Genomic DNA, 72089 nt, shown 5'->3' with positions numbered 1-72089 from the left:
CTTTCACTTCATTGTTCTGTCAAGTTGGCTTCTCACAGATCCCAGTTCAATAGTGATCTGTCTCTGGTCTGCTGGGAAATCTCCATATGTCCACTTGGTCCAATCTTCTGTTTGGTTCAGTACCCCCCCTCCATTCATACACCATATTCAGTAATAGTACTCTCTCCGTTCTTTACATACATAATGTCATAAATCAAACTCCACTGATGAGAAATGCTCATGTAATCTAAAAATGAGTAATGTTACAGTCAGAGATATCAAATCAAATCCAACTTTATTTGACACATGCGCAGAATACAACAAGTATAGACCTTGCTGTGAAATGCAGTTCAAGAAAGTGTTATGAAAATAATTATTTATTATATTTATATTTAGCATAAGAGCCGGTGTAGTCGGTTTTAATCTTAATCCAGTATTGATGCTTTGCTTGTTTGATGGTTCATCTGAGGGCATAGCGGGATTTCTTATAAGCGTCCGGATTAGTGTCCCGCTCCTTGAAAGCGGCAGCTCTAGCCTTTAGCTCAACGTGGATGTCGCCTGTACTCCATGGCTTCTGATTGGGATATGTACGTATGGTCACTGTGGGTCAGGTCGTCGATGCACTTATTGATGAAGCCGATGACTGAGGTGGTATACTCCAGAATGCCCGTTGGATGAATCCCGGAACATATTCCAGTCTGTGCTATCACAATAGTCCTGTACCGTAGCATCCGCGCCATCTGATCAGTTCCGCATTGAGTGAGTAACTGGTACTTTCTGCTTTATTACATCCAATTTTTAAACATGAAAGTGGCTAGAGATGAGTCAGTATGTTGGCAGCAGCCACTCAATGTTAAAACTCAATGTGGATTGGGGGCTGCTCCCTCTGCTGTTTCCTGAAGTCCACGATCATCTCTTTTGTTTTGTTGACATTGAGTGTGAGGTTATTTTCCTGACACCACACTCAGAGGGCCCTCACCTCCTCCCTGTAGGCTGTCTCGTTGTTGTTGGTAATCAAGCCTACAACTGTAGTGTCGTCTGCATAAGGAATGATTGAATATGTCCGTAAACACACCAGCCAGCTGGTCTGCGCAAGCTCTGAGGACGCGGTTAGGGATGCCGTCTGGGCCAGCAGCCTTGCGAGGGTTAACACGTTTAAATGTTTTACTCACATTGGCTGCAGTGAAGGAGAGCCCGCAGGGTTTGGTAGCGGGCCGTGTCGGTGGCACTGTATTGTCCTCAAAGTGAGGAAAAAAGTTGTTTAGTTTGTCTTGGAGCAAGACATCGTGGTCCGCGAAGGGGCTGGTTATCTTTTGTAATCCGTGATTGACTGTAGACCCTGCCACATACCTCTTGTGTCTGAGCCATTGAATTGCGACTCTACTTCGTCTCTATACTGACGCTTAGCTTGTTTGATTGCCTTGCGGAGGGAATAGCTACACTGTTTGTATTCGGTCATGTTTCCGGTCACCTTGCCCTAAATTAAAGCAGTGGTTCGCGCTTTCAGTTTTGCGGGAATGCTGCCAGCAATACCTTGAGACTTCTTTAATATTAGACATCGCGCACCTGCTGTTATTGACAAATTAACACACACCCCTACCCCTCGTCTTACCAGACGTAGCTTCTCTGTCCTGCCGGTGCGTGGAAAATTGTGCCAGCTCTATATTATCCATGTCGTCGTTCAGCCACGACTTGGTGAAACATAAGATATTACAGTTGTTAATGTCCCATTAGTAGGATAGTCTTGATCGTAATTTCTTACACTGGACAGTCAAAGTAAATATTAAATGAATCACTCTTTCTTGTCAGCAAGCTGGAGAGGTCACAGTCAAACTGAAACGCATAAAGTACCGGTCTGAAGTGAGCTCTGAAAGGTTCCTTTCCGGTCTGACCAATAAGAATCCATCCTTCAGGATTCTTTTGATCACACAGACTGGGATATGTTCCGGGTAGCCTCTGAGAATAACATTGACAAATACACAGATGCGGTGACTTAGTTCATCAGGAAGTGAATAGGAGATGTTGTACCCGCAGTGACTATTGAAATGGCCACCCGGACTATATGCATTTTTATTTATATTTATTAATGATCCCCATTAGCTGCTGCTTAGGCAGCAGCTACACTTCCTGGGGTCCAAACATATTAAAGCACTTACATTTCATATAAAACAAAAGATAAAACAGTACATCATATAACATTATTACACCACTACATATCTACAGTACACAATGTATAATACCACCATACAACAATATCACAATGTATGCATATGCATGTCTCTACCTTTGTGTGTGTTTCTTCACAGTCCCCGTTGTTCCATAACGTGTATTTTTACCTGTTTCTTTCATCTGATTCTACTGCTTGCATCAGTTACCTGATGTGGAATGGAGTTGCATGTCGCCATGGCTCTCTGTAGTACTGAGCACCTCCCATAGTCTGTTCTGGACTTGGGGATTGTGAAGAGACCTCTGGTGGCATGTCTTGTGGGGTATGCATGGATGTCCAAGCTGTGTGCTAGTATTTTAAACACACAGCTCGGTACATTCAGCTTGTCAACACCTTTTACAAAAACAAGTAGTGATGAAGACAATCTCTCTTCCACTTTGAGCCAAATACAATATTTAGGACTAACTTATTCATTTCCACCCATTCATAAACTAACTACAGCTCTTTGTTAAGTGTTGCAGTCATTTCAGTTACTGTAGTAGCTGATGTTTATAGTGTTGAGTCATCCACATACATAGACACATTGGCTTTTCTCATGTTATTAGTAAAGATTGAAAAAGTAAGGGGTCTAGACAGCTGCCCTGGGGAATTCCTGATTCTACCTGGATTATGTTGCAGAGGCTTCTATTAAGAGCACGCTCTGTGTTCTGTTAGACAAGTAACACTTTATCCACATTAGGGGGTGTGAAGCCATAACTCATACATTGTACCTGTGGATGTATTTCAAGGCCTACCTTCAAACCCATTGACTCTTTGCTTGACATCATAGGAAAATCAAAATAAATCAGCCAAGACCTCAGCCAAGACCTTAGGAAAAAAAGTCTGGGTGTTATACACATGCAACTCTCTTCCCTGCTCTGCCACGGGCCTAACGCCATTTGAATATTCTCTGAGGTATCAGCCCCCGCTCTTCCCCGTGCAGGAGGAAGAAGTCAGCGTACCTTCTGCTCAGCTGTCGTCGTCCCTGGAGGAAAGCCTGGATGCGCCCTCCTCAAGACCACCTCCAGGTATTGACGACAAGCGGATCGCCATCAGACCCCGGCTCCCTGGTATCGTCTCAGGCAGAAGGTATGGCTATCCATCCGGGATCTGCCCCTCCCCCGGTTTATTGGCCCGTTTCCCATGTCTAAAATTATTAGTCCCTCTGCTGTTCATCTTCTGTTTCCCCCGTAACCTTCATATACACCCCACCTTTCATGTGTCCCGAGTTAAACCCATGTCTCACAGCCCTGTTCTCTGTTTGTCTGTTGCCAGCTCATCTTGTTTGTCAAGTCAACCAGCGTTTTTGTATCAGCTCCTGCTTTTCCACAGCCTCCCTTTTCTCGTCCACCTGGTTTTGACCCTTGCCTGTCCCTACCCTGAGCCCGCCCGCCTGACCACTCTGCCTGCCCCTGATCCTGAGCCTGCTTATCGTATAGAAATGAACATTCAATTCTCTGGCAACAGCTCTGGTGGACATTCCTGCAGTCAGTATGCCAGCTGCATGCTCAAAACTTGAGATATCTGTAGCATTGTGTTGTGTGACCAAATTGCACACGTTAGAATGGCCTTTTATTGTCCCCCAGCACAAGGTGCACCTGTGGAATGATAATCCTGTTTAATTAGCTTCTTGATATGTCACACCTGTCAGGTGGGTGAATTATCTGATTATCTGATTGGTGAAGGAGAAATGCTCACTAACAGGGACGTAACCAATGAATTTTAGAGGAATAAGTGCATACAAGTAATAGACAACAACAACAAGATATTACATAAGAAAAATAACTCATAATTCATATACACTGAGTATACAAAACATTAAGAACACCTGCACTTTCCATGACATTGACTGACATAGGTGAGTCCAGGTGAAACCTATGCTCTCTTATTGACATCACTTGTTAAAATCCACTTCGATCAGCATAGATGAAGGGGAGGAAACAGGTTAAAGAAGGATTTTTATAAGCCTTGAGACAATTTACGGTATCTCCTATACCTCCTCACCCATCTCTTACACTGTTTTAGCTTCCTTTTCAAGTCATCCTTGAAATATGGCCCACCTCTTCAACTGTGATCAGACAGAAAGCATTGACCTAATACCCAAGGGGGGTGGCTTTCTGCTCAATCCATTACCTTGACAGGATGTCATACAGTATATGGTGTGAGGAAGCAGTAATCCAGGAGGTTGGATCACCTATTCCCTGCACGCCTCCTCTACTTCAGATGACCTTCACATCTCATTGCCGTGGTGTCATTTGTAATAGTGTCTTAAGATGTGATATGCCATATGACATTTCTGGGGCTGTAAGTCTTAGCTGGTGTTCTGTCACTCGTCGGGAGATTGTACTACAGTATATCGCACTAAACATTTACCTTGAATGTCACTTTCTGGTGATTATAGGTCGGTAAAACTCTTATTAAAATGGATCTTCGGGCTTCTATTCATGATCTTGGGAGTCAAATGATCACAATAGCAGTCATTGTAATGATGTATCACACAATGATTGTTTGGTTGGATATTTCTATCCAATACATACAGTGCATTATCCTCCCTGTATGTATGACCTCCACAGAGGAGGCTTATTATGGAAGCGGAGAGGTTTGTCTCTACAGCATTTTAAATGCAAAGCCTCTGAGCTGTGTGTGTGTGTGTGTGTGTGTGTGTGTGTGTGTGTGTGTGTGTGTGTGTGTGTGTGTGTGTGTGTGTGTGTATTTACCTGTGATATTAGAGCGTATAGCTAAGTTGATGAGAAGCTTCAATCTATCCCCCCAGGCCGTTTGGTATGTGTGTCATGCTTGTTTTGCACGTTGCCGTGGAAGCAGCTGCTGTTCACATTTCCGTGGTGGCAAGACCTAATTAATGAAGAAGAAAAAACATCACTGAGGATGCCAGACCGCAATTTAAGTTTCCTATTGTTCCATTAAAAAAAAAATGTACCCTTCATATAAGAAATTAAACATTGTATTAATTTGTTTAATTTGTGTATCATGTATAAGTTGATTATGTACATTTAATTACACTGATGTATATATTTTCAACATATTATTTTAACACAATATCATTTTCGCATAGTATTAGTTTACTCAAATGAGTTAAGGTAATTAGTTACTCCAGTGATGGGGAAATGCAGATTGCAGACATCTGCTGTATAGATCTAATTGGAACAATTTACCCCAATGCAGAATGTGGACATCTGCTGCATGGATCTAATTGGATCCAAATGAACCCTAGTGGATCTCTCTCGCTGCCAAATGGTAGTCTGGTTTAAATAAATTACAATTTTATGTGACCCGCTGTCACGTTCTGTCCATCGTTCGTATGTGTTTTCCTTGTTTTAGTGTTGGTCAGGATGTGAGCTGGGTGGGCATTCTATGTTGTGTGTCTGGTTTGTCTATTTCTATGTTTGGCCTGATATGGTTCTCAATCAGAGGCAGGTGTTAGTCATTGTCTCTGATTGGGAACCATATTTAGGTAGCCTGTTTTGTGTTGGGTTTTGTGGGTGATTGTTCCTGTCGCTGTGTTAGTTGACAAGTATAGGCTGTTTCGGGTTTCATTACGTTTATTGTTTATTCGTGTTTACGTTGTTTATTAAACATGGATCGCAATCTACACGCTGCGGTTTGGTCCGACTCTCCTTCACCACACCTAGAAAACCGTTACACCCGCAATATTGTATAGATCAGGGGTCTCCAAAAGGTTGATTGCGAGCTACTGCCCACCTATGAGTAGCTCACCGCATAATTCTGAAAGTACATAGAATGTTCACCACCGCAAACTCTCACAAACAAATCTCACAAGTATCAGAAACCGCAAGCAATTAATACAATATTGACATTATCCCAGAAATATATCATGAGTAAGTATCATTTGTATCTATTATTTGCAAACTTTGCCATGAAATGAGCAGCAGTAGTACTTAACCATGGCATGACAGACCCATTAGATGGCACATTACACTCAAAAAACGAAATTGGTTAGTTTTCTTCCAAACCTAAACAAAATGTATTCTGATGTGATTTAAGCACTGGTATGCACACATTTCTCTATGAGGTTTTCTTCATTTGAGAGTGAAAATCAAAAAAAGTATGAAACCAGGAGAAATAAAACTGAGAACACATTATTTAGGAAAATATAAAAAATATATTTTTTTTTTTAATTTTGGGGGGGGGGGGGGTGATCACAGATTATATAGGCCCCTTTAGAGTTGTTAATTAAACATTATTTTACTTGGTATATTAACAGAAAACATAGTGTACAAGTAGTGCACTAAGGACCTTGGGAGGAGTTGTGGGGTAGAGGAGAAGAGAAGAATGTGCCTATTTGAAAGCTAGAAAAAATAAAATAAAATTTAAAGTAGCTCTCATGCTACAGAGGCTGGAGACCCCTGGTGTAGATAGACAGTGTAGTGTGTAGTGATTCCACGCACAGCCAATGGATTTATATATCGATGGCCCCTGGTCTCTCTCTGGCTCTATGGATTCCACCGTGTGCTTACGAGCTGGAGCAGACGGACAAAAAAAGACTTGTTTCTCATTAGTCAAAGAGGCACCTAAGCATCATTACTATGATAAAACATGAACCGCATTGAAGAAATGTCATCTGGCCTGGTGTATTGCAGTCGAAGCATGACTGGAGTGGCATATTCTCTTTGTTCCCCAGTGCAGATAAGACTGTTTTGTTTCCGAGGGAATTATTACGGTTGTTCCCAGTGTGCTTTGGCATGCCAGGGCCTTGTCCTAAGCCGTGAGACAATCGCACAAAGCAGTTTCGAATATCATGTTATATTTCAGCCGTACCAAAGATAAACATTCCCTGCCGAAATGTAAGTTGTAGCCCAGTGCTCTTCACTCCTAAGATTAGAGAACGCCGAACAATTCCCATTGGTAGGTTGGAATGGGTTTCGAATGTGGTAAATGCATGCAGGGACTTTATATGAAAGCCTATTACAGTTTTTCTCAGTCGCTTTGGTGCATTTCTTAGATCAAAAGTGCAATTCTTGAAACTACTTGTACAAATTCCAAATCATCTAGTCACTTGTGCACATCATTAAAGCAATTTCTTATTCCTTTAGAGCAAATTGCAATTGATAATGTACAAGTGTCAGCTTTTTTCCACATTAACAATTGCTCATGTCATGTTGATCAAAATGTAGTAGATGGTTCTCTGTTGAATAGTCTTACCCCTCAAAACATCTAGGCATTAGTTCCTTGCATAAGCCATTACATGCAAAATTATTGAACTATTTGTCATAAACTGTCAAGCATAGTTTTACACATTTCTATTAGACCTTTTGTACAAAAACGTGAATTGATGAATCGTGCAGGTGAAATTGACCCTCACTCATGAAGGAATGTAAAGTGTTAGTTCAACCAACAATCAACCACAGAGTTGCAATTTTCCAATAATGGATGGACCAGGAAATGAACAGGGTCAACAGCCAAGAGGAGGAGGAAGAAGAGGAGCAAGGATGCATGGTGGAAGGCAAAACAGAGGAAGAGGCAAAAGAGGACATAGGCTCTACCTGGCACAGCCAGAAGAGGACTGGCCACCCCTCATAGCCTGGTTCCTCTCTAGGTTTATAATCTCCACCCGGCACAGTCAGAAGAGGACTGGCCACCCCTCATAGCCTGGTTCCTCTCTAGGTTTATAATCTCCACCCGGCACAGCCAGAAGAGGACTGGCCACCCCTCATAGCCTGGTGGAAGGTGGAAGGAACATGCAATATATGTACATGTTATGTCACTCTTCCTTACCAAAACAAATTCAACTGTGTGTTCTGGGATATAGTGTATAATGGAGTTGGAATCAAGTTAACCCTCCCACATGCAGAAGACGGGGTCGGAATATCATCGGTCACAGAGCTACTGTGGATTTGCCAGACCAGCGGGGAGGAAATATCACCATATGTGCTGCTATTTCGGAGCATGGTGTCCTAACCCATATCCCCCTTATAGGGCCATACAACACCCAGCATCTACTCAACTTTTTAGAGACTCTCTACAGGGCTCTCATCCCTGATGATGAGAGGGGTCTGTTTAGAGAGGATTTTCCAAAGTATGTGGTCGTTTGTGATAATGTGAGTTTCCATCGATCAAACATAAGGCAATGGTTTGTGACCCACCCGAGGATGCTCATAAAATTCCTCCCACCTTATTCACCATTCCTTAAGCAAATTGAGGAGTTATTTTCAGCATGGAGGTGGAAGGTGTACGATCGTTAGCCACACACCCTGCTGGCTGCAATGGATGCAGCATGTGAGGACATCACAGTAGACGCCTGCAGAGGATGGATAAGGCATTCCAAAAGATTCTTTCCACGTTGCATTGGAAGGGAAAATATCCGGTGTGATGTGGATGAGAATATGTGGGCCGACAGACAGGAACGTCTGGATGTGTAGAGACAGCACAACAGTGCTGCGGGCAAAGTTGTGCCTTAGGGGTGGTTTCCGGTGTTTCTTTCTAATTTAGTTTTTTTTCCTTTGTGCCTCTTGGATTGTCCAGTCTCTTTCAATCAATAACCCACATACAGTAATAAGTAAATAGCACTGTTAAAATTGATATATGCCATAGAAGTGCAGCCTTGTGCATTTTCAATACAGTAGCTGTCATCCAAACTGTAGCCTAAGTTTACATCAGGTAATACTGTCAAAGTACACAGTTACATTGACAACATGCCTAAACATTTTGACGACCTTGTTCGTGAACAATGACTCAATGACTTATCATTCTGATGACACTGACATGATCATTGGCATGAATATTTACTTTTGAGAGATGTACTAAGGATTTTTAGTGACTGACTAGCTTTAGAAACATATCTATTGTATATTGCAATTTGTACAAATTGTTCTGAGAAATGCACTTATTATTTTGCACATGTTAGGGATGATGTGAAAAATGCACCAAAGCGACTGAGAAAAACTGTAACTATTAATGCAACTACTGTACGTGAAATTGAGCATGGGGATGTCTGGGAAAAAAAATGTCCAACCACTGCCCTGGCCTGTTCTAGATGGGAGGATCAATCACTTTTGGTGGCGTTACATTGTGACTGGAACAGTTCAAATAACCAACTTGATTTGCAGCCTGACTGACATCTTGGATCTCACATTGGTTGTACACAGTGGGGAATTCCATGCTCTCTCTCTCTCTCTTTCTCTCTCTCTCTCTCTCTTTCTCTCTTTCTCTCGCTCTCGCTCTCGCTCTCTCGAACACACAAGAACACGTGGATGTCATACGCAAAGATGCAGATGATGCACACCCCTGACACCGTCACCAAAATGACATTATGCAGGTGTGATTAATGATGTCTGAATATGAAACGGGCCTATCAAACGATGTCAGAACTCCTGAATGAATGACCCTTCGTCCCCATTAATTGAACACATCGAACCACTTCCGAAAAAAGGAAAGGCATATGAAGAGATACATGAAAACATGACGTTTCTCAAAGTGTAAGATCAGATCCCGAGTGGGTCAGACAGGGTTCAGAACAGTTACTCCCTCACTGTTTACAGGGACAAACAGACTGCTTAGTGCTTACACAAATTCCCTGGGTAATTCCCCGATTTAAATTGTATTTACTGTTAGCTGAAGATGTGCATTTAGAGAAAGAGGGAAAGAGAGACAGAGGGAGAGAGACAGAGAGAGAGACAGACAGAGAGAGAGAGACAGACAGACAGACAGACAGACAGACAGACAGACAGACAGACAGACAGACAGACAGACAGACAGACAGACAGACAGACAGACAGACAGACAGACAGACAGACAGACAGACAGACAGACAGACAGACAGACAGACAGACAGACAGACAGAGACAGACAGACAGACAGAGACAGACAGACAGAGAAAGGGAGGAGAAGACAGAGATCCTATCATAGTAGTAACCATGGTGGTCTATTCAGAAGAGGATGTCCATGAAAATGTTTAAATGAAAGGTGTCTCTTCTACACAGGGTCTTTTCTTTTTTTGTATCTGTCACTTTGTTGATCCAACACTAAAGTGATTGAAAAGGGCCTTCACATTCAACACAAAGAGCCTATTTCCTCTGTGTCTAAACTGAAAAGGGCTTTTCATGATATTTCATTTAAGAAACATTTGGGAAATAGTCTCCCCTGTCCTTGTCCCAACAAATGTTTTATTGGAAATTATGTAACATGTCTGTCGCCAACTCAACACTTTTCATCCTATGAAAGCTTCTAATGTTTTGTTTCCATGGAGGCCAAACGAGACGTAAACAGTATCCTACGAGGGAGGGGAAGGGCGATCAGCAGGATAATTGCTCTAGACATTTTGATTTAGTTATTTTTTTGTGGCAAAGCCTCCAACTTCCTTAAATATAAATATAAATATAAATATAAATTACATCAGAGTTTTAGTCTTACAGTTATACACTGAGTGTACAAAACATGCTCTTTCCATGTCATAGACTGACCAGATGAGTTCAGGTGATAGCTATGATCCCTTATTGATTATTGATTAAATCCACTTCAGTGTAGATGAAGGGGAGGAGACAGGTTAAAGAAGGATTGTTTAAGCCTTGAGACAATTGAGACATGGATTGTGTGTGTGTGTGTGTGTCATTTAGAGAGGGAATGGGCAAGACAAAATATTTAAGTGCCTTTGAATGGGGTTTGGTAGTAGGTGCCAGGCTCATTGGTTTGAGTGTGTCAAGAACTACAATGTTGCTGGATTTTTCACGCTCAACCGTTTTCCTTGTGTATCAAGAGTGGTCTACCACCCAAAGGACATCCAGCCAACTTGACACAACTGTGGGAAGCATTGGAGTCAACATGTGCCAGCATTCCTGTGGAATGCTTTCAACATATTGTAGAGTCTATGCCTGACAAATTGAGGGCAAAAGGGGGTGCAACTCATTATTAGGAAGGTGTTCCTACTGTTTTGTACACTCATTGTATAAGCAAAAAGCATATAATGCAGCGTTTCATTAACCTTCTGTGGGCTGTGACCCACCAAATGTCTTTTGAATTTAGACAAAATAGACAAAAACATATTTCTACAACTAGAAAATCCAGAGGTTCTGACCCTACTATTGGAAAATGCTGCGCCATAGAAGCTTTTCAAATGCAGCCAACTCCAAAAGCCTTAAAAGCACGCTCAAAACAATCACTATGAGAATGCAACCTTTCATGAAAATGTAGATTTTTGCTTTGTTTCACCAATATAAATAATAACATTTTCGAATCAGTTATAGCTCTTGAAATGTTGCTGTGCAGAACTGGTGCAGGAGCAATCAGATTTTTTCACACTGAGTTTTTTTTCCTGAATTGCTGTGGTTTGAGTGAACTTGGTCATACCTTATTTCGTGGAGGATCTGTTTGTCTGGACAGATGAACGTGTTGCAGCTGACCATAAACCCCTCCCTCTGATGAGCCTTTGTCATCATTAATAAGTAGTCCATTGAGATTGAACATTGATGTTGCATTTTCCTCATCAATCCCCTGCTGCTACAGAGGTTGATAGCTCAGTTCAGACACTTGTTTGAGGCTGTTCGGAATACTGAATACTGACAGCACTGCACTTGTGATATAGTGATGAAAAGTGACTTTATGGCCTATTTTAAGGCGTGAGGTCTGCGTGCTGTGATCTGATAAAATGTGAACAGTGGTAATGGATCTACTGTTGCCACGGTCTCCAGATCTTAGCAATTGATTCATTACTACTGCATACCAGCAGTCTGGACAATAGGCTTCATAGTACACTACATGACCAAATGTATGTGGACACCTGCTCGTCAAACATGTCATTCCAAAATCTTGGGCATTAATATGGAGTTTGTCCTCCCTTTGCTGATATAACAGCCTCCAATCTTCTGGGAAGGCTTTCTACTAGATGTTGGAACATTGCTGGGGGACATTGCTTCCATTCAGCCACGACAGCATTAATGAGGTTGGGCACTGATATTGGGTGATTAGACCTGGCTTGCAGTCGGCAATCCAATTCCTCTCATAGGTATTTGATGGGGATGAGGTCAGGGCTCTGTGCAGGCCAGTCAAGTTCTTCCACACCGATCTTGACAAACCATTTCTGTATGGACTTCTCTTTGTGCACAGAGGCATTGCCATGCTGAAACAGGAAAGGGCCTTCCCCAAACTGTTGTCACAAAGTTGGAAGCACAGAGTCGTCTAGAATGTTATTGTATGCTGAAGCATTGAGATTTCCCTTCACTGGATCTAAGGGGCCTAGCCCAAACCATGAAAAACAGCCCCAGACCATCACTCCTCCTCCACCAAACTTTACAGTTGGAACTATGCATTTGGACAGGTAGCATCTGCCAAACCCAGATTTGTCCATCTGACTGCCAGATTATGAAGTGTGATTCATACTCCAGAGAACACGTTTCCACTGCTCCAGTATCCAATGGTGGAGAACTTTACACCTCTCCAGCCGATGCTTGGCTTTGCGCATGGTGACCTCGAAAATGAGTGTTGCAACTGAGGACAGACTATTTTTACGCACTAAGCGCTTCAGCACTCGGCAGTCCCATTCTGTGAACTTCTGTTGCCTACCACTTCACCGCTGAGCCGTTGTTGCTCCTAGATGTTTCTATTTCACAATAACAGCACTTACAGTTGACCAGGGCAGCTCTATCAGAGCAGAAATTTGAAGAACTGACTTGTTGAAAAAGTGGCATCCTATGACAGTGCCCCGTTGAAAGTCACTGAGCTCTTCTGTAAGGTAAGTCTAATGCCAATGTTTGTCTATGGAGATTGTATGGCGGTGTGCTCGATTTTATAGACCCGTCAGCAGCGGGTGTGGCTGAAATAGCCGAATCCACTAATATGAAGGGATGCGATATACTTTTGTATATATGGTGTTTTACTGACACATGTACATAAACAGCGAATAATGATTACTCATGATGAAATGTAGACATAAAATAGCAGCGATTGGGTTATAATTCCTATGTGTTATGAGTACGTCAACAAGTGCAAGAGATTGATATGATGATTGGTCATGAATCATTGAGCCATGTTTTGTGGCCATGGGTAACGTTAATAATAGCCTATTTGTTTTGCCAACTAATCAGTCATATGAATGGAGCGCTTATTTCAGCACCATGGAGAGCTATGGTTGTTGGCGCTGAACAGTAAGCAAACCTAAAAAAAATAAAAGTCAGTCTAACATAGAAATTACTTTTAACCCCTTGCGACAGACGGTTTTGTCATTTAATTGAAATTGTCATCATATTAGACAATAGAAATGTACATGTATGATAGGGAGATGATAGGGGTTTTGAAGAATGTTTTCAATCAGGGAAAATATAAAATGAGGTAACCATTGGAACCCGATACATTTTGGGAACTTGCTGTTATCGCTTCCACACAAGGTGTGGAAACAAAGTGAGATGGCGCGCGCCTGCTTGTCTATGATTATGTCAAGTTGGGGTCGGATTTGGTGAACCGTGGGAGTGTGTCAGACATATGTGCGACATGGGCGGGAATAGATATGTGTTTATAAACCCTCAGTGTGTGCTTCGTGGGGCGGAAACACTTCACTGTGGCAACGAGCGGAGTCGACGAGGAGAGGGGATGGGAGACGCGTCGCATGAGCGTCGGCTCTGGTTCTCCAAGGGTCTTTGGGGGTTTGGCTAGAGGAGGCGCGTTGCAGTCTGACCCCTCCATACCACCTGTGTGGATGACCACTTCAACTTCATCCGACAGCGTTAAGGATCACGGTTACTCAAAGACGGAGATGGGCGTAATTTCAGTTGAAAACATGTTGGAGGAGTCAATGGCGCTTTCGAGACACCTGTCCGTGGATCGATATGAGCAAGAGCTCGGCTGCGAGAGGGTGGTTATCAACATTTCAGGTTTGCGATTCGAAACTCAACTAAAAACTTTCAATCAGTTTCCCAAAACGTTGCTCGGGGACCGGAGAAAGAGGATGCGTTACTTTGACCCATTGAGAAACGAGTATTTTTTCGATAGAAACCGACCCAGCTTTGATGCCATTCTCTATTATTACCAGTCGGGAGGGCGCATCAGGAGACCTGTTAACGTGCCCATTGACATCTTCTCTGAGGAGATCAATTTCTATCAACTCGGGGAAGAGGCTATGGAAAAATTCCGGGAGGATGAAGGATTCATAAAAGAAGAGGAACGTGTTTTACCAGATAATGAATTCCAAAAGCAGGTTTGGCTTTTGTTTGAGTACCCGGAAAGCTCTGGGCCAGCTAGGGGAATAGCCATAGTCTCCGTGCTTGTCATTTTAATCTCAATTGTTATATTCTGTTTGGAGACCTTGCCTGAGTTTCGGGATGACAGAGACCCTGTCACTGTGGCACTTACCGTCAACGGGACGGCCTCCTACCACGTAAATCCATTCACCGACCCTTTCTTTGTGATAGAGACACTTTGCATAATATGGTTCTCTTTTGAGTTGCTGGTCAGGTTCTTCGCGTGCCCCAGCAAATCCACGTTCTCAAAAAACATAATGAACATCATCGACATTGTCGCCATATTTCCCTACTTTATCACTTTGGGGACAGAACTGGCTGAGAAGCAGGGTAACGGTCAGCAAGCCATGTCCCTGGCCATTCTCAGAGTGATAAGGCTCGTGAGAGTCTTTCGCATTTTCAAGCTCTCCAGGCACTCTAAGGGGCTACAGATTTTAGGGCAGACACTAAAGGCCAGCATGAGGGAACTTGGACTGTTGATATTTTTCCTTTTTATTGGAGTTATCCTTTTCTCAAGTGCTGTTTACTTTGCTGAGGCCGATGACCCGTCATCCAGTTTTACAAGCATCCCAGATGCGTTTTGGTGGGCTGTGGTCACCATGACTACTGTCGGATATGGAGACATGCACCCTGTGACCATTGGTGGCAAAATTGTTGGGTCATTGTGTGCTATTGCCGGAGTGTTAACTATTGCTCTCCCTGTGCCAGTTATTGTCTCGAACTTCAATTACTTTTACCATAGGGAGACTGATGGAGAAGAGCACGCACAGTACTTGCATGTCAGCAGCTGCGAGCACTTACCCTCAGACACAGATGAGCTAAAAAGGACTCGTAGCACCTCATCTCTGGGCAAATCGGAATATATAGAGGAGGGCATCAACAGTGGGTATAAACAGCCCAACTTCACAAATGAGAATAACCAAAACTGCGTGAACATCAAAAAGATATTTACGGATGTGTAAACGCTTTTACTTTATATGGAGTATGACGATAGATAGAATACAGTTGCGACGACTATTTTTTTCTATGATGGCTAATCGTGACGTGTCGGTGCATAATGTATCTGCCAGGTGGAGTGTGCACCGCTATAGTGTACCAGACAGGTTCAACCGTACTGTGATCGTTCGATTCGTCCTTCAGTCAAAAATAGGTGTTGATGTTCGGTAGTTCGATAGGTTGTAAGTGTTGCATATTTACCCCCCGAATCTAAACAGAGTTGTCGTTGTGTTTTTTTGAGGGGGAAAGTTCAGTTATCAGTGTTCAGTGTTCTTGTCATGAATAGCAATATAATCTACAATGTCTGTATGATGTAATTTTCATCGGATGATAACATAGGCTATGGCCGGACTGAATGGGCAACCTATGCGTATTGGAAATATCATGGACATAACATACTGCACTATGAGAGCAGACTGAGTATTGTTTAGGCTCTTATTGTTCTGATCTGATACAAAAGGGAATTTAGGCTACGTATTTGTTATATGTTTACAATGTTACTTTTAGCATTACAGTTTATAGCCTATGCCAATTTTTGTTAAAGATATGGAAGGGATCAAGACTGTGGAATGCCTTTGATAAAATACCTGCATAAAATCTAAATGTATCATTACGCAGTACATAGGCTAAACTATTTTGTATAGTCTACAATTGATAGTGGTACTAATCCTTGGTAATCGATGTATCTTATTCAAATTCGATCCAAAGGCTGTCATCAGGACTATTTGGAATTTATTTTCCTACAAAACATGACTTCAAGACTGTTTCCATCATGGAGGATAGTGTGAGCACATTGATGAAGACATGGACACAATGCATAGTGCGAGTGGATAGAAGAATGAACAACAGCAGTCACGCCCCCTGGATGCGACTGAGCCCGAGTTGTGATGCAGTCGCCATGACGACTACAGATTCCTGGGTAAGAGCGACTGCCTCTAAATTGAAAATGGCCCATGTGTCATCTATATGAGTCAGTAACATTTATTCTGTTTTCAAAATTGACTGCAAAGTGTAAATCGGATGATTTTGGTCATAAAGTCAGTCTCATCCAAAATTGAGTTTTTGAATTATAGGAAAAAATGGTAGGCCGAGGTCACAGAATGAAGGGTACCCTAACAGCTTTCCATGGGCTGGGTTCATTTTAATCCTACCCACATGCCCACAACTCGCAACAATCATCTCGCTAGTAATCATCAATTGGAGTGCACATAATCATAATGCCCATGGTCAATTTGGTTGGACATTTGATATCCCTATGGGGCCTATGGGGGTATTTAGGCACAATTGGTAAATTACACAATGTACATGGGACAATAGTTTTAAATGTCAATACCTCCAAATTTCAATGACTTAAAAACCTCAAACCAATGAAATTGTAGAAATTCATATACATCTATTGAAAGCATTGAATGAGACAACTAAAAGATGGGCAACATGAAAATATTGTCCCTTTTACATTGTGTTATATATTGACGGTCCCTAACTATCCCCAGAGATAGGTTATCCAAAGTCAAACCAATTTTGCCACAGTTGCACACCAGCCTGCTGAAGCTAATTGCCTAAATAATTTGTTTAACTCTTCCCACCTGCGAACACATACAAGACACTCACATCAAACCACACCCCGAACCTGTTTAAATTCAGTCACGGTCGCTAGCATTTCTAAATGAACCAAATCTAAAACGAAGCCAAATCAGGAAGTGCAGTCCTCCTTTAATGTTATCACTTTGCGACATGACCGCCGGAAAACGTGTGGCAAGGTGACTTGCGCCACAGTTCTTTTGATTTAGTTTGATAAGATATATCGACGATATATCGAAGGGTCCAAGTGTTGTTGTTTTTAACTGATTTGCCTCATAATTTGTCAACTCGTGTACATTTTCTCTGTCCTTCACATCGGAGTGATGCTGCAGTTTTGCAATGAAACAAGACTATTTTTGAGTCTGATCAACTGTAGGCTACTAACAACAGCCGATGCCTACTATGGGAGTTTTTCCTAGCCACCGTGCCTCTACATTAACATTGCTTGCTGTTTGGGTTTTTTAGGCTGGGTTTCTGAATAAACACTTTGTGACATCTGCTGATGTTCAACAAGTTTTATAAATACATTTTCGTTTATTTGGCCAATCCTCAAAAAGGGCTTTCGTTTTTGAGATACCCCTACCTATCCGAGGTAGAACAAAACACAACCACACTTTTTTCACATATCTTACAGTATGTCTCCCATTTATGAAATGGATGGTTGTGTAAAAATATTTTACTTGCAAAAGAGGTTAAAAACACAAAATGTATTTTTGTCAGGCAGGACCATACAGAACTGAATGAGTGCAAATTCTACTTAGAAAGTTGTCTATTATTCAGCTACCAAAAGTTGATGCTTCCATTCATCAGAAATACATCTATGGTTGCTAGCCAAGCCAGCTGGCCATTCATTCTATCGGTTAGGTTGCCAGAGACATGACCCAGTCTTTTTGTTCTATATCTATGGACTCGACCCAGTCATTCTAAATGTTCCGTGCAACACTATTATCATGTAGATTTTAGGCATTTAGCAGACGCTCTTATCCAGAGCGACTTACAGTAGTGAGTTGCAGACATTTGTATACTTCTCCGTGGGAATCAAACCCACAACCCTGGTGTTGCAAGCACCATGCTCTACCATCTGAGCCACACAGCCCAACACGGGACACACATACTTGCTAACTAGCCAAGCTAGAATAGCTGCATTTTATTTTGTTTGACCTGTTTTTCTATTTTAAAAAAATGCTTGTATACATTGACAGAACAATTATGCTGATTCATGACTTCAACTGGTTGAGAAAAGTTGTCTGTCTTGTCCTGAAACGTTAACTCTCTTTTGGACAGTGGAGATCGGATTTCAATATTGGAAGCAATGTTGCACATTTCGAGAGACAGCGAGCAATGTTTGTATAAACCGCTGTTGTTGCCAACCAAGTGTTAGGCTAGAAGCAAGGTGAAATAATATCTAGATGCTTTTTAACAGTGGAGATCAAGTTAATCAACTGTCTGGGTGAGCTGATGGGACACTGGATGCACAGGGATTAGTCTGATGGAACAGAAAACAAAATGTTTGCATCATAGGCTTACCCGTGCTAAACTGATTTTTTTTTAGTATGGCTTAGTGGTAACTAACAATGCTTGTTTTGATCAACCCGTCGTAGAAAACCTGCATGAAGTAAGCGCGGCCCTGTCAGTTTTATTGTCCAATCATGTTGCTGTCTCTGTGTCTGTGTATAGGACCCCCCCCCCCCCCCTAGTCCTTCTTTAAAATATAATGAATATGAACAAGTACAGGGTTTCTGTAGTTTGACAGAGTTTTCCTCCTCCCCAAGGCCAGGTGTATTTCCAGGAGTTTTTTGTGACCTGATTAGAAAAGCTCTGGTCCCATCATATCCTATATATAGCCTATATACGTCATACCATATAAGGTGCGGAGTTTTACCTTGTTAAGTTACCAGATCAGGAAAAACGATGGCCCCCAGAAACTTTTTTTTTTCTTCACCACACCACTCTGGGACCTCTGGTGCCACCTCTGCGTTGCGATTCCACAGATGGATTACCAGCCCGCCTTGAAGGAGAGAGCAAAGAGTCCTCCTTGAGCCTTAATGTGATAAATAGGTTGACCCATAGACCGGTGTCCTGGCTAAATTCCCAATCTGGCCCTCAAACCATCACGGTCACCTAATAATCCCCAGTTTACAATTGGCTCATTCATCCCCCTCCTCTCCCCTGTAACTATTCCCCAGGTCGTTGCTGCAAATGAGAACGTGTTCTCAGTCAACTTACCTGGTAAAATAACGGATAAATAAAATAAATAAAAAAATGAAACAAGCATTTACATAACAATCGACTTTATAGAATGGTTTCAAAGTTTTTGTGTGGCCTAAATCCGAGACAACAAATTGATGAGACACAATCAATTATGCATTCAATTAATAAACATGTTTTTGGTTGTGTTATTGCATGCAAAAAGAGGATCAACATAAACCTAACACCAAAGAGCAGCAATAATATCATTATAGGTCTACTTCGACTGCCTGTTCAAAATATTACTATGTTATAGCCACATTTTATTATCTGAAATCTTGCAGTCCTGAGTCGTTCATTACCATTCCTTCTCATTACTAGTAATCCATGGGCCAGAGAAACACATTTAATTTTCATTCCACTTAGGGGTGGCAAAGTCTAATGATGCATTTCATTAAGGTCCATGTCTGTAGGTTCTATTTTGATCTGATACCCACGTATCGGCGATAGCTAAATCTGGTTAGCACTGCATTATACGTTATGCGGTTAGTTGGGCCAACAGGCTGGGGGGAATGAAATGTCATTTTGTATTATCATGGAACAATCTTTTCATACTAATGTAATTGATAGACAGTATTATTAACTTCATAATACAACACCAATTAAGGTATGAAACAATTGAAATGGTAATGACATCTCTATGGGCCCACCTTGGGGGATCAAAGGTCATACATGTAAGCATTTTTGGGTACATCGAGACAGGAAGGTCAGTATTTAGATGTGCTCTATTATCACATGGCACCCTAGATGATAACTACATCACATTTCACACAGAACAAGGAGACCCATTGGGATTTTTGTTGTTGTTGTCATTATAGATTTCAGTCCCAGCAGCCTATTTTCAAGATGGCCACCATTCATTTTGTCACGAACCTCGCTGAAGAGGGTGCCTCTTCCTGTTCGGGCGGGGCTCGGCGGTCGTCGTCACCGGCCTATTAGCTGCCATCGATTCTTTTTCCGTTTGTGTTTGTTATTGGTTAATTGGGTACACCTGTTTTGTATTAGGGTTTGTTTGTAGGGTATTTAAGGGCACTAGGCCTGCTGGGTTTTTGTGCGGGCTTGTTTATTGTTACTCTGTGTTTGATGGGTTATTGCTTTTCGTGTTCTTTATTTATCCGGTCTATTTTTGTCCTGTTGTTTTTGGACTGGCAACTATTTACGCCTTGTGTGTTGGCGTCATTCATTTTTGGTTGCACCGGTGAATAAATTTGTGATAAACGAAGGAACCCTGCTCTCTGCGCCTGATTCTACCCACCACTCATAGTTTATCGTAACAGAAGCCCGCACCGAAGAAATGGAATCAGCAGGAGCAGCGAACACCCCTCTCCCCACTATTGAGGAGCGCGTCCATCACCACACAGCTGTCCTCCATCGGATTGGTACGGCGATGGATCAGATGATGGAGAGGATGGAACGATGGGAAAGGAGTGGTTTACCGACGCCTATCTCAGCTCTCCCACTACCGACACCATCTACATCGTCCTCTGGGTCCGGCGCACTGCGTCTCACTCCCCCGAGGGAGTACGAGGGAGCAGCGGCTGGGTGCCAGGGATTTTTGCTCCAGCTAGAGCTCTACCTGGCTACCGTGCGTCCGGCTCCCTCGGGTGAGGAGAGTGTGAGCCTCCTCGTCTCCTGTTTAACGGGCAGGGCCCTGGACTGGGCTAACGCGGTCTGGAACAGTCCAGACTCGGCTCGGGACAACTACCTGGAGTTCACCCGCCGTTTCAGAGCTGTGTTCGATCATCCACCAGAGGGGAAAGCGGCGGGTGAGCAACTGTTCCACCTCAGACAGGAGATGAGGAGTGCGCAGGACTTCGCGTTGGAGTTTAGGACCCTAGCTGCTGGTGCTGGGTGGAATGACAGGGCCCTGATGGATCATTACCGGTGTAGTCTTCGGGAGGACGTCCGCCGGGAGCTAGCTTGCAGAGACACAACCCCCCCCCTGACAATAGGAGCAGGAGGAGCCCCCTCTGGTTCCCCTAGATGCAGCTCCTCCCAACTCCATCAGAGTGGGAGTGGGAGAGCTGGAGGGTGGAATTAACAGGACCCCTTCCGAACGCCCGCGGGCAGCCAGCAGGTTGTCCAATCGAATAGACATGTCTATAAGTTCATCCATGGAGAGAGTTACTAGCTATGGTAAAAGCCCTGAAGGTGTGGAGACACTGGCTAGAGGGGGCTAAACACCCTTTTCTCATCTGGACTGACCACCGTAATCTGGAGTATATTCGAGAAGCGAGGAGACTGAATCCGCGTCAGGCTAGGTGGGCCATGTTTTTTACACGTTTTAGATTTACAATCTCTTACAGACCAGGTTCCCTCAACACTAAGGCCGACGCACTGTCCCGTCTCTATGACACCGAGGACCGGTCCATCGAACCCACTCCCATCCTTCCAGCCTCTCGGCTGGTGGCCCCAGTGGTATGGGAGGTGGACGCGGACATCGAGCGGGCGTTGAGGGTTGAACCTGCGCCTATACAGTGTCCGACTGGTAAAAGTTACGTACCGCTTGGTGTCCGTGATAAATTGATTCGGTGGGCTCACACACTACCGTCTGCGGGTCATCCGGGATTGATAGGACGGTGCGAGGTCTTAGGGGGAAATACTGGTGGCCTACTTTAGCTAGGGATGTGAGGATCTATGTCTCCTCCTGTTCGGTATGCGCCCAGAGTAAGGCTCCTAGGCACCTTCCTAGAGGGAAGTTACAGCCCCTCCCGGTTCCACAACGGCCATGGTCCCATCTCTCGGTGGATTTTCTTACTGATCTTCCTCCATCTCAGGGAAACACTACCGTTCTGGTCGTTGTGGATCGGTTCTCTAAGTCCTGCCGTCTCCTCCCATTGCCTGGTCTTCCCACGGCCCTACAGACTGCAGAGGCTCTATTTACCCACGTCTTCCGGCACTATGGGGTTCCAGAGGATATAGTCTCCGATCGGGGTCCCCAGTTCACGTCCCGGGTTTGGAAGGCGTTTATGGAGCGTCTGGGGATCTCGGTCAGCCTTACCTCTGGTTATCACCCCGAAAGTAATGGGCAGGTGGAGAGATTAAACCAGGAAGTGGGTAGGTTTCTGAGGTCGTATTTCCAGGATCGGCCAGGAGAATGGGCGAGGTACGTCCCGTGGGCAGAATTGGCCCAGAACTCTCTTCGGCATTCGTCCACAAATATGTCGCCATTTGAATGCGTACTGGGCTACCAGCCGGTCCTGGCTCCGTGGCATCAGAGTCAGACCGAGGCTCCTGCGGTGGAGGAGTGGGTACAGCGCTCTAGAGAGACCTGGCAGGCAGTCCAGGCTTCTCTCAGGCAGGCCAGTGAACGGCAGAAGAGTGTCGCTGACCGCCACCGCAGTGAGGCACCGGTGTTCGCACCAGGGGACAGGGTCTGGCTCTCGACCCGAAACCTGCCCCTCCGCCTGCCCTGCCGGAAGCTGGGGCCGCAGTGTGTGGGGCCATTTAAAGTCCTGAGGAGGATAAACGAGGTTTGTTATAGATTGCAACTTCCCTCTTATTATCGCATTAACCCCTCGTTTCATGTGTCTCTCCTCAGGCCGGTGGTAGCTGGTCCCCTAGAAGACAATGAGGTGCCGGAGGTCCCTCCACTCCCTCTGGACATCGAGGGGTCCCCGGCGTACACAGTACGAGCTATTCTGGACTCGAGACGCCGGGTGGGGGCCTGCAGTACCTCGTGGACTGGGAGGGGTACGGTCCGGAGGAGAGGTGCTGGGTACCGGGAGGGACATTTTAGATCCTTCCCTCTTGAGGGATTTCCACCGCCTTCACCCGGATCGCCCGCGCCTCGTCCTCCGGGTCGTCCTCGAGGCCGGGTCGGCGCGCTGCGGGTGCCGCGCGTCAGGGGGGGTACTGTCACGAACCTCGCTGAAGAGGGTGCCTCTTCCTGTTCGGGCGGGGCTCGGCGGTCGTCGTCACCGGCCTATTAGCTGCCATCGATTCTTTTTCCGTTTGTGTTTGTTATTGGTTAATTGGGTACACCTGTTTTGTATTAGGGTTTGTTTGTAGGGTATTTAAGGGCACTAGGCCTGCTGGGGTTTTGTGCGGGCTTGTTTATTGTTACTCTGTGTTTGATGGGTTATTGCTTTTCGTGTTCTTTATTTATCCGGTCTATTTTTGTCCTGTTGTTTTTGGACTGGCAACTATTTACGCCTTGTGTGTTGGCGTCATTCATTTTTGGTTGCACCGGTGAATAAATTTGTGATAAACGAAGGAACCCTGCTCTCTGCGCCTGATTCTACCCACCACTCATAGTTTATCGTAACACATTTCAATGGGGAGGGACTGCATTGATTTTTCATGGCGATAACTGAATGCATAATTGGTGTAATATGCACAATAATGGCTTAAAATGTGTGTTACAATGAGGATAAGACAACATGATGGCCCAAGTATGTCAGTTTTATGTATTTAGCCAAATATGACCAGAATAGTGGTAGAAGAAATGCCAGAAATAGCTGTCTGAATTGTTGAGTTTTGTAGCCATTTCAAATGTATTACATTAAAACACTTAGAATATGTTTTAGCAGCATTTACTGATGTCTATTGATGAAAATGATATGCAATATGATTCTATAAATTGTGTTATCAAGAAATGTGATGCGAAACCTGCCCCTTCAATTGCATCCTATATGAAATCCTATAGGAATGCATTACGTCCAGCAAAGAGGTACCCCAAAATGTCTTCATAACAGGCACACCAAACTTAACACAAAGCTAGGAAAAGTCTAAACAATGATGCCTAGCTATTGCTGATCTAACCACAGGGTACACATTTTCCAAGATGGCCGCCAACAGGCTCCATTGGATTTAATTGGATGCACATTGCCTAGCTGTTAAGAGCATTGGGCCAATAACAGAAATGTCGCTGGTTCAAATTCCAGAGCCAACTAGGGGGAAAATCTATCGATGTGCCTTTGAGCAAGTCGCTCTGGATAAGAGTTTCTGATAAATGACTCAAATGTAAATGTCTGACATTGCCACAACTCTTTCAATAATGATAATTCCAAAATGCTTATGATTATACAGATTACACATCCAATTTAGCCAGGTTTTCAAAATAGATAATCTTTGCAAAATATTAGCAGAAATATGCCAAAACACAATTCATACCTGGTTTTGGTCAGTATTTGCATCCCCATTCTATATTTTATTTTCAAACAATTAAAAAGTATATTTAATATTCCTAAAGGGATATTTCACTGGTTTGTAGTGATTTTAATGATATACAATATTATGTCCTGAATCCACTGTTTACTGTTCCTCTCACAACAAACAGAAAGGCCATATAGGCTTAAAGGCCAAGAAAAGGAGGCGGCAGTGGACATAGACAACATACATAGAAACAAATGTGCCATGGCAAATACATAAAAATGAGAAAATGACGAATGTAATAACACATGAACAAATAAAGAAATACATGAATTGTTATTATTGTCAATCTCTGTTAACTAATCACTTATAACAACAATGAAGATGAGTAGCCTAATTATACCGAATCATAATTAATCCTGATAATTAGGTCACGTCTTTTGAAAGTCAAAATGTGAGAAGGACAGTACATGCACAATGTAATGTCAACAAAATAACGTAAACAACATATTCATTTTCTTTTTCACTCTCACCGTCTGGGGGCTGTAGGGCTGGCACCGTACTCCCGCGGGGTATTGTCCCTGTTCTGCTCTGCAGTCTCCCTCTCCATCCCGCAGTAAGAGCAGCTGTTACGATGAATCATAGCCATCACCAGCCATGGTGCACCGTGCCCTTCCATCAAGGCTGATCAGACCCAATTCACCTAGATTTAATCAGTTACGCACAATTTAGATTTAGTTTAAATCTAAATGGACATAATAGGGCCTGACTATCTCTGTAAAAAAAGACTTCATCCTAGTTGAGAAACCATTTGACATTTGAAAGTGAGAAAATTGTAGTAGCCTAATTAATTGGTTGTTAAAATGGGCTCGAGCAGAATTAGCTTCACAGATCTCTTTTTATGTCCTTATAAATTTACCCACCACTACTTGAAAGGCCATTAACAAAACAATGCTCAGTACTGCCCTCAAGTGAGAGAACTTATGTAGGACAGAGAGGATCATTCATTGTTATGTTCCACATTATGATAGTCTAGACCCTTTTACTCCCATATCAAACATGCACAATTCAATCAAAGATGAATAAACTGATAACGGCAGTATATGTAAGGATGTATGATTCGACAGAATCCTAAATTCACATGTAATTTCCCCTTTTTCACAGGATGGAAATTTTCATCGCCCCATCTCAACCCGCCAACAACCATCATCCAACCGACAATGCGCCAGTAAAACACCTCTACTCTGGAGGTAATTTATCTCTATATTTTTCTTCCTTATGTAATGTGGTGGATTATGACGTTAGCGAATGAGAGAGCTTATCGTCTTGGACATACTGTACATTCATAAAAACTGCCTGAGTTTCGCCCAAAGTATTTTGACTGGCCCATAATAGACTTTAATGTCAGTGTCTCAATCTCTTACCTCCAAAGGCCTACAGGAGGATTGCCCTGACACATCACTATGGGATTCAAGCTCCACCATCACAACCCTCCACCAACACAAACCTTCCACACATACACACGGTACTGTACTGGCCCGGAGAGAGACGCCAGAGGCAAGGTGCCACGGACACAGTGCCTTCATCTGAGACCTCACCTTCCCTCCAATGGACTGCCTGGGGGAAAGGAGCATGTGCTGCACTCTGTCTCTTCCCTAGTGTCTTAGTCCTGGAATAAGATCCCAGAGAGACCCGTACAAGAGGACACACTGTGTATGTTGCCGTTATGTATCTCCCTAGTCTTCAGCAGGCCTGTGTTTGGTCTATAGCTACCCCCAGTGGAGTAGAGGGCTGAGGTCATGTTTTGTAGCATCACCATGTATTCATGGTGTGTTGTCGTTGTCCCAGGACAAAATGTAAGCACATAAATGTGTCTGCAAATCAGACAGCGTTTGCATGTTGTCGCTTAAGTGAAAATAATTTCAGGGTCACAAATTGGGATTGTTCACCTCTTTGAGAAAATGTATTTAACACACTCACACGCGCGCAAACACACACACACATATTATTGCATTCCTCCACTGGCACCTTAATCGGGGAGGTCGACCTTGTGGTAAAGGCTGGAGCGGAACTTGCGGAATGGTATCAAATACATCCAAACACATGGTTTCCATGTTTTTGATGCCATTCCACCCGCTCTGTACCAGCCATTATTATGAGCCGTCCTCCCCTCAGCAGCCTCCACCGCATCCCTCCTCTTTTTTTCCCCCTTCCCTCCTCCTCTCTCTTCCCATTCTACACTCTCATCCCCTCTTTCCAACATTTTATCTTCTTCACCAACAACGACAATAACGGCATGGGGGAAGTCACCAGATGAACTACTCTTCAGAAAGCAGTGGCCAAATAACGTCACAGCTGCAGGTTGTTCCAGGTGGCTTGATCAGAAGTGCTTGAGTGGCGTTGTTCTCTCTGACTTCTTTCTCGAAACATGGTGCACTCTTCGCTTCTCCCCAATTCCTTTTTTTGGGGTATAGTTGGGTAAATTAAAACTTGTCTGTGAGTTATCCTAGCAATGAATCACTTGTCAGTAAATCTCACCATTACTGCCCATGTGGAAAACCTCTTGCTGCAGTTCAGTGCATCTCCCAAGATTCCTAAATGATTCATGTGATTCCATTTCTATTTAGTCAACCCCGCACATACATTACATACATTATATCTATGTAACGTGTGTGTGTGTGTGTGTGTGTGTGTGTGTGTGTGTGTGTGTGTGTGTGTGTGTGTGTGTGTGTGTGTGTGTGTGTGTGTGTGTGTGTGTGTGTGCGTGCGCATGTGTGTGTGTGTGTGCGCACGCGCGTGTGACTGTGAAAGTGTGTGACAGTGTGTGTGTCGGTGGGAATGTGTGCAGCATGTACAGTACTGAATACATGTACGCTTGAGCCGATACCCAGCTGTAAAATGTAGATAGTCTCAGCTGGTACTGTACGCCTGGCTGACTGCACTCTAGAACCCTTGGCATCGGAGTGCTGAGAGACACTTCTCAGGAGAGGCACTCTCTCTATTGCCAGGAATGAGGAACAACCCCCTTCATACAGCCACACACACACACAAACCACACACACACACACACACACACACACACACACACGTCATCCATATCATAGATTAGTTGCACAAAATGAAGCCAATGCCCCCTTGTTCTCTGTGGCTCGGTAGGGGCTCTGGCTGCAGGCAGACGTTATGTGGGTGTGCATGTTTGTGTCATGCTCATGCAGAGGAGGAGAGAAGACCCCGAGCATACTCCTTCCACTCCCAGGCAGACATCTGCCACATGAAAAGAGTGATGCTGTGATGCAGAAAGGAGTGATGCTGATGGGGCGGCAGGTAGCCTAGCGGAGTGTTGGGCCAATAACCTGAATGGTTGCTGGTTCAAATCCCCCAGGAGGCTAGGTGAAAAGTCTGTTGACGTGCCCTTGAGCAAGGCACTTAACCCTAATTGCTCCTCCTGTATGTCACTCTGGATAAGAACTTCTGCTAAAAGCTATAATGATATAGGGGATGCAGTACATTCTGGGGAGAGTACTTTTATGGTAGTACTAACTTCACCAACTGTATTGATGATTGTTTATATCTGGGGGAAAAAAAAAACTTTTTCATGTTGTCTTAGCCCTAAAACTGTTATAAAAATGTACATTATATGGCATCAGTAATAGCATGCTTCAGACATAGTGCTGTTATTACTCTGGGTGCAAACTGCAAAGCATCCATCTACTCTTCAGAGGAGATATTTATAAAGTTCACTCTTCTGAATCATGACTCTGCGTTCAACGCTTTGAGTCAAGACAAAGGGAAGCCCACCAATCATATCATGAGGAGTGTACACATACACACTTTTCTCTCAATGGATCTAAATACCAAGCCAGTCATTAAAGAACAGGTTTTAGTATAAAATATTTATTGTATACTGTGCTTAGCTCTTTGGCTGTATGTATAACGACGATCCACTCTCCGATCATTTGAAGGAGCTCAAACAGGACCAAGGATACCAGAGGTTACGGAAAATGTATAAATAAATTCATCAATCATGTAAAGGGGAAAGAAGACTCATATTACCTTCATTGCTAAGTATGAATACCACCGTTGCAAAACTGTTTCAATTTCTAACATTGTCATTGCCCCCCCAAAATGTCCCAGCCAACAAAGTCAGACAAATCCTTATGGTATTACAAGGCCTGTTTCAATAAACTGCTTTAGTGTTGTTACTGGACACTGTAAAAATGCATTGGTCTCTAGAAAGAAATGCAAAGTGCTGTGTCACTGTGCTTTGACTTTACCTCTAATATCCTAGATGTGAGGAGATAGGGAGACTCTCCAGGAGTGACGACAGGGCTTCCTCTCCTCTGCCTTGTGAAGCCCTAGGAGCAGTCACCATAGCAACAATATTAGACTAAGCACAAGACTGTTCAATGGTAGAGGAATTTCAGGTTGGAATGTAACAATATATTTCCTATTAAACACAATGGTTATACATAACCATGTTATTAAAACCGTCATATTTTAACGGCTCTCCATCTCGACCGTCCTTAAAACACATTGATGGAAGAGACCAGAAAAACAAATAGACTCGCTATCAACAAAGGAACTCGCTATCAACAGTCACCAGGAATTCACTATCAACAGTCACCAGGAATTCACTATCAACCGTCACCATTAAAACAACCAGATTCAGTTGCATTCTGTTTCAATTTCTATCATTGTCATTGCCCCCCAAAATGTTGCCCCCAATCATTGACAGCTGCCCAAAAAATCCCGGCTCGGGGAACGACGTGATCCAGGGACCTCTAGGTGGCCTCTGTACTCCCCCAGATGTCTACACTGAATGCCAGGTCCAGCTTCCTAGCATCACACACGCACCCTCTAAACACACGCTCCTCATTCCTGCTCCTGCAGTACTGCAGGTTCTTGTCCCAAACTCCTCAGTGAAACACCTGACTTAGCTCCTCAACCACAAAATACCTCTTCAGATCCAAATATATCCAAAAGGGCTAGGGGCTAGGAGGTAGAGGAAAGCCAGTTGTTTCTGGCCCATACCCCGGTAACACACATGGAAGTTCCATCATGGCGCACAGGGAATCCCCTGCTATCAGTAGCACTGATTCGTCCCTGCCTCTCACTGACTGGGCCTGAGTCATGCAGCAGCAGAGCCAAACTAAACTTTACATGAGCTCATAGAAAATGCTTCCCTGCAGCAATGGGATAGTCTACTGGTTGGTGTCTTCATTTATTCTCTGTTCGTGCGGTCGCCAGAAATGCAAATTTTATGAATGTGACCTGTTTGAGTGAAATGTCACATTTCCATGGACCATAATCTTTGACCTATGCAAACTTATGATCAATAAAACACTGGGTTTTTTTCTCAATACAAACTGTCTCTACTGACAGCTTGTTGGTCTATAGCGGCATGTGTGTTCACCTCTGTCTGAGGTGAACTAGTCTGCTAGGCTGAGAGGGAGGCTACTGCTGATGCTGCTGCTGTTGCCGCAGTGATATGAATGCCCTTGTGGTTCTCTCTCCTGGCGTCCTGGCTCGGCTCCAGTGTCTGCTCCGTGGTCACGCCCTCCATGCTGCCTGCTGTACGTTGTCCAGGCTGCAGCATAACTGGATCTCGCTGGACCTCCTCTCTCCTGTCCGTGCACACTGCAGCACAGGGACACAGAGAAGGACAAGAGAATGTTCGACTACTGCAGCACTCAACCTTGGGTCTCTTTGAGAACTGTTCACTCAGGGTGTCCACACTGCCAACACCGCTTGTCTCGCAGCACTCTACAGTATGTTTTTCAGTATCCTGTATGGTGTGTATACCACATCCCCGAGCTGTAGTCCTTATGGTACCTCAAGAGACAGCCCAGTAATAGTCTCTCTCTCCAACACAGTTGTTGTGAAATGACTCACATCCCAACGGGATTGGAAATGTATCGGGGGAAACCTTTTTGCTTCAGGGTGCACAATCGCTAGTTGTCCTAAGAAAAAGAATGTAGAACTTAATCTGTTGACAGTATACAGACTATAGGAAGGTCATTTCAGTCCAAGTTGCCCACGAGACTGAAAACGGACCGACACTAATGAGGGTATTGTTCAAAGGTGGGAATTACATCATCTTATCCAGTAGCAAGAGAATGTGTTTTCATGCATTTAACAAATGCAGGGAAGTGCATGATATCATCTGTGCCCTCTCCCCTGGGCATTTCCTGGGTGTGCTACCTGATCTTGGCTGATAAGCTATTACTGTAATACAATTCAGTACATCTTTGAATGAAGGTGTCCTTGAATCTCTCTTTGAACCATTACTGTCATTGAATCATTCTAAACATAAACATTTCAAAGTACATATTTTGTGTACTACATCAACCAGTTACAGTGATTCTCTCTTTGCATTATGAACAGTATAATTTGTTTATATGCCATTTAGCAGACACTTTCATACAAAGCAATGTGGGCATACATTTCACATAGGGGTGGTCCTGGGAATTGAACCCACTACTCTGTCATTCCAAGAGCCATGCTCTACCAACTGAACTACAGGGTAACATGTTGAATTTATGTGCGTGCGTGCGTGTGTGTGTGTGTGCGTGTGTGTGTGCGCGCGTGTGTGTGTGTGTGTGTGTGTGCGCGCGCGTGCATGCGTGTGTGTGTGCGCGCGCGTGCATGTGCGTGTGATTAAGCTGCTGAGACTGGGCAGTAATAAGGCTGGCGTCGTCTTATAAGAGGAGGCTGTCAAGCGTGTGGCTGGTGCATTGCGGTGTCAATAGTCCTCCGCCTGTAACACACCACTCCCTGCTCTCTGCTACCTTCCACACAAATAGACAGCTCCCCCAGAGAATTACAACACCACTCAGGCTGTGAGAGACATCAACTTATACTGCCTATTCAATACGTCTAATTAAGCTTCACACGAGCTGTGTGCAAATGACAGGAAACAGATGCATCAAGAACATCCACTGGAGTTAATATTGAACGATAGCCACTAACTGCATCGCATATTGTACTGCCATACCGCAGCACTATATGTTAATGGAACAAAGGTCAGAAAACTAGGTTGCACTACCAGACGTTATCTGAAGAAAAAGCGGCCATACTGTAAGTGTCAAAAACAAAAAGCCTTAGCTTCACCACTCGAGGTTATTCTCTCAACTCTCCTTTCATGCTACGCGGGGGTATTGACAGATCAGGAGAAGAGGACGGGCGGGGAGCGAACGGAAATCGATACCCTTTAGACTCCATTCACTGTTGTTGCCCCCCCCAGCCCCCTCCTCCACCACCATGTGATTAAAACACACACCATTAGAGCACTAGGTCTCTTCACGTTTAATTCAAGTGACAGCAAATGCAACATGAATTGAGTTTCAGAGACTGCATTAACAGTTTTGTAATGGGCCCCTCGCTCATAAATAATGCCTATGCTGTCATGGAGAACCTGGGAAAGCCTTTAAGAGACAGTGGGAAAGGTGTGAGCATGTGTTTGTAGCTTTATGGACAGAGCTGCAGGGGCAGGCTTGACGGTCCTTCTCCTACAATAGGGGCTGTAGCCAGCAGTAACCTTGATGAAGCCAAGTCTTACAAAAATCACCAGCTGGTCCTTCCCTCCCTAACTCTAACCCTTTCAATTTGTCATGAACACAACCAGTCAAGACGCTTTCATCTTATTGTCAAACAAATCGCTTCAAAAGGCTATGTTCGTAGGCTATGTTCGTCCACTCCAAAATAATTCCAGCATCTAAACAGTGCATTGCACCATTTGATGAATGAACATCTATCACAAAACACCCAAAAGTGTGTCATGATATTTGGGGATTTTCATTGGGTCTACACTTTTGTAGCCTGAATTAAGTGATGTGTCTTGCTGACAAACAAAAATACCTTTTTCTGTAGAAAGAAAAGTTGGGACACCCGGAAACTGGCTGAGATACGGGACTGTCCTGGGATGACAAGTGCAGCCACATACATTTTTTTCAAATGACAGGAGTGACATATTTACCACTGTATCAGTACAAATGGCATTTTAAACAAATAGGATAATGGTTGAATGAGCATTATTTAGAGACCCCCCGCCCAAAGTTTGACTTTGTTCCATTTAAGGGGACTCATGTCTCATTCAGGGAGTCTGAGACCCCCCTGGGCCCCCCGTAATTCGCACTCTGATCCTCCCCCTGTGTACAGCATGCATTGTTTTGTAAGATATGAACAAGCGTCATTCCATTGTAATCTATTCATCCTGGTATCTCTCTTAACTTTAACTCTCACAGTCACACAATAATAATGTTTAGTCAATAACACCTGCAAACATTTTTTTCATAAACGTTTCACTTGACATCATGTAAAGTGTATTCGTGGCCTTGAAATTGTGGAATAAAGCAGACTATAACTTTCTATGAGTCATCACATCCCAAGGGGGCAGAACCAGAGTATACACGGCTAGTTCACAAGGCTGTGAAATTGGAAAAACTAAAGACAAACTCTATGCACTCTCTCAAGGAACACGTCTGCCTTGTCACTCATAATTTCATTCATTTTTATAACTATTAGGGGTTCTGGAAGTCCCTGATTAAATCCTTGCACATAGAATCACAGTTATAGTGTCGTGTTAGTGTGAGTCCTTCACAGTAGCTGGCTCTGTGAGTGTTACAGTGTTATGACTGGCTGTTTTGTTTTCTGCCAGTAGAAACTGTGGCCATACATGTTCACTGCCTTCTGATGACTGGAAAAGCGCTCCATATGAGAATGAAAAACGGAGAATTATTTAATTGAATCGATATTATGTAGCTCTCTATTTTGAAATGCATTACATCTTTGTTGGATACCCCTATTGATGACAATATGATGGTGCAGAACAGAACAAAACACTACATGGCTGCTGTGTCAAGTCAAATGAAGAAATCCTCAATTATGAAACCGCCTCTCCCTAGCTGTCACCCTCATGTTTGAGAAGTGTCACAGTTTCATAGGGACAGAATACTTTTGGGGGATGACTTTCATAGCAGAAGCCTTTTGAAGTCATGCATGAGATTGTGTCAGATAACAAAATAGTCGTTTACAGTGTTAGGCCTACAGCGTAATTACAATCAGATAGTTACGCATTTACATAGTAAACACTGTTAACTGGGTCGTGCATAATGATAGCCTGCATTTCATATTAATATACAATGATTAGCTATAATTTAAGTCCAAGACCCGTTCCCTTTAAAACCCACGCTGCAGATAAGTGATGAGTGGCAGGGCTACAGTGTGTTTTCTCGCCCATTCTCCATCCCTAGTCTCTTTGTATGCATATCACTGCACGACTGATGGTTTGAAGCTTTAGGTTACACCAGGCTAATGGCTACCACTGATCCTTAGAAATACTGAGACCTGGGGTAATTAAGCATGTTTTACCCCCAGCTAAACAGAGAACCAGGAAAGTGATGCCACTGATTCGGGGATCTGGCACTGAGGAATTGCATAATCTGGCTCAGTCCAGGGTGATTCTTCATGCATGTCATCTCAAATCAATGTCGGAAAATGCCGTTCTCTTTACAATGTATAACGAGGCTGCAATGCATGCATGGTTTTAAGAACGATCCTCTCTTCATAGACAAGCACAGTCATAGCCCCCTGCATGTGTATATCTGTGAGCATTCTGCGTTTTAAACGCTGTAGCGTTTTCAATTAAAGAGAACATAATGCACGGATTGTGATTTTCTTATTGTGCACTTGTCTCTAATTGAGCACTTGTCAATAGCCTACGCATGACTTGTAAACCCACTGGGCACAAACATAAATTCAACGTCTAGTTTTGATTTACATTTGGTTGAGTTGTCACCTAATGTGAATTCAACGTCACATCAACCAACATCTTCACCCTTTAATCTAGTTTAAAAGTTGGGAGAAAAAAATACGAAATTCCCTTAAATTGCTGACTTTTTGCAATACAATCAGTTTGTCATCACATTGACATTTTTGGTTGAAATTACGTGGAAACAACATTGATTCAACCTGTTTTTCTCAGTGGGAATTTATTTTAAATGAATAGTCTACTTTTTAATACTCAAACATGTAGTTAGTAGACTAGGTTTATAGTGATGAGTCATGGTTGCAGATGGAGGTCTTTTAAAATGAGAAAAATATCGGAAAACTGATAGATTATCCTTGCTTGGTTACTCAAACCGTACCCATCAACACAATTTATTAACCCCGTTGGGATTCTATCTTTCTCAGTGTTCGTCTGCATGTTGTCCTTATTTACATATATATGTTTTGTCATATCACACGTTGTAATACAAGTCCGCCTCTACGCCACCTCCCCTCCTTCCTTTTTCTTTGCAGATGTTGCCACTGAGTACCGTACGAGGTCCATTACCTGATGCGGTCAACGTCATATAGCGGCTAAGGACACTTAATGATGCATGGGATTCTGCAGATTTTTTGCACATTTGGATATCACCAGAAGTACCAGTCCTCCAGTACGGAACCTATCTCCTCCGTGTTTGCCAATCGCCACCCTACCACAACCTGCGCGAAGAACTAAGACTGGGAGGTGGAGGCGAGGACACACCCGCATACTGTAGCTCTCCAACACCGGTGCACGCGTGGTGATGCTGCAGACAACAGGATTATCTGATTAACGGTGCAGAGTAGGACATATATTTTTCTTCTTCTCGGGAAATAAAACACACCGCTGGCCGCTGGCAATTTACCCCATTATATCAGGTGACAAATGGGAACAGCAACTAACACCCAGTTTTGAACAAGGTGACTGCTGGTATGTATGTTTTTAATATGTCTGTTTGTTTTGCTATAGGCTACATCACTTTCATTTAGTAAAGAATAATCGACCTCTGCAGTAAAGGGGATACAGTAACATTAGATGACCATTGAACAAAACAGCTATATGCTCAGTATTTATCAATTGAATAGTGTTTCTGGGATACTTCGGGATTTTGGCAATGAAGCCACGAATCTATTTCCCCAGAGCCAGATTAACTCCTGGGTACCATTTTTCTATCTCTGTGTGCAGTTTGAAGGAACTTGCTATCTTGCCTTAGCGCAATGACTTGAAGTCTATGGTAAGAGCTAGCTGTTTAGCATTGTCTCGAAACTACCTCTTAACTTCCTTCACACTGGATGCAGAGACATGCAAACGGTAACGATGAGTTCATCTGACATTGGGGAAGTAGATAAAGCACTTTGTTGCCAAAAATCCCAAAGTATCCCTAACAAAGCTATGCATCTTTATGGCAGATACAAGAGATGGTGTTGGAGGGCAGAGACAGAAGAGATTTCTCTTGAAACCTATTTCCTACTGCAGTTGAATAATGTATGGATGTTTTTGAATATTGCATTTGAGACCAGTCTAAAATGCTTCAACAAAACTGTCTTAAAGTGAATGATGAATAAGTGACATTGAGGGTTTCATGGAACATAAAAATAAATGGTGCATACATTTCACGATTCAGTTATTGCTTTTCAGTGATCAAATCAAATTCAATTGTATTTGTCCCATGCGCCGAATACAACAGGTGTAATAGACCTTACAGTGAAATGCTTACTTACAAGCCCTTAACTAACAATGCCGTTTTGAGAAAATACCTAACAAAAAGTAATAGATAAGAATTTAAAAAATAATTAAAGAGCAGCAGTAAATAAAAATTGCGGAGCTGTATACATGGTGGTACAGGTACAGAGTCAATGTGCGGGGGCACCGGTGTCGAGGTAATTGAGGTAATATGTATATGTGGGGGGTGCAAATAGTCTGGGTAGCCATTTGATTAGCTGTTCAGGAGTCTTATGTCTTGGGAGCAGAAGCTATTTAGGAGCCTCTTGGACCTAGACTTGGCGCTCCGGTACTGCTTGCCCGTGCGGTAGCAAAGAGAACAGTCTATGACTAGGGTGGCTGGAGTCTGACAATTTTTAGGGCCTTCCCCTGACACCGCCTGGTATAGAGGTCCTGGTATAGAAGCTTGGCCCCGGTGATGTACTGGGCCGTACGCAACGATAAGCTAGATAAGGTCTATCTGTATAGATTTGGTGCCTTTACTGCATAGACATATTCATGCATTATTTCACGGCAGGAGGTGAATTGATATTGTCCATGGCAGGGGATCAGAAAGAGCACTACAATATCTATGCGAGTTGTAAACTAGTTGGCTGCATTGCGCTCTGGGTATACAATACATTTCCCCATTAATATGCAAACGTTTATGTGTGTTTTAAAGTGCCCGAATGCTTTGGTTGTAGCCTACAGAAGTATATTTTATTTGATGTCAGTGTTCCATTACAGTATAAAACAGTCGCTCCAAATGTATTGGGACAGTTATTTTGTTGTTTTGGCTCTGTACACCAGCACTTTGCATTTGAAGTGATACCGTGACTATGAGGTTAAAGTCCAGGCAGACAGTTTAATTTGAGGTTATTTTCATCCATATTGGGGGGGAAACGTTTAGAAATGACATCGCTTTTTTTTGTGCATAGTCCTCCCATTTTAGGGCACCGAAAGTATTTGGACAAATTCAATTATATGTGTATTAAAGTAGTCAAAAGTTTAGTATTTGGACCCAGATTTCTAGCATGCAATGGTTACATCAAGCATGTGACTCTATACACTTGTTGAATGCATTTGCTGTTTGTTTTGGTTGTTTCAGATCATTTTGTTCCCAATAGAAATGAATGGTAAATAATGTAATGTGTCATTCCCCAAGTCACTTTTATTGTAAATAAGAATCGAATATGTTTCTAAACACTTCTACGTGAATGTGGATGCTACCATGATTATGGATTATCCTGAATGGATCGTGAATAATGATGAGTGAGAAAGTTACTGGTGTACAAATATCATACCCCGGGAAAAACAATGCTGACCTCCCCTGTTATTGTAATGGTGAGAGGTTAGCATTTTTAGGGGGGGGGGGGGTATGATATTTATGCCTCTTGTAACTTTCTCACTCATCATTATTCACGATTAATTCAAGATAATAATCACGGTAGCATCCACAGCGCCAAAAGAAAAATGTATCACTGTCCCAATACTTTTGGAGCTCACTGTACATGGCTTGAGGACAGACAGACAGACTAACACAAATTCTATCAAATGAATATCTTATGTTATACCAATATGTTATATTATTTAAATTATCTCTGCTATCTATCCCTTTCAGACGGATCAATCCATGAGGTGACATCCTGTGAGATCCTGTGGCCGCCCGGTCTTTACGGCATTGAATCCCCTCCCTCTCCTCCGTCCCCCTCCCAGCAGTTTCCTGGCTGAAAAGCGCAGGCTCCCTGCTCCCCCAGCAGAATGACTGTAGCCACTGGTGACCCCTCTGACGAGGCGGCAGCGCACCCGGGGAACCCGGCTGAGTACGACCCTGACGCTGACCACGAGTGCTGCGAGAGAGTGGTCATCAACATCTCTGGGCTGCGTTTTGAGACACAGCTTAAAACCCTCTCCCAGTTCCCCGACACTCTGCTGGGGGACCCCAAAAAGAGGATGCGCTACTTCGACCCACTGAGGAACGAGTATTTCTTCGACCGGAGCCGCACCAGCTTTGATGCCATTCTCTATTTTTACCAGTCAGGAGGGAGGCTACGGCGGCCGGCCAATGTGACCCTCGATATTTTCTCAGAGGAGATCCGTTTCTATGAGCTGGGGGATGAGGCCATTGAGCTCTTCAGAGAGGATGAGGGTTTCGTCAAGGAGGAAGAGAGGCCACTTCCTGACAATGAGTTTCAGAGGCAAGTGTGGCTGCTCTTTGAGTACCCAGAGAGCTCAGGTCCCGCTAGGATTATCGCTATCATCTCCGTCATGGTCATCCTCATCTCTATCGTAAGCTTCTGCCTGGAAACCCTGCCCATCTTCCGCAACGACGACGACGAACCGCACAGTGTCTTTGACACCAATACCAACACCACAATCTACTTCACGTCCACCTACTTCACCGACCCATTCTTCATCCTGGAGACGCTCTGCATCATCTGGTTCTCCTTTGAGTTCCTGGTGCGCTTGTTCGCCTGCCCCAGCAAATCGGGCTTTTTTGGTAACGTCATGAACATCATTGACGTTGTTGCCATCATCCCTTACTTCATCACCCTGGCCACAGAGCTGGCTGAGAAACCAGAGGATGGCCAGGCGGGTCAGCAAGCCATGTCCCTGGCGATTCTCAGGGTCATCCGTCTAGTGCGAGTCTTCCGAATTTTCAAGCTCTCGCGACACTCCAAGGGGCTTCAGATCCTGGGCCAAACCCTGAAAGCTAGTATGAGGGAGCTCGGTCTGCTGATCTTCTTCCTCTTTATTGGAGTCATACTTTTCTCCAGTGCTGTCTACTTTGCGGAAGCTGATGAGCCCGAATCGCAATTTGAAAGCATCCCAGACGCCTTCTGGTGGGCTGTTGTCTCCATGACGACAGTAGGGTATGGTGACATGGTTCCGACCACCATTGGTGGCAAGATTGTGGGCTCCCTCTGTGCCATTGCAGGTGTGCTGACAATTGCCTTGCCCGTGCCTGTCATTGTTTCCAACTTCAACTACTTCTACCACCGTGAGACAGAGGGCGAGGAGCAGGCCCAGTGTCTAGGCCCAGTCACCAAAGAGGACTCGAATGAAGAGCTGAAAAAGAGCCGGAGCGGCTCAACCATCAGTAAATCAGACTACATGGAGATCCAGGAAGGGGTGAACAACAGTATTGAGGACATCCCTGAAGAGAACCTCAAGACTCAGGCCAACTGCACAACGTTGGCCAACACAAACTATGTCAACATCACCAAAATGCTCACAGACGTGTAGCCAGCCGGCAGGCATTGTCCTCTCGGTGAGGTTGAGGGGTCAAAGGATAGGACAGGTGTGTAGCCTCCTTTTTCACATGTGCTGCTGGAATATCAAGGCAATAGATTCAGGACGTATACCTGTACTCGTCTCTTGTGAGTGGTGAGAAACACCAGAGACCATGTGCTCACTCCTCCCCTAACTCCCCCTGTTAGCTCGTCACACCTTGCCCTCAAACTGACCTTCTGTCAGATTTAAAATCTTATAATCCACATTTTGCTTGTTGATGTCTGCATGGAGTTGGGTTTGTCAGTGTGACTTTTTCAAATAACCTGTTCACAACAGTAGTACAAAAAAGAGGAGAAATGTAGTTAAAAAAAGGGGGAATTTATAGTTTCCAGAATAACCACACCACCAACACTGCTTCAGCCCCCCTGTGCCGGCCCCTACCCTGGCCTCCCTTCATTGCTAAAGGCACACTGCGCTTCTGAAGAGTCTTGTTTGCGTGTTACAATATGCTGCTTCCTGGAGCAAGCGAAACAAACCCGTTCTGTGGTGAACTACTTGGAGATTACAGAACGTGTGAGCATTAAGCAAGCGTGCTGCGCTGCTGAGGCCTGTCATGACCTGAGTCTGAGGAGTGTGATACTGTAGTAGCAGTCCACACGTTTTACGGGATATCAGCTCCAGAAGCTTATGATGGTTTGACTTATTTTCTTCAGTAGACATCAGTATCTGATGAATGACTGAGAATGTCCTTGACTTTTCACTGCTTTAGTCTTACATGATGTATGTGTTTACTGTACATTGCAATGCAAGCATCCCTCCTCCACTCACCTGCATCAGTCTGAACCAGTCTTACTGCAGCTTTGAGGACAAAGTGAATGTCTCTTCCTCTTTCATAAAAAAAAGAAGTGTACTCATTTACATACAGATAGGTAAGTAGTTGTGACTGTAACCGATACAGTAGCTAGATACGGTAGGTAATGTAGGTAGTAACTGTAGCCAGTTGATTGTTGCATGGAGTTCTTAACTGAATGAGTGTTCTCACTCACACAACTATCATTGCTCCAAAGACACAGTTTATTGTCTTGCTCTCTATAACCTTCTATCATACATGTGAAGGGTTGACTATAAAGTGGGTATCATACATGTAAGTATTCACCCCCCATGGATTTTCTCACATTTTGTTGCCTTACAAAGTGGGATTGAAATAGAATTCATTGTGATTTTTTTAGCCAATGATCGCCATAAAATACTCCAGAATGTCAGAGTAAAAAAAAAACATTTAAACACAATTTGACAAAGTATTCACTCCTTTTGTTTACTCAAGCCTAAATGAGTTCAGGAGTAACATTTGTCTTAACAAATCACATAATCATTTACATGGACTCACTCTGTGTGAAATTATAGGGGTTGACATGACATTTGAATAACTACCCCTTCCTCTGTCCCCCATATATACAACATCTGTAACTTCCCTCAGTCAAGTATTGAACCTCGAGCACAGATTCAACTACAAAGACCAGGGAGATTTTCAGAAACCTCATAAAGAAGGACAGGGATTGGTAGATGGGTAACAATAACAAAGTAGACATTGAATATCTCTGTAAGCATGGTCAAGTGAATAATTCTGCTGTTAGATTAGGTATTCAATCACCTAGACACGTCAAACATACAATCGTCCTTCTAGACTGAGCTGCAGGGCAGGAAGGAAACTGCTCAGGGATGTCACCCTGAGGCCATTGGTGATTTTTTAAAACGGCTACGGAGTTCAATGGCTATGATGGGAGAGAACTGATCAACAACATTGTAGTGACTGCACAAAAATGACTTAAAAAGAAGAATCCACATTTTCAGAATATAAATATTCCAAAACATGCATCATGTATGCAACAAGGCACTACATTAATACAGAAAGAAAACATGTTTGGGGAAAATCCAACAGAACACATCACTGGCTGCATCATGGTATGGGTATGAGTTTTTCAGGAGAAAAATAAGTGGGATGAAGCTAATCACTGGCAAAATCCTAGAGATGAATTCACCTTTCAGCAGGACAATAAACAACAACACAAGTGCAAATCTTACACTGGAGTTGCATACCAAGAAGACAGTGAATGTTCTTAGTGGCCAAGTTACAGTTTGACTTAAATCTGCTTGAAAATCTATGGCAGTACTTGAAAATTGCAGTCTAGCCATGATCCCCAACACCTTGACAAAGCTTGAATGATTTTGAAAATAATAATGGACAAATGTTGCACAATCCAGGTGTACAAAGATCCCAGAGACTTACCCAGAAAGACTCATCGCTGCCAATGGTGTTTCAAACATGTGTTGACTCGGGGTGAATACTTGACTAATCAAAGTACTGTATATTAGTGCTTTATTTTTCATTCATCTTTAAAACATTTTGGAACTTTTCTTCCACTTTGACATTACAGAGTATTTGGTGTCGATCGTTGACAACAACAAATGACAAAAAAATTATATCTATTTTATTCCCACTTTGTAACACAATCAAATGTGAAGAAATCCAAGGGGGTGAATACTTATGTTAGGTTATTATCTAACAAGTTACAAGGGTGTCTAAAAGGTTACCATGCCCCAAACCGGCCCTATAGTTTGGAGGATATTGTGTTCCTGACATTTGCCCCAAATATAACATTCCAGCCACACCGCTGAGCTGAAAACATAGAGGTGTTTATATACCGCAGTCATTGCAGCTGAGCTTTAATTTGAGGCAAAATGCATTAGTTAATTACTTACAGTACTCATGCAGTTTAGTTGCAGCATTAATCTCAGTTACAGACAGACTTGTGTGGCCTTGCCTCACGGCTGTCTTGTACAACTGTGTCCATCGTGTCTTCACGATGAGCTATTGGCACAGCTAATGGGACATGTATAAAATGATGCTTCCTCCCTAAACTGCGGTCAATACAAGAAGGCTAACTGAATGCTAACTCTCCTAGTGTTGCATGACCTCAATACATTCACAGAAGCATGTATTTAAGTTCAAGGAAACCTGTGAAAAAACCTACGAAAACTATTTAATAGGATACCTATATTTATCTCAATATACACTTACGTACTTTTAAATGTGATAACAAAGCAATCTGGAACGTATAAGAAGGGGAATTGACATTCAGCTGACGATTTAGAGATGAGGATGACCATGACGGAGATGATAGCGTTAATCCGATAATCCTTGAAGATATGCAGATCGTTGCTATGTTTGCTTTATGATATGAACAATGACACTTGTTATTTCGAGCACTGTTGGGGTAGCCCCATTTCAGGGACTGTCTGTTGGACAGAGTGCCAAAGACATGCATGCGTGTAATACCCTAGCCATTTGGCAGGACAAATGGAGGTACAGTAGTATATCTGTGGTAGATGCATCCCTCAATCCCAAAATATGAGCGCTATCTCAATTCTGTCCTCGTACTCGAAGGAGAGATGGTTTATATATTGCCAACAGCTGAAGTATGTAGCTGTGCAGCAACTCTTAACTACACAGTTCTAGGTCTCTCATGACATTGCTGAGTCTGCTGCCTTTCTACATCTTTTTCATAGTGGTCTTTAGGGCACATGAGAGTAATAGCTGTTTCGCCAGTGCAAATTACATGGTAAATGGATTCAGTCTTATTTACCCTTTGGTAATATTGGTTTGACTCTTAATGTCTAAGGTGTTTCTAATGTGTCTGATCTGTCGGAGGGGATGAGAAAGACCCGTTTACGTTTTTAGGCCTAAATGTCTACTACCATTGCCGCAGTTTGCACTCAGGGTGCCTCGCTAGATAGACAGAAGTGAGGTTCCTATCTCCTGGTTCCTCCCTCTGCCCTTACCATGTTCCTTTCCTGTCTTGTGTCTTCAATTGAAATGAAACGCATTGGAAAGGAACTTGACTCTGACAATAATATGGGTCTGGAACCCTGCTTGTTGATGCTTCCATTTAAAATTATAACAACATGATGTTATTGTGTTCTTACTGTAACACACTTCCCCTCTAATGCACCACCTTGTCCACAACACACATCCTATACATTAACTGTACATGATGTGACTATGTAGGTACACAATTATGTGGTGTGTGTGTGTGTGTGTGTGTGTGTGTGTGTGTGTGTGTGTGTGTGTGTGTGTGTGTGTGTGTGTGTGTGTGTGTGTGGAGCCCACCTCTGAATGTCAGTGTCTTAGCTTGGTTGTACTGCTGCATTAAAGTGACAGTGTGCAACCATTCATGCATGTGTGCATACCATTTTAATTATTTTTTACTGCTCACAGTATGACCAAAAATGACCAAATTGTCTATGCATGCAAATGCATTGTATGTTTTTGTATTATTTTTCTATTTATTTTTCCACACACACTGTCAAATTTAGCAACATATCGAAATAGAAGCACTGTTGTTGAGTGTCAATGATTTGCTTTTTAGATGCTCTAAGCACAAGCACAAATGGAGTATACCCATTTGTATCACTGGCCTTTTCAGATTTACTATGTATGTCAAATGTTTATTTGCAAAATGGAGTGTCGCAAAATTGAAAATGTATATTTTGCTTTATAGTAAGCATCTCTATACCATTTTAACTCAAAGTGTACAGAGGGTTCCACCAGCAAAATCACAGTCAGAAGGATTCAGAAAATGCACTGCAAAGTCTATCCAGAGAAGCACTCTAGATTGGAAATATAGACACACATAGGCCTGGGTGTAGAATGGAAGGTGAACTCACAATGTGATTCAATGGAAGGTGACCTCACAATGCAGTTCAATGGAAGGTGACCTCACAATGCAGTTCAATGGAAGGTGACCTCACAATGCAGTTCAATGGAAGGTGACCTCACAATGCGATTCAAACAAAGTAGAGTTTCTGCTGTGTGAATTTTTTTCTCCAGATTCTAGGTTTGTTTGAAATGTAATAGTGAGAGTTGTAATCGATGATTAGGGCCCCCCTCCCCCCACACTTTTACAGAGAAATTACAGGCCTCAATTGATTCAATAAATAAGAATACAGGAAAACTGCACTACGGGTTCAAAAATGCTATGCTCTATTGGAGGCCGTAAGTAACTGGGTTAACGGTGAATATTTCCGCAAGCTGTACCTCTCACCAACATTGTCATTGAATATGAGTGTGAAACTTTCCTGAGTGAAACCGCAGTGTGATTTTCCTTCTGTAAATTGTTTGAATTTGGGACACAGTGAAAGCCTTGTATTGCACCGTATGCTTTCCATCACCAAAAAAGTAAACGTGCAAGTATCTAAACAAGTAGTAGCTATACAATTGACTGCATATGCATGTGTTTTAGAACAAGAGAGTGTGTTTCTGTGGTCTCAAAGTGAATGGTACTGTGGCAACACTGTTACAGTATAGCTGTTTCACCTTCAACCCTCCCACACATCATGGTGGCCTGACTACTACTTTCTGCTTTGGTACAAAGGACAATGTTTTTTTTTTTTAATGAAAATAAATGTATGGAAATACTGTGCATAACAATATTGGATTAAGAAGACAAAAAAACAGTACTATAATGCTATGCGAAGTCTGGATTTAAAGTAGTATGAACTGCACTTTACAGGAACAAAAAGACAATCTGCAGACAAGAAAAATGCATCAAACTAAAATGCATATAATCCTTCCAAATGATCATAACCATGATAACAAAGTAATATCAATAATGAAGACAATAATAATTCAACCAAACTGTGTTGTGTGTTTTTAAGGTGTGAGATTACTTTTTGGTGGACTAGCTATATTTTGTTTTTGTTTTATGCCAGTGTCCGTGTGCATTTTCAACATGAATTTTTGTATTTGATGCATTGCACCATAATTAGCACAACCTCAAAACCTGGAAATAAAGAATAGAAAGGCATGCATAGAGGTAAAATATAAACTAAATGTAAGTATATACAGTGGGGAGAAGTATTTGATACACGGCCGATTTTGCAGGTTTTCCTACTTACAAAGCATGTAGAGGTCTGTAATTTTTATCATAGGTACCACTTCAACTGTGAGAGACGGAATCTAAAACAAAAATCCAGAAAATCACATTGTATGATTTTTAAGTAATTAATTTGCATTTTATTGCATGACATAAGTATTTGATACATCAGAAAAGCAGAATTTAATATTTGGTACAGAAACCTTTGTTTGCAAATACAGAGATCATACGTTTCCTGTAGTTCTTGACCAGGTTTGGCCCACTCCTCCATACAGACCTTCTCCAGATCCTTCAGGTTTCAGGGGCTGTCGCTGGGCAATACGGACTTTCAGCTCCCTCCAAAGATTCTCTATTGGGTTCAGGTCTGGAGACTGGCTAGGCCACTCCAGAACCTTGAGATGCTTCTTACGGAGCCACTCCTTAGTTGCCCTGGCTGTGTGTTTCGGGTCGTTGTCATGCTGGAAGACCCAGCCACGACCCATCTTCAATGCTCTTACTGAGGGAAGGAGGTTGTTGGCCAAGATCTCGCAATACATGGCCCCATCCATCCTCCCCTCAATACGGTGCAGTCGTCCTGTCCCCTTTGCAGAAAAGCATCCCCAAAGAATGATGTTTCCACCTCCACACCTCCATGGTTGAGATGATCTTCTTGGGGTTGTACTCATCCTTCTTCTTCCTCCAAACACAGCGAGTGGAGTTTAGACCAAAAAGCTCTATTTTTGTCTCATCAGACCACATGACCTTCTCCCATTCCTCCTCTGGATCATCCAGATGGTCATTGGCAAACTTCAGACGGGCCTGGACATGCGCTGGCTTGAGCAGGGGGACCTTGCGTGCTCTGCAGGATTTTAATCCATGACGGCGTAGTGTGTTACTAATGGTTTTCTTAGAGACTGTGGTCCCAGCTCTCTTCAGGTCATTGACCAGGTCCTGCCGTGTAGTTCTGGACTGATCCCTCACCTTCCTCATAATCATTGATGCCCCACGAGGTGAGATCTTGCATGGAGCCCCAGACCGAGGATGATTGACCGTCATCTTGAACTTCTTCCATTTTCTAATAATTGCGTCAACAGTTGTTGCCTTCTCACCAAGCTGCTTGCCTATTGTCCTGTAGCCCATCCCAGCCTTGTGCAGGTCTACAATTTTACCCCTGATGTCCTTACACAGCTCTCTGGTCTTGGCCATTGTGGAGAAGTTGGAGTCTGTTTGATTGAGTGTGTGGACAGGTGTCTTTTATACAGGTAACGAGTGGAGAACAGGAGGGCTTCTTAAAGAAAAACTAACAGGTCTGTGAGAGCCGGAATTCTTACTGGTTGGTAGGTGATCAAATACTCATGTCATGCAATAAAATGCAAATTAATTACTTAAAAATCATTCAATGTGATTTTCTGGATTTTTGTTTTAGATTCTGACTCTCACAGTTGAAGTGTACCTATGGTAAAAATTACAGACCTCTACATACTTTGTAAGAAGGAAAACCTGCAAAATCGGCAGTGTATCAAATATTTGTTCTCCCTACTGTATATACAGTACCAGTCAAAAGTTTGGACACACCTACTCATTCAAGGGTTTTTCTTTAATTTTCCTATTTTCTACATTGTAGAACAATAGTGAAGACATCAACACTATGAAATAGCACATATGGAGTCATGTAGCAACCAAAAAGTGTTGAACAAATCTTCAAAGTAGCCCCCCTTTGCCTTGATGACAGCTTTGCACACTCTTGGAATTTTCTCAACCAGCTTCATGAGGGTAGTCACCTGGAATGCATTTCAATTAACAGGTGTGCAATGTTAAAAGTTATGTTGTGGAATTTCTTTCCTTCTTAATGTGTTTGACCCAATGAGTTGTGTTGTGATGAGGTAGGGATGATATACAGAATATAGCCCTGTTTGGTAAAAGACCAAGTCCATATGGCAAAAACTGCTCAAATAAGCAAAGTCCATCATTACTTTCAGACTTAAAGGTCAGTCAATCCGTAAAATGTCAAGAACTTTGGAAGTTTCTTCAAGTGCAGTTGTAAAAACCATCAGTCGTTATGATGAAACTGGCTCTCATGAGGACCACCATATGAAAGGAAGACCCAGAGTTACCTCTGCCTCAGAGGATAAGTTCATTAGAGTTACCAGCCTTAGAAATTGCAGTCAAAGTAAATGCTTCACAGAGATCAAGTAACAGACACATCTCAACAAATTTGTGATTTTTAGTTCCAACCACCGTGTCTTTGTGAGACGCAGAGTAGGTGAACGGATGATCTCTGCATGTGTGGTTCCCACCATGAAACATAGAGGAGGTGTGATGGTGTGGGGGTGCTTTGCTGGTTATACTGTCGTGATTTTTTTAGAATTCAAGGAAGACTTCACAGCATTCTGGAGTGATGCGCCATCCCATCTGGTTTATGCTTAGTGGGACTATATATTTTTTTCAGCAGGACAAACACCTCCAGGCTGTGTAAGGGCTATTTGACAAAGAAGGAGAGTGATGGAGTGCTGCATCAGATGACCTGGCCTCCACAATCACCCGACCTCAACCCAATTGAGATGGTTTGGGACCGCAGAGTGAAGGAAAAACAGCCAAAAAGTGCTCAGCATATATGGGAATTCCTTCAAGACTTTTGGAAAAGCATTCCAGGTGAAGCTGGTTGAGAGAATGCCACGTGTGTAAAGCTGTCATCAAGGCAAAGGGTGGCTACTTTGAAGAATCTGTTTGACACTTATTTGGTTACTACATGATTCCACATGTTATTTCATGGTTTTGATGTCTTCACTATTGTTCTACAATGTAGAAAATAGTACAAATTAAGAAAAACCCTTGAATGAGTAGGTGTGTCCAAACGTTTGACTAGTACTGTATATAATGTAACACATTTGAAATCACATACAGTACCTTAGGCTACAATAATTGTTAATGCATATGTATTTGATTATACTTAAGCAATAAGGTTTCCGAGGGGGTGTGGTACAGTATATGGCCAAAATACCACGGCTAAGGGCTGTTCTTACGCATGACGCAACACGGAGTGCCAGGATACAGCCCTTAGCCGTGGTATATTGGTCATATACCACAAACCGCCATGGTGTCTTATTGCTATTACTAACTGGTTAACAAGGTAATTAGAACAGTAAAATAAATGTTTTATCACACCTGTGGTATACAGTCTGAAATACCATGGCTTTTCACCCAATCAGCATTCAGGGCTCAAACCACCCAGTTTGTCATTTAATTTTCTAACACATCAATTCAATTAGACATGCATCCAAATGTATCATGGCTCTCACTGAGAATGATGGTCTGTATATTTCATTGTTTGAGAGTGAGAATAATTTGACATTATATTGAACATCTTTCCTTACATCTTTTTAATGCTAACGATGTGAAGGGAAATCTTAGCAGAACCATTGCTAGCTGTTTGTGACGATACAAAGGGCTATGAATCGATCAAAGAATGCTTTGGTGTTATTCTTAGTACATTCAGCCAAGAGTCTTTGTAGCCCTCGGCTGTGTGGAGGACATTTTAAATGCCTCCTGGCATTTTGGTTGCTTCACCCTTTAAGTGCACTGTATATGCTCTTTGCAATTTAGAGAGAGAGAGAGAGAGCAAGGAATGTACTATTAATAGCCCTTTTGTTGAAGAGAGAGAGATTGGGGGAAAGAGAGAGGGAGGGGATATGAGAGAGAGAAAGAGATATGGGAGCGAAAGATAGGGGAGTGGGCGGGAGAGAGACTCGAGCAGGAGAGGAGCGTGAGAGAGGGAGGAGAAGGAGGAGGGGTACATTCTTTAAGGAATCCTTCACAGTGGACTTTCTGACTCTCTTGTCCCAGTCCACCATCGCTTGATAATTAGGGAGGAGACTGAGACGGGCTACAGTAGATGTTTGCATTCATCCATTTCCATGACTCCTTCTCCAAGGGGAAATAGATGCGAGAGAGAGAGAGCATTCGTTGTCAGGCTCATGAATTCTTCCATGGCAGTATCGACAGAAGCTCTGTTTGCTGCAACCAGATGGCAATTAATCACAGCTATACATCTGGGGTGCTGTTATAGTCTATTCATACTCTACTTCCCTGTCCTAATTGTATTCCATCTATGGTGGGTTGGGTTTCTGTGTCCTCTATGGGATTGCTTACTGTCACCAAAGTAGTATAATGTGCCATGACATTTAAGGTGTGCCAGAAGTAGTCAGATCCAAATTCAGATTTTATATGAAACATAATGTTTTAGTGCTGCACTGCTCATGCTTGGCACTGTGCATTGGAACTGCAGGCCTATGTTTCTCTGCTGTAGCTATTACAGTAAGTTACTTTGATTCTGAATTGCAGTGCAGCGCTGTGCAGCTCTGCAGCTATGCACCGCGGCTAAAAGGAGAGACAGGAGAAAGAGGGTGTCAGTGAGAGACGGGGAGAGACGGGGAGAGACGAAGAGAGGAGAACGGAACAGAACAGAGAGAGACGGAGATACAGAGAATATTTGTATTTATTATGGTACCCCTACTCTTCCGGGGATCCAGCAAAATCAAGGCAGTTATATACACTTAAAAAAACATTACATTACATTTCAAAATATACTGTATCTACATTACAATATCTATGTGTACGTGTGTGTTTAGTGCGAATGTTGTTGTGTGTGTGTGTGTGTGTGTGTCTATGCCTGTGTCTCTTCACAGTCTCAGCTGTTCTATAAAGGTGCATTTTTATCTGTTTTTTTTTAATCAAATTTTACTGCTTGAATGAGTTACTTGATGTGGAATAGAGTTCCATGTAGTCATGGCTCTATGTAGTACTGTTTGCTTCCCATGTTCTGTTCTGGACTTGGGGACTGTGAAGAGACCTCTGGTGGTATGTCTTGTGGGGTATGCATGGGTGCCTGAACTGTGTGCTAGTAGTTTAAACAGACCGCTTGGTGCATTCAAAATAGCAATACTTCTCACAAGTACAAGTAGTGGGCGGCAGGTAGCCTAGTGGTTAGAGTGTTTGGCCAATAACTGAAAAGTTGCTGGTTTGAATCCCTGAGCTGACAAGGTAATACTCTGTCGTTTCATCCCTGAACAAGGCAGTTAACCCACTGTAGGCTGTCTTTGTAAATAAGAATTTGTTCTTAACTGACTTGTCTAGTTAAATTGAAGAAAGAAACTAGTGATGAAGTCAATCTCTCCTCTACTTTGAGCCAGGAGAGATTGACATGTATATTATTAACGTTTAGGTCTCAGTGTACATTTAAGGGCCAGCCGTGCTGCCCTGTTCTGGGCTAATTGCAATTTCCCTAAGTGTCTCTTTGTGGCACCTGACCACCAGCGGAGGCTGCTGAGGGGAGGATGGCTCATAATAATGGCTGGAACGGCGCAAATGGAATGGTGTCATTTCATTCCACTATTTCCGCTCCAGCCATTACCATGAGCCCGTCCTCCCCAATTAAAGTGCCATCAACCTTCTGTGCTGACTACAGGACTAGAGCCTGTAGGACCTGCCTTGTCAGCCTGGTCTCATAGACTAGATGTAACATATTAAATGTAAATCCGGGACACTGAAATTGTTATGATATGTTATGTTTGGTATGGTTACGTAAGACAATGGTTACTTAAGGCATGATGGGTGGGTGGGCGTATAACGCGAACCTCTAGCAAACCCAAATGTTGCATGTTTGAATCTCATCACGGACAACTTTAATATTTTAGCAACTTTTCAACTACTTACTAATTTTGAGCTACTTTGGCAATGACTTAGCAAGTTAGCTAACCCTGCCATTAACCTTAATCCTTTAAACTAACTTTAACCCTAACCCGTAGTCTAGCTAATATTAGCCAGCTAGCATTAGCTGCCTAGACACCTAGCTAATGTTAGCCACAACAAATTGGAATTCGTAACATATCATACATTTTTCAGATTCAAATAATACTTTTTGCAAATTCGTAACATATTGCATCTTTTGCAAATTCGTAACATATCATATGAATTGTAATTTGTAACATTATACATATCATCCACAAATTAATACATACAATATGAAACTTAAAATATCATACAAAATGTAGTACTTTATCATGGACAGACCTCTCCTCATCTTAGCTGCTGTTGCATCAATATATTTTGACCATGACAGTTCACAATCCAGTGTTACTCCATAAAGTTGTCTGCACAACTTTCTCAATTATGCACATGTTTAATTGCAATATTTTCTTAGGGTTTAGGGTTTAATGAATGATTTGTCCCAAATACAATGCTTTTAGTTTTTAAAATATTTAAGACTAAATTATTTATTGCACCCATTCTGAAACTGACTGCAGTTTTTTGTTAAGTGTTGGAGTCATTTCACTTGCTGTGGTAGCTGACAGGTATAGTTTTGAGTCATCAGCATACATAGACACACAGGCTTTACGTAGAGATAGTGGCAGGTCATTGGTAAAGTTTGAAAAAAGAGAATGACCTAGTCAACTGCCCTGGGGAATGCCTGGCTCTACCAGGATTATGTTGGAGAGGCTTCCATTAAAGAACCCCCTCCGTGTTTTGTTAGACCGGTAACTCTCAATCCACAATATATTAGGAGATGTAAAGCCATAACACATAAGTTTTTCCAACAGCAGATTATTATTGATCATGTCAAAGGCTTCAGTGAAGTATAACAAAACAGCTCCCACAATCTTTTTATAATCAATTTCTCTCAGCCAATCATCAGTCATTTATGTAAGTGCCATACATGTTGAATTCCCTTCCCTATAAGTGGCTGTTTGAGCCAGAAAAGAAAAGTGCTTTGCTATTCTTGGCTAGCAGAATGACTTTTGCTTCCCTCCAGGCCTGAAGGCGCTCACTTTCGTCTAAACTTAGATTGAAGAGATGGCAAATAGGAGTGGCAATATCGTCCACTATCATCCTAGTTAATTTTCTATCCAAGTTGTCAGACCCAGGTGATTTGTCATTGTTGATAGACAACAATAATTTTTTCACTTCTTCCACACTCACTTTACGGAATTCAAAGTGACAATGCTTGTCTTTCGTAATTTGTTATTGGCATATCATGCCTATATTTTCTAATCTTGCCAATGAAAAAAATCATTAAAGTAGTTGGCAGTATCAGTTGGTGTTGTGATGAATAAGCCATCTGATTCAATCAATGATGGAGCAGAGTTCGCCTTTTTGCCCAAAACTTCATTTAAGTTGCTCCAAAGCTTTTTAATACAATTCATTATATAATGTATTGTTGTTTCATAGTACAATTTCTTCTTCTTTTTGTTCAGTTTAGTCACATGATTTCTCAATTTACAGTACGTTTGCCAATCGGCAGTGCAGCTAGACTTATGTGCCGTTCCTTTTGCCTCATTCCTTTTGCCTCATCCATCTCAACCATTTTACAGTCATTTTCTTAATGGGTACAAGCTTATTAGTAACTGGAATAAGCAATTTCATAAATGTGTCAAGTTTAGCACATGGTTGCTCCTCATCATACACCACAGACCAGCAAACATTATTTACATATTCAACATAGGAATCACTACAAAACTTGTGGTATGACTTCTTATACACTATATTAGTACCAGCCTTTGGAACTTTGGTTTTCCTAGAATGGCTACTATATTGTGATCACTACATCCAATGGATTTGGATACTGCTCTAGGGCAGATTTCTGCAGCATTAGTAAAGATGTGATCAATACATGTGGACGATTTCATTCCTGTGCTGTTTGTAAATACCCTGGAAGGTTGACTGATAGCCTGAACCAGGTTGCAGACACTGGTTACAGTTTGAAGCTTTTTCTTGAGAGGGCAGCATGATGAAAGCCTGTCAATATTTAGGTCACCCAGAAAATATACCTCTCCGTTGATATCACATACATTATCAAGCATTTCACACATATTATCCAGATACTGACTGTTAACACTTGTTGGTCTATAGCAGCTTCCCACAAGAATGGGCTTCAGGTGAGGCAGGTGAACCTCAACAAGGGATATACTGTAGTTCGCAATCGTTAGCTAACATATTCCATTTGTCTTGTGTTAGCGAATGGTCTGAGATGGTAATGTGCAGTGAACGTGAGTGTCTGTTTCGGGTCTAAACTGCCAATGCAAATAAATAATAAGTGGCCAGGTAGGCTTTCTATTACATGTAGTAGGAATAGCTAAATTATTGCAGCTACAATTTCACATTAAGCCTTACCAAAAATATCTGTTTGATGTTTCTCCGTGACATTTTGGAATGTTCATTCAAATCGTTCAACTGACATTGTCACTTAAGTAACAATGTCGAACTGAAGCTGTGTTGAACTCAACTCTGTAGCCATATTACTTCAACAGCATTTGACATGAGATCCTTTCGAAGCGATACAGGAATATCCCTCCCAACATAAACGGCAACACCACCATTGGCATTCCTGTCTCTTCTGACAACGTTGAAACCATGTATTGCTACCACTGAATCATCAAATGTATAATCTAATTGAGTTCCAGAGATTGTCAGTATATGAACTTGATCTGTTACTAGCAAGTTATCGATTTCATGAACCTTGTTTCTTAGACTACATATGTTACTGTTGATCTATTTCTAGCACTTTTCTGGTATTCTTGATTGTTTTTATTGCTTTACTGGGAGGCTTATCAGAGGTAGATATGACAGTGATATTTATGTTAGAGCTGATAGCGCAGAGTGAGCTGCACACAGTGTACTTCCTACTAGGGTCTCAGTGCTCACAGTATAACTCAGGTTCATAGGCACCTGATTACTGCACACAATAGCTGTTGGATTGACAGATGCATTCCGTGGAGTTAGAGGGACATAAATTAGGTTACTTACATTATGATTGCCAACGCCCCTGGGACAATGTACATTTGCAGTAGCCTGCTGAATCTTTCACACCCATAGCCCAGCGATGGTACCGGGCCTGAAATAACTGGCCACCTTTTGGAATCTTTCAGCGCAAGGATCAGTTCTTTAAAATCCATTGGGCAGGGAGAGACAGGGAGAAACAGAGAAAAGAGAGGAGGGAGAGACAGGGAAGCAAGGAGAGGAGGACATGGAGAGACAGAGAAAGGAGAGACAGGTGGGCAGGGAGAGACAGGAAACAATGAAAGAAGGGTAGGGAGAGACAGAGAAAGGAGGGCAGGGAGAGACTGGTGGGAGGGGAGCAGGGAAAGGTGTGGTGAAACAGCCTGTGCTCTCTGGCATCTCTACCCAGGATAGGGGATCCCACGACGGGGGCTGGTGGCCACACATGATTTGCCCTAGTGTCAGGAAGAATCGTGTGTGTGCATGCATGCGTATGTGTGCAGTGTGTGCAGGTGCATGTGTTTCTGTGTTTCTCTGTGTGTGTGCCAATGTGTGTGTGTGCCAGTGGTAGAAGCACGACTGAGCAATCGTAAAGGCAGCCATTTTGCTCAGCAGCTCATAATGAGGAATACAACGCTGTGCCTATGAACCAACGGGAACCCAATATCTGTAGCTAGCACACTGTAACAAAGGGGACTTCTTCCTCACTCATATGTTTTCTCTGGGCTGCAGATTTTTATTTATTTATGCCAAAATAAGTTAAACTTCCTGCAATAGCAGGGTTGGTTATTAAATTATCCAACTTGAAAAGTTGGAGGTTAGTTGAAGTCACTCCAGCAGCAACCTCACATCAATTGTTGGTTTAAAAACAGTGGTTGGGTAGAAAAATAACTACACTAAAATGTTCCCCCTCATGCTCATGGAGGCTTGCCCCCTCATTCAAGGTGAAAACTAAGCAGAACACATTACTGCCCTCTAGAGGATTTTCCTTACACCGTGACATCTCCCTCATTCGCTCCTCCATTTTCTCTTGCCTGCATGTGGACTGCAGATCACACCATCCACATTTTGTGGCTGAGGCAGTGTTGTGTAGCCTGTCTGTGTGTGATCTCCCACAATTTGCCCTGTGAGGAGGTAACAAATAGGGAGAAGTAATTGAAGAGAGTTGTAGCAGAGGCATCGCAATGAGATTTCAATGTACATAATATGCACATAAACTTTTACATTTATATTAGCAATGGAATGTCAGGTGCCTCGACAGGGATCGGGGGCTTGGCAACGGACATTCTTGCTTCGCAGCTTAAATTTACCGTAAATGACCCAGTTTAGCCACCAGCCAAGCCAGTCAGCATGGTTTTAGCAAACTATTCAACTTTGCAAGCAGCTTTTCAGTTAAAGGGTTTATTTTCTTGTCTGTACACTCATTACATTTTAGCTTCAAGACAACACAGTTACTGCTAGCTAGCTAGCTTGCTAAAGCTAACAACATGCTTCATCAAGAAACGTTGGCCTATCAAAAATGAACAATTACCCCTCTTATATGAATATAAAAGTACAGTAGGCCTATCTTACAACTTAGCTTATCAAATTTACCTTTAAACAAACCAGGATTTTTTCAAATCAGTATAATGCAAATCATTACATGTGGTAAAAGCAAGTTGCGACTGAAAACTTTTGTAATTCACCGGGGAGTTGAGATCAGTAGGTGCAGTGCAGCCAAGCATCGTTTACCTTTTTTTTAAGCTAGTGCGACAATTTCAGAATGTAACAAGCTATTACTGCAATTTTTACTGTAGGAGCATTTCGCTTGAAGAGACAATTCCTGTTTACATCTGAATGCTCAGAGAGGGGTTCTCTCGGCCCGAGTCTCGCCTGTGACCTCCGGAAAGCGGCGTTGGCGACGCGAGCATTGCATTTCACAAGATTACACCACAGTAAAAGGTCTCGAAACCTCTAAAGAGTCTATCGTTGTGTAAAACGCCCTATGCTCAGCCATCCATTTGGCAGTGTCCCTCCCCTGGGAACATCAACCTGTCAGGCCCAACAGGAGAGCAAGAGAGAGCTAACTCCCACACAACAGCACACAGCATGATATGATAGGACAGCATGACGCCTGGCTGATGTTGATACTGTGGAAAATTCTTTATTTCACAAGACAATGAGGGCTGAGTGAACTACATTGGACAGCTGAGGAGACGGTGATGTTTGGATTTAGGCTATTTGTATCGTCATTGTGTACGTACACAGTACCAGCTGTGTCAGCTGATACAGGACTAATTTAAAGGCATAGTTCACCCAAACACAAAATGATACCTCAGGAGTTCAGACACCATTTAGCAGTATAACTTCAATTAAAGAAGACCAAGCTGTTTGGGTTTTATTCATCTGATATGGTATCAAGCTTAACAGATGCTGCATTTCCTAATTGTCATACATGTATTACGAGGCTATAAATACTGTACATGCTAACCTTTCATCCACAGAGACGTCTTAGAGAAAGAGAAAAAGCGAATCATCAGTCTAATCAGTCACTGACCTCACCTTGATCACGATCACTTCCTGTTGGGGTCAGACTGTACCGTACTTTGCCTCACTGATGGGTGTTTCTTCGTTCCATCTTGTAAGATATTGATGTTGTATGGAGCCATTTCCAACAAACCAACCAGTGTAAGGATGTCAGAGTCCTAAAATATCCCATGTGAGTTAATATTTCATAGCCATCTAGGTCCTTAGGCTTCTCCCCCCTTCATATCCCACTTCTACAGTAGCTCCTGGCTCAGAGATGGGAGATTGTACAGAGAGCAGTGCAGAGGAAACCAAGAAGTCTCTCCCAATCCACCGAAGATAGATCATAGCAAGGTGTTCCACTTCCTCTAGCCTTTGCTAGTCTCAACTAATGCATGTTGATGATGCAATTTACATTTTCATTAAAGGTTAACATTTAGGGATTGAATGGCGTTGGCCTGTGTGGTCAAGTGGTTAGTGCCACTGACCCCGGCACACATGTAAACCAGAATAAACTCTTAGAAAAAAAAAGTTATATCTAGAACCTTTGGCTGTCTCCATAGGAGAACCATTTGAAGAACTCTTTTTGGTTCAAGGTAGAACCCTTTTGGGTTCCATGAAAAACCTTTGGAACCCCAAATAGTTCTACCTGGAACCAAAACGGGTTCTACCTGGAACCAAAAAGGTTATCCTATGGGGACAATCGAATGACAATTTTTTCTAAGAGTGTAGGCATGGGTTCGAATCCGATCCATGCTTTTCTGACTCACAATATCTCCTACCTTTCCTGCCTAATCTTCACTATCCTAACTCAAAAAATGCAGAAGGCCTTGAAAAAATATGTAAATAAATAAGGGATCGAGTGGAGGTGTTGTATTTATTTATATCATGTACGCTTTCTTGATTCTAGATCATTTTTTTCCATATTGATACATGATGATATGATACATATTGATACAACTTTGGTGCATGATTTGACCAAATCATTTTGGGACAAATATCATTTTTTAAATCTATGACTGAAAAAATTCAGAATTAAAATGCATGATAAGGGAAATATCAAATTATACAACTATAATGGCTATTTAGAACTCATGTCCCAACCAGGCATTGGATAAATGTAGAGCACAAAATAGCCCCCAGTGTCTGTGAGGGAGAGATATTTGCAGAATGTGTGAAACTCTGGAACTGCCAGGAATTGTGTACGCTGCTCTTTCTTGAAGACGAGGAGGAGGAGTGTACCCTGGATGATGCTGTTCATCCTCTTCCACCATTAAACTAGCCTATAGAGGAGAGGGCAAAAACAGGGGGAAGAGGAGAAGAAGGGGGTAGGGGACTCCTCTTAAGCACCAGAATTCTATTTTAGTCATTTATTAGACACTCTTATCCAGAGCGACTTACAGGATAATTAGGGTTAAGCACCTTCCTCAAGGGGACATTGACAGATTTTTCACCCTAGTCATGTCAGGGATTCAAGAACACGACCTTTCAGGTTATTAATCCAACACTCTTAACCGCTAGGCAACCTGCCGCCCCAAATAATACACATGCCTGGATGTAGTGCACTCAGTCTCACATACTGCGCACACACACTGTCTTTGGGGGGGGGGGTTACATATTGAGGTAAACGGGGCTTCTGGTGCTCTTTTTGATTCATTATTTATCTGCCATCTAAGACAGTGATCCAGTAGTATCACGGCCTGAAAGAACACAGTGGAGTCTTGGATACCCGTTTTTAGGCCCATTTCAAGGGTATGCAGTATAAAAAATATATGATGTGAGGAATCTGACGGTTCTTGCAAGTTATAAAATGCATTTGTTCCACAAAAGGGAGAACAAACGTGGACGGGAGTCTTGAGATGGGTAAAACACCACATGTTGCAATTCAGAGTCTTGGATTGGAAGGTATGCAGGTTAGTCTTCTAAATAGGGAGATGCAAGGCTAAATTACACAATAGTCTAAATACCGATATAGTTCCTTTCATCACAGGACGCTAGCAGCACACACTGAGACAGTGAAGCACTGCAACTATTGCAAATGTGAGGCACACAATTGAAATGACACCATACCTGATTACACCATACCAACCTAAGGTGGGGTGTGTTCAGTTAGGGATGTGATAGAATACCTATTGCAACGGTACGGACAGGACAGGAGTTTCCGTGTGTTGTCGGGAACATGGAGACCTCAGCTTTTCAGCACCTACGTTACACCGTTTGATGCCAGGAAATTAATATCACGTTATCAACACCCCGCAGGCAGGCTCCAGCTGCACTGTGGAACTAAAGTCCTCACCAGGGACACACAAAGTGATTAGAGCAGAAATATTTTATAAGCCAATAAGAATCAGTGGGGATAGTAGGAGCAGGGAGATGTGGGAATGCTTCATCTTTGTGTTGCAGTCTGAGAGATGACACCTTGTTGAATTTGAGTTGAATGGCCGTTGTTCATCGCTAACTAGCATCAGAGGATCAGGGATATGCTGACGAAGATCTATATGTGACCGTAAAATTTCACTTGAATATGTTTACAGTATTTGCAAGTACCCTGTGTGCAGGATAATCCCTTCAATCATGTCTCTCTCTTTAACCACTTCCTATCTATCCAGTGTAGAGATAGTGTCAATGAGGGGAATGAGGCCATGAAGGTGAGGGTAGATCTGAAACATGGCATAGGACGGACCAACAAGGCCTAAGCGTGTGTATATGAAATATGATAGAGACCCAATGGCATTGGGCGTTTGGCAATTGATCATCCCGACAGACAGAAAGACAGCCAGATAGGCAGAAATACAGAGAGAGATAGATAGTACCTTCAGAAGTATTCCTAGTATTGGAACTTTCACCGGTAATCCTGTAGTATTCTCAGTACCGGTATACAGTAATTAGTGCAAGAAGCAATGCTACTGTATTATTAGTAGTATTACTATAAGCTTGCCAGGCACAGTGCTGCCTGTCTAGAATGTGAAAGCAACACCAAGCGCCTGATGGACCACATGTGGATTTTTTTTTTTCTCTCTCTCTCTCTCTCTCAGGGAAATTGGCCAGATTAATTGTAATCGTGTTGTTGTTGTTACATCAGAAGACATCTGTACCGCCTATTGACCTCCCGAGCTGTAGCTGCCCTGCCGTCTGTCCACGCTAGGTGCTAGGGAGAGAGCTTTGCCGCGGTTCATTCTGAATTAAGACATCGCCAGGCCACGGGCGGGATCTAAACCCATTCAAATAGGATACGGTAGCAGCTCCACATGGATATGCATCTTATCCCGCTTAAGGACGAGGTACCAGGTCTTTTTTTCTCTAACCTTTTTAGCTGTAATATTTTGTCATGTTAAGGATTAATGACATGGAAACCCAGTGTTATTATGAGTAATACTGGGCAGATTACTGTGTGATGTACAATGAACTCATGAGTAGTATCTACATGTAAGACTAAATAGAGGTAGCTAGTGCTACAGATTTGATTTTGGGTTGGTTTTTGGTTAGTTAAGACCAAGTTGAGAGGAACTGTTTTTTTGAAAGACAATTTCCTGTATTGATAACATTCACATTAGGTCGTTCACATTAGGTCGTGTTAATTCAGTGTCGGTTGACAGTTTTTGTCATATCAATTCACTCTATCGTCTAAAAAAAGAATTGCATAAATATGTAAGAGTCGATGAAGAAATGCTCTACATGGTTTGGATGTTGTCCAATATAACAGAAATGACCCTACCATGACCTTGTACACATATTTCCACACAGCTTTAATTTGGTTGAAAAGAGTGGAACGCTCATGCAATAACTACCTCTCACCTAGCCCTCGCGGATTTTGTCTCAGGGCAGAAGATCACAACCAAAAATGGAGTCTGTATAGCTACTTGAATCCATCCAGCCTGTGTCTAGTAACCCGCGGTATTGCAGGTCCATTTGAATTAGAGAACGAAGATACTGTAGATGGTGGAATGAGCGAGAGTGAGAATGTGACGCCAGAGGTATTGAAAGAAATCACACTACCTGTGACCGTAGACTGTGTTACCCGCATGGTGAGGAATGTTGATTAGAAATAGTGGGTGGTGGATGACATCTCTCCTCTCTACAGGGTTGTTGGCGTGTTTTTTATTTCTCTATGTCTGTGATGGAGAGGAATTTGATCATCTGTTTTCTAAGGATGAGTCTCCTATGCACCATACTTGTAATCAATCTTCCCTGTTCATATTGGATATTTGGGTTTATTAAATCAGAATGTGAATGGAATAGTCTTGTCACAGAATGACTGGACATGCGTTGTTAAATTGCAGTGGTTCGTTGGTCTTAAGACTGTATGAGATTTGACTTTCTCTTCCCGGTAGTTGGCCTAGACATGCAGAACACTCTCCATTCCATTGTATTAGTGAGCTGGAAACAATCCAGACATTTCAATTAAGTCTGCAATCTTTAGTCACTAGTGTTCATCTGTGAGAGTGATCCCCAGGGCTTATATCCCTGATCTGCTACACGTTGCATAATCTCCGTAATGGGGTAGAATCCACACAGCAACACACTGGCCAAACACCTCCTTGTGTCTGATGAGTTAGGACTGTCTAAATATAACAGCGAGGGTCACACTGGAACTTGGCAGTTTTTGCACGTCAAATAACGGTGCATGGCCCAAGGTTTCTGTTCCCTGGGGTTTGCCCAACAAATTGCAATCACATAAATTTTGTAACTGAAACAAAACAAGGAATCTCCCTCCAAAACAGTAACACAATGGTCACATGAAACTTAAAGCTGGAAGGTAATTTGAGTGGTTAGGGGTTAGGTTCTGGGTTAAGGTGAGGTGTTAGGAGTTAGTAAGTGGGTTAGGGTGAAGAGATAGATGTTAGTAAGTATTAACAAAAATAGGGCTAGATTAGAAAAACTAAAACACACTAAAAACAATGGTAAGGCTGGATTCGCAACTTGCAGATTGTGAGCTCAGGGTATTTGCATCCACTGCCATCCCCCAACATACCTCATTCCACGTCACATTGTCTTTTCACTCAATCTGCACTTTCATCCCACTGCATGACCATATGACCACAGTGGTCAAATATGACTAGCAAACAAATGTTCTATTAGCAAGAGAACAGGCTGCTTATTATTATCTCACAATGATCCTGGACAATTTCTCTTATGGGTGGAAATGCATTCGGATTGCCTGAAGGCCTCACTCTGACCTCTGACCTCACTCGGACCCAAAGCTGTTCACCTCTGAAGGGGGCAGGACCTAGGACAGCCCTCCTACCCTCCTGGCCCTGGCCAAACATTTCTCCCGTGTTTGAAGTCGCCACTGAGATAGGTGTCTTCTGAGCTATAGGATTACTTGACTGATAAAACTAGGGGCATTATATTACACTCGTAGATTGGAATAACCAGAGGAGCGTTCTACCTGACGTACACTTTGAAATCCTTCCGGGCCTAATGGATGAGCGTATTATGGAACGTTTAGATAGAATGTCTAGATCATGTGTTCTGGATGATGAGACACACGCGCCTCAATGACATATCATGTTCAACCTGGCTGTCTGCTGAACCCCCAAAAAAACTGTTTTTGGATACTGTATACCCTGAGCGGAGTTTCCTGCAACTCTGGACCTATCAACATTCATGAATGGAAAGCTGATTGATTTCACCTTCCCATTTCAACTGGATTTCTTTAGCATGTTTCCATGTCATGCTACATGCATGATCGGCTTAGGCAATTAGTCATGCAGTGTGCTGGCAGACACACACAGTACAAGCAGCCCCAGCATATTCATTACACGCATGGGTGACTGAAAAAGTGCTATGTAAACAGTGTCCATGTTCACAGTTAAAGGGATAGTGTCACTGAGAGGGGGATCAGATGAGCAACACTGGGATAATGATACCAGGGAGAGAGTGACACTGCAGTAGCTAGAGACCTGCGAACAGGAAAAGAGTGGCACTTTTTACTACTTTTTTATTTTACCCAGTAAGCCCGAATAAGAACACATTCTCATTTACAGCAACGACCTGGGGAACAATTGCAGGGAAGTGGATGAATGAGCCAAATGAAAGCTGGGGATGACTACTGTAGGTGGCCAAGATTGTATGAGGGCCAGAATGGGAATTTAGACAGGACTACAGGGTTAACACCCCTACTTTTACAATAAGTGCTATGGGATCTTTAGTAACCACTTAGTGTCACAACACCCATTTAACAGCACCCTACACAGGGCAATGTCCCCAATCACTGCCCTGGGCCATTAGGATATTTATTTTTTTGACTAGAGGAAATATTGCTTCCTACTGGCCCTCCAACATCACTTCTAGCAGCATCTGATCTCCCATTCAAGGATGACCAGAACCAACCCTGCTTAGCTTCAATGAGAAGCCAGCAGTGGTGAGCTGCTGCAGTAGCTAAAGACCAGGGAGGGAGTGGCACTGTGACACTGTAGTAGCTAGCTGCTGTATGCTGCCTCCCTGATCATCTCCCTTCTGTCCCCTTCTTTCACTCTGCCCTCTCTTTCTAGTTCACTCTCGCCCCCTCTTTTTACCCCTTTCCCTCTCGCTGTGTCTCTCTCACTCTTTCCTTCTCTCTCACCCTCGTCTCCTCCTGCTTTCTCTATCTCACAGTCACAAATCACTATGCTGGGAATGCATTGATTAGACTCAGGCAAGTGTTTCTCGCTCACTCTGTCTCCTCTGTTTATGTGTGCAGTGTTTAACTGGCAGCCGCTGCTTCAACAGACCGCCTGCCTTAATGACATAGTAAAAACACATCCCTGTGGAAAAGTGTGATGCCTCAGCACTGTGTGTGTGCGTGTGCGCGTGTGCGTGTGTGCGTGTGCGCGTGTGCGTGTATGTGTGTGCGTGTGTGCGCGTGTGTGTGTGTGTGTGTGTGTGTGTGTGTGAGTGTGTGTGTGTGTGTGTGTGTGTGTGTGTGTGTGTGTGTGTGTGTGTGTGTGTGTGTGTGTGTGTGTGTGTGTGTGTGTGTGTGTGTGTGTGTGTGTGTGTGGAGGGCATGGAGAAAGCACAAGAGGGATTGGCGGGCGTTGAAGGTTTGCTTGACCTTGGGAGCCACTCTCCGCTCCTCTATTCCCGCAGTGCTTTTTGTTGCAAACAACCGCAAGAAGACAGAAATCCCAGGCTGACCCAAGCTGACAGGTAGACTAGATGGGTTGAATCTATTCCGACTACATGGATAATCGGCTCTCTGCGTAACACAATAGCCTTGTGGTGTTGCCAAGTTGGCCGTCCTTCTCAGGGAGCACCTGATTAACTTTGATTGGAAGCTTTTTTCTTTCTTTCTAAGGAATCAGCAATTCAGCATGGAGATGGATGTAGCCGTGCTGTAGATTTAATGTCCTTTCTGCTTTGGCTCACTGCAGAGCGTTGTGACAGAGCAGCCGTTTTGATAATTTGACAAAGCCTTGCTCGCTGGCATGCAGTGTGGACGTGCTAAAATGAAATCAAAGTGTATTGGTCGTGTACACAGTTTAGCGGATGTTATAGCGGGTGCAGCAAAATGCTTATATTACTAGCTCCTAACGATGCAGTATAATGTCAAACAAGTACACAAATAATAAACAATTAAAACAAACAACAATAAATTTTAAAAAACACCCAAATAGCGCTGTAACAGTAATCCAATTAACACCCCAAAAAGAAATGTAACAGTAATCCAATTAACAACCCAAATAGCACTGTAACAGTAATCCAACTAACAACCCTGATAGCACTGTAAAAGTAATCCAATTAACAACCCAAATAGCACTGTAACAGTAATCCAATTAACAACCCAAATAGCTCTGTAACAGTAATCCAATTAACAACCCAAATAGCACTGTAACAGTAATCCAATTAACCACCCAAATAGCACTGCAACAGTAATCCAATTAACAACCCAAATAGCACTGTAACAGTAATCCAATTAACAACCCAAATAGCGCTGTAACAGTAATCCAATTAACCACCCAAATTGCACTGTAACAGTAATCCAATTAACCACCCAAATAGCACTGTAGCAGTAATCCAATTAACAACCCAAATAGCACTGTAACAGTAATCCAATTAACAACCCAAATAGCACTGTAACAGCAATCCAATTAACCACCCAAATAGCACTGTAACAGTAATCCAAATTCAATCTATAAGTATATACACCAGATTCATTTACACAATATACTGTATATTAAGAATGATATGTACAACAGTAGATAGAGTGAGCTATGTCAAGAAGTAAAATATGAATATATTAGAATGAGCTGTCAAGAATACAATATTTAAATACAGGAGTACAAAACCCCATGGCAAAATGGATAGAATTTTAGGAAATTAGCTTCCTAAGGGGCAGCCCTCTCTAAGGTGCATGTTAGAGTACCGAGTGGTAGCTGGCTAGTGACAGTGCCTGAGGTTCAGGGGAGGGTACTGGGCAGAGGGCGGCTAGTGGTGACTGTTTAACAGTCTGATGGCCCGGAGATAGAAGCTGTTTATCAGTCTCTCAGTTCCATCTTTGATGCACCTGTACTGTCTCCGCCGTCTAGATGGTAGCGGGGCGAACAAGCCTTGGCTCAAGTGTCTAAATTCCTTGATGTTCTTCTTGGCCTTCCTGTGACACCGGGTGCTGTAGGTGACCTGGAGGGCAAGGCAGCGTGCCCCGGTTAATGAGTTGGGCTGACCGCACTACCTGCTGGAGAGTCCTGTGGTTGCGGGCGGTGGAATTGCCGCACCATGTGGTAATATAGCCCAACAGGATGTTCTTTATGGTGCATCTGTAGAAGTTTGTGAGGGTCTTAGGGGCCAAGACAAATTTCTTCAGCCTCCTGAGAAGCTCTTGACCATCTCCACTGCAGCCCGTCAAAGTGGATGGGGGCATACTCTCTCTGCTGTCTTTTGTAGTCCAAGATCAGCTCCTTCGTTTCGTTGACGTTTAGGATGAGGTTATTGTTGTTGTTGTTGGTAATCAGGCCTACCATTGTTGTGCTGTCAGAAAGGAGGAGGCTGAGCACACACCCCTGTGGAGCACCCATGTTGAGGAGCAGCGTGGTGGAGGAGTTGTTGCCTATCTTCACCACCTGAGGTCGGCCCGTCAGGAAGTCTAGGACCCAGTTGTACAAGGAGGGGTTCAGACACAGGGCCCTGAACTTAGTGATGAGCTTGAAAGGCTGACCTGTAGTCAATGAACAGCATTCTTACGTATTCTTATTGTCCAGGTGGGGGGCAGTGTGCAGTGCAATGGTGATTGTGGTGTCCGTGGATCTGTTGGGGCGGTATTCAAATTGTAGTGGGTCTAAGGTGTCAGGTAAGCTGGAGTTGATATGATCCTAACTAGCATCTCAAAGCAGTTCATGATTACAGAAGTGATTACCTTCACTTTCTTGGCTACAGGAACAATGGTAGACATTTTGAAGCAAGTGGGGACAACAGACAGGGATAGGGAGAGATTGAATATGTCCGTAAACACTCCAGCAAGCCAGTCTGCACATGCTCTGAGGATGCAGATTGGGATGCCGTTGGGGCCGAAAGCCTTGCGAGGGCTAACCAGCTTAAATGTCTTTCTCACGTCGGCCACACGAGATTGGGAGCCCACAGTCCTTGTGAGCAGCGGGGGGCCACGTCGGTGGCACTGTGTTGTTTTCTTCGAAGCGGACGAAGAAGGTGTTTAGCCGAGAGTCCAGCTAAGCCCGTCGGTGTCTGCGACGTGGATGGCTTTCCCTTTATAATCCGTGATTGTCTGGAGTCCCTGCCACATGTATCTCGTGTCTGAGTCATTGAATTACGACTCCACTTTGTCCCTGTAATGTAATTTTGCCTCTTTGATTGCCTTATGAAGGTTGCAGCGGGTCTGTTTGTACACGTCCATCTTCACCTTGCAGTGGTTAAATATGGTGGTTCACGCTTTCAATTTTGCACCAATGCTGCCATCTATTCACGTTTTAAAGTTCTAATCATCACTTTAGGAACAAGATCCTCTATGCACTTCCTGGGGGGGGTGGTATACAAGGCAAATTCAGGATGTTGGCCTTCTAGGCAGAGTTGCAAAGAAAAAAGCCATATATCAGACTGGCCAATTAAAAGAAAAGATTAATGTGGGCAAAAGAACATAGACACTGGACAGAGGAACTCTGCCTAGAAGGCCAGCATCCCGGAATCGCCTCTTCACTATTGACTTTGAGGCTGGTGTTTTGCGAGTAATATTTAATGAGGACTTGTGAGGCGTCTGTTTCTCAAACTAGACACTCTAATGTACTGGTTAGAGTCAGTTTGCGCTGTTCTGTGAAGGGAGTATTTTATGAGATCTTCAGTTTCTTGGCAATTTCTCACATGGAATAGCCTTCATTTCTCAGAACAAGAATGGACTGATGAGTTTCAGAAGAAAGTTCTTTGTTTATGGCCATTTTGAGCCTGTAATCGAACCCACAATGCTCATACTCCAGATACTGAACTAGTCTAAAGAAGGCCAGTTTAATTGCTTCTTTAATCAGGACAACAGTTTTCAGCTGTGCTAACATAATTGCAAAAGGGTTTTCTAATGATCAATTAGACTTTTAAAATTATAAACTTGGATTAGATAACACAACGTGCCATCAGTGATGGTTGCTGATAATGGGCCCCTGTACCCCTATGTAGATATTCCATAAAAAAATCAGCAATTTCCAGCTACAATAGTAATTTACAACATTAACAATGTCTACACTGTATTTCTGATCAATTTGATGTTATTTTAATGGAGAACAAAATTGCTTTTCTTTCAAAAACAAGGACATTTCTAAGTTACCCCAAACTTTTGAACGGAAGTGTGTGTGTGTGTGTGTGTGTGTGTGTGTGTGTGTGTGTGTGTGTGTGTGTGTGTGTGTGTGTGTGTGTGTGTGTGTGTGTGTGTGTGTGTGTGTAGAGATGGGGGATAGAGTCCTCAGGTACACAATGAAAGTGTATGGAGGGTGTATGACAGGAAGATCTAAGTGAGGTTGGATTGGATGTGCGCCCCTGAGGTGTTATGGTGTCTGCTTAGACTGCAGGAGCTGTGGTAAGATTAGGATCTAACGTCCCTAGTCAGACTGATCTCTGTTGACTCCACAACAGTGGGGATATACTAGGGCTCCCTAGCTACCTTCAGTATCACAATACCCTACTAACTGAGGAGGGCACAGTGGGGGGTGACCCCCGCAACATTCACACCACTACAGTAAGTGTGTGTGTGTGTGTGTGTGTGTGTGCGTGCGTGCGTGCGTGCGTGCGTGCGTGCGTGCGTGCGTGCGTGCGTGCGCGTGTGCGTGTGTGTGTGTGTGTTTGTGTGCGTGAGTGGGTGTCCGTATTGGAGTCTCTAGTTTCGTATTGGGTGTATGATTACCAAATGAGAGGCTTTACTAGAGCCCAAGACAGTCCGATATCCTGACTGTCATGCTGTATGAGCAGAGGTAGGGAGAAGGAGCACGGGAGCACAGATACCTGGAGAGGACAGAGAGAGAGCGGTCAAAAGAACTTCAGGCTCAGACCTGGGGACGCTGGTGAGTGCTCCAGACATCTGTACACAGTTAGCTTCAAACTTGTTAATGGTGTGTGTGTGTTCCTCTTTCCCTGTGGTGTGAATGGGGATGGAGTTAGTAGTGGGACGGGGTCCTGTTATCTGATTTGGTAACACTTTTTATAGTGCTTTGTAAACTGTGTCTGTTTTACACATGATGGATACTTGTGACCAGCAAAGCTTGTTTTGAGAGCAAAAACCTTAAAATTCTAATCAAGGATTGAATGGTGTTTGATTTAGTTTTTCGTGTGCTTTTGGTTTGGAAAACTCAATAAACTGCATCTGAGATTAAGGTGGTCTGGACTCCCATAATCCACACAGAAAGACACGCACGCTAACACACACACGTCCACAGGGAATATCTGACATGTCTTTGAGCTTCCATATCTTCAGAGTTTTCTCTGTAATGTTTTGTAGCACAAGCGTTTCACCTATGTCTATTATTCTCTCTGATCCCTTTTCATCAGAGTGAAAACAGCTACTCAGAACGATAGGAAATTCATTTAGAAACACAGTTAAGGTCTGCCGTAGGCCATCCACGGTACTATAAACATGTAAATGGTAGATCTTTGGTATGTTTTCAACAGCAACATACAGTATATTCAAAATGAGTAGATTCACACTAACTTCAGCAAACGCTCATAAAATTCAAGGTATATTATATATATATTTTTTTTATTATTTCACCTTTATTTAACCAGGTAGGCTAGTTGAGAAAAAGTTCTCATTTACAACTGCGATCTGGCCAAGATAAAGCAAAGCAGTGAGACACAAACAACAACACAGTGACACATGGAATAAACAAACACAGTCAATAATACAATAGGAAAAAGTCTATATACAGTGTGTGTAAATGAGGTAGGATAAGGGAGGTAAGGAAATAAATAGGCCAAAGTGGCGAAATAATTACAATATAGCAGTTAAACACTGGAGTGATAGATGTGCAGAAGATGAGTGTGCAAGTAGAAATACTGGGGTGCAAAGGAGCAAAACTAAATAAATAAAATAAAATAATATTTACCTGGTTCTTGCAAACTTTCTGACCCCGAAGAAATGTGGAAACGATATGACCTCAAATTTCATCAAGATCAATGTGATATCAAGTGCAGTTTATAACCTGCTGCCAAAGCCTGCAGTGCCACTGTATCTGTAAGTGACCCAAGAGTTTCTCTCTGCATGTGCAAGGCCCTAGGTGTCAAGTAGAGACAGCGGTCGCAATGTAAAAGCTTGTGTCAGGATATGTTTACCTGTCTAAACCTAACAAGTGGAAAGATAAATGTCTTAACACCACTCATCCATCCCAAGTTGCTTTACTGTAATGTTCGATTGATATGAAAAATAACTAAGACTATGTAAATGTACCATCCAGGCATAACTCTGACGATCAAAATATATGTTGTGTTTTTGAGTTGTGAGTCATTTATGACTGAAGTGTGATGGAGAGCTGATCTCCTGTTTCAGGAGACTGAGCTGAGAGATGATGATATAGAGGGATGTCTTGTTTACGGTCACATACAAACAGAGCCAGAGGATGGAAACTAAGCAGACTTGTATTTAATTTTTTCAGATTACAAGGAGATGGCATCTTAAATCAGACCACCCTGTTGAATACACCTGTCTGAATGCTCTTCGGGAACAAGGAGACCGTGGCAGGATCATCAGGCTGGTTGTGGCGTCGCCCCAGTCCCATCTCACTGAGGAACAGAGGAGTGCACCGAGAAACGCACAGTGATGGAGGTGCCACTGGTGAACTTTGAGAACATGGATGATATCGGCATCAACATGGGCGACCCCAGTGACTCGGGGTACCCCACTTCGCCCACCTCAGAGGCGGTGCCTGATCAAAACCTAGTCACCAATCGTGTGACGTCACAAAATTCGGCACAGCACCATGGGCACCAGATCAGGCCTGAGGGGTTTTCTCCCTCTACACCGCCTACACTGACTGCTAAAGGACAATCTAGATGCAACAGTCTGCTGTCCAACTTCAAACTCCTGATGAACAGTGAGGGCTCGCCGATTGACAGCATCTTCAATCAGCTGGTTCAGGAGTGCCGTGACAACGAAGAAGACCTGTTTGGTGAGAAGCTGGAAGTGAAGGACGGGAATCAGAAAGTGGTCATCAATATTTCAGGCATGATGTTCGAGACACAACTCAAAACACTATCACAGTTTCCAGACACCCTGCTAGGAGACCCCGCGAAAAGGATGTACTACTTCGACCCCATGAAGAATGAGTACTTTTTCGACAGGAATCGTCCAAGCTTCGATGGGATCTTGTACTTCTATCAGTCTGGGGGCAAAATTCGAAGACCGGTCAACGTCCCCTTAGAGATTTTTGCAAAAGAGATTGTTTTCTACAAATTAGGAAAAGAAGCTATGGAACAGTTCCGTGAAATTGAGGGGTTCATAACAGAACCCGAGCCGCTGTTGCCCACCAACGAGGTCCATAAGCAGTTTTGGCTCCTTTTTGAGTATCCAGAGAGTTCCAGTGCAGCTCGGTCAGTGGCCCTGGTGTCTGTCTTTGTCATTGTCATCTCCATCTTCATTTTCTGCCTGGAAACTCTTCCAGAGTTCCGTGATGACGTAGACTTTATCACCACCTTTTCCCTGGGTCTCAATGGAACTCAGGAAGGACCTGCTTCAGTACAAAACAACTTATTTACCTATTTCACAGACCCCTTTTTCATTGTGGAAACTATCTGCATAGTTTGGTTCTGCTTTGAGCTTGGTGTACGCTTTGTAGTCTGCCCGAGCAAAAGTGACTTCTTCCACGACATTATGAACACCATTGACATTGTCTCTATAATCCCCTATTTTGTAACCATGGTGACAGAGCTGTGGACCACGCCAGATACAGACATCAACTCCAGCCAGAACATGTCACTGGCCATCTTACGCATCATCCGACTAGTGCGAGTCTTCCGAATCTTCAAGCTCTCACGGCACTCCAAGGGGCTTCAGATCCTGGGCCAAACCCTGAAAGCTAGTATGAGGGAGCTCGGTCTGCTGATCTTCTTCCTCTTCATTGGAGTCATACTCTTCTCCAGTGCCATCTACTTTGCTGAGGTGGACGAGCCCCAAACACAGTTTGTTAGTATCCCTGACGGGTTCTGGTGGGCTGTGGTGACAATGACCACTGTGGGATACGGGGACATGTGTCCTACTACTCTGGGAGGCAAAATGGTGGGGACTCTTTGCGCCATTGCCGGCGTGTTGACCATCGCCTTACCCGTCCCTGTTATCGTCTCCAACTTTAACTATTTCTATCACCGGGAGACAGAGCAAGCAGAGAAACAAGTGATTGATGATGCGACAGAGGCGGCTCAGAAAGTATCTGACGCAAACAGATATGAGTATGTTAGTGCAACCTCTCCTAGCATGAGCAAAATCAATGGTAGAGTGCAGGATGACAGGAATGACATGTAATCTGTTTATCATTGAAGTTATTATAACCAAGGGTATGACAAACTAAGAAATCAAACATATCTAAATACTAAAATGCACTGATTTAATTGTTGTTTCTGTATTTTATATTCCATTCATAGCAGCGTTTGTGCACATGGTATAGTATTCATCTCTCACAATATTCAAAATAAGAAGCTAATATTAGTTATCAGCCTGACTGATCTGCATGTGGATGTGTCAAAATGCAATTAAGATTATGTATAAACAGTTACAGCAAAAAAAACATTTACAGTTTGAACTGGACAGATCTTGAGTGTATGTGGCATACAAATCCTGCAGTTGTATTTGGCATGGCATGATGATACCTTAGCATCAGGCAATTGTGTTCATTCAATTGTTTTCATGAAAAATATAAATTACACTGTGAACTACATTTCATTTTCAAAAGACATGAGCAAGAAAAACACCCTTGGATCAGGGCTTATGTTACACCACATGTTCATGGTATACTTTCATGGCATACACCAGTAAGTGCAAAACATGCTGTCGGCAACTCTAGTTTTTGACACTATTATGCTGCGGTAGTTTTATCCCACTAGCATTCTAATAACGCAGTAGTTTTATCACACAATCTATGTAGACACTAACTAGACCCTTTAGGGCAGCACTTTATAATGACACCTAGTAATGAAGCATTTATAATGGATTAGTTAATATTTTATGCATGTATTATTTCAAATGTTAGTAAGCTCGTTATTAACAGCTTCATAAACAACTTTTAAAAGTATTTTTTAGAATGATTCATTAGATCATGAATAATATGTTTAATATAGGTACTAATCATTAGTTAAGTATTTTTGCGTGGCCTAATGTAAAGTGAGTGTTATAACGTTAGACAATATTAAAAGTGAGTACTGCTGGAATGGTAGCTCCTTAAAGGGGCAATCAGCAGTTGGTA

The 72089-nt window shown here is 42.9% G+C and overlaps 3 protein-coding genes across 3 annotated transcripts; all 3 read left to right on the top strand.

Annotated features, from left to right (window-relative positions):
- Window positions 1-13737: 13737 nt before the first annotated feature.
- LOC115135908 (potassium voltage-gated channel subfamily A member 3-like) lies at window positions 13738-28396 on the top strand. The gene is made up of 3 exons (XM_029671101.2): window positions 13738-16303; window positions 25471-25556; window positions 25739-28396. The coding sequence occupies exon 1, from the start codon at window positions 13758-13760 to the stop codon at window positions 15348-15350; it is 1593 nt and encodes a 530-aa protein (XP_029526961.1). The 5' UTR covers window positions 13738-13757; the 3' UTR covers window positions 15351-16303; window positions 25471-25556; window positions 25739-28396.
- A 9054-nt stretch (window positions 28397-37450) lies between these two features.
- On the top strand, window positions 37451-43279 carry LOC115135903 (potassium voltage-gated channel subfamily A member 2). Its single transcript, XM_029671088.2, has one exon. It carries the CDS (start codon window positions 37574-37576, stop codon window positions 39056-39058), a length of 1485 nt encoding a protein of 494 aa, XP_029526948.1. The 5' UTR covers window positions 37451-37573; the 3' UTR covers window positions 39059-43279.
- A 26017-nt stretch (window positions 43280-69296) lies between these two features.
- LOC115145356 (potassium voltage-gated channel subfamily A member 10-like) lies at window positions 69297-71796 on the top strand. The gene has a single exon (XM_029686855.2). The coding sequence runs from the start codon at window positions 69455-69457 to the stop codon at window positions 71150-71152; it is 1698 nt and encodes a 565-aa protein (XP_029542715.1). The 5' UTR covers window positions 69297-69454; the 3' UTR covers window positions 71153-71796.
- Window positions 71797-72089: the final 293 nt, after the last annotated feature.

Source organism: Oncorhynchus nerka, linkage group LG2 (assembly GCF_034236695.1).
Source record: "Oncorhynchus nerka isolate Pitt River linkage group LG2, Oner_Uvic_2.0, whole genome shotgun sequence".
In the NCBI taxonomy this organism is placed as follows: domain Eukaryota; kingdom Metazoa; phylum Chordata; class Actinopteri; order Salmoniformes; family Salmonidae; genus Oncorhynchus; species Oncorhynchus nerka.
This window is presented reverse-complemented; position numbering and strand designations above follow the sequence as displayed.

Coding starts and splice junctions, on each gene's coding strand:
- LOC115135908 (XM_029671101.2), top strand. CDS start 13,758: ATGAGCGTCGGCTCTGGTTCTCCAAGGGTCTTTGGGGGTTTGGCTAGA.
- LOC115135903 (XM_029671088.2), top strand. CDS start 37,574: ATGACTGTAGCCACTGGTGACCCCTCTGACGAGGCGGCAGCGCACCCG.
- LOC115145356 (XM_029686855.2), top strand. CDS start 69,455: ATGGAGGTGCCACTGGTGAACTTTGAGAACATGGATGATATCGGCATC.